This window comes from Camellia sinensis, chromosome 1 (genome assembly GCF_055761805.1).
Source record: "Camellia sinensis isolate YWXY chromosome 1, ASM5576180v1, whole genome shotgun sequence".
NCBI classification, from domain to species: domain Eukaryota; kingdom Viridiplantae; phylum Streptophyta; class Magnoliopsida; order Ericales; family Theaceae; genus Camellia; species Camellia sinensis.
This window is the reverse complement of record NC_138961.1, coordinates 141,034,999-141,107,087: the sequence shown is the minus strand read 5'-3', so window position 1 is coordinate 141,107,087 and position 72,089 is coordinate 141,034,999. Positions and strand designations below refer to the sequence as shown.

Below are 72,089 nucleotides of genomic sequence, written 5' to 3'. Positions count from 1 at the left end.
ACATTTGCCTAAAAATTCTATGCCATACACTTCTTGCCCTCTGCTGCTGCCAATTGCAGGTTCTGCAGGAAGCTTTGGCCAGTCGGTTAAATACAGTGCCGACCGGCAATCCATCAATGGCCGATAACTTCATCTGCGGCCGGTGACCATTTTCCATGGCCGGTGGCCATCCCTTCCAGCTGGTGGTATTCCCCAACATCTAGAGAGCATGTCCTTAGACTTTGGCAGTCCTCAGAGGAGCAGGGTAGTGAAAAACAGAGGCAACAGTGCTATGGCAGCGAGTTTCCGGGCGATATGGGTCAAGCATGCATCATTCGCGCATCCCAAGGCGACGGCTGCGGCCACCTTCTGTCTGCATTTATTTTGTTAATTAATTAAGAGTCTGTAATAATTAATTAGCTAGGATAGTTGATTTGTTATTTGGACTATATTATTCTTTCGGTCCCTCCGAGCAAGGACAAATTTGTAATAAGTGTGGGTGCGTGTGTACATGTCTTCCAACCCCACGTCTTTCTTCCCTTTTATTTACCTGCTTATGATGGTAGACTAGGGCATATTTAAATTAGCATACCTTATGCTATGCATGCATGCATTCATACATTTGTCTTGCATGCACCAGGCTCGGTACATCATGCTAACTGCACTCGTATTTCAATTCCAAGTTGAGTATTTGTTAGTTGCAGCACTTCACATGCCATGTTTAGGATAGCCGAGCCTGTTTAGATTGCATCTTTGCATGTGTTGCATTAGCCATTTCAAATATGAACTAGGATCATGCATGTGATTACTAACTGGTTTCTGTTTTGGCTTGGAGTATTAAGTGAGCTTTTATGCTTTAGCATACCGCATGCGTGTGAATGCTATCATGACAGCATGCTTACCATGTGGCTAGATGCTTACGTGATAAACTATTTGAATGCCTGTGGATGAAGGTCGAATTGCTTAAATTGGGATAATTCATTAAAACTGTGAGTTTTAAGCCCACTAGATAGTGGCAAAACCATCTTTTCTAAAAGCCCATTCGAGGGTGGCAAAACCTACATTTTAGCCTACTTGCGAGTAGCAAACCATTTTCAAAACAAGTATGAAATGATTTGTTCCAATTTAGGCGATTTGGTCTATACTTGTTTGCTGTGCGCACAACATAGTAATTCTAGGATAATAACCAGAATAAGAACACATAACGTTTTCAAAAACGGATATCACAGTTAGTAGAGGCCGATCTTCGGATCGGGCGAGAGGGGGTGCTCATAGCTGACCTTCCCCGATCGTACCCAAGTTCCCGAGCCGAGGCAACTTTGGTGATGACGGACACATGGCCTTTGGCACCGAGTCAGGGTTTCCTAAATTCCCCCATAAAAATATTTAGGTGGCGACTCTGTATCTGGAAAAGCAGTCCATGTTTGGCACTTCTTTTCAAAAAAATCTGTTTCTCAAAACGATTTGCCAGATTTGGACTCTTTGGTTCAAGATTAAGAACCGTGACAATTAATCGAGTCCGAACTGTAGCGGGGTCCCTCGCGGACGTGCTACACAATGCAATTATGCAATTGGATTTGTTGATTGGGATTTTATTTTATTTATTTATTTTTATTTTTTGTCAGCCATTTCAGTTTCAACCTTCTGAACCAATTGTCCTTTATCATCTGAGAAGTCTTAGAGTTAATTTGGAGCCCCTTCCTTTACAATAATTGAAAGTCAATGATGATGCTTTTTTAATTCGAAGAAGGATGTGGGGGCTTCTGGTATGATAATTCATAATCATAGGGCCTGGTGGTCTCATGAAAACATTATACCTTCACAGATGGATTCGCTATAGCAATTGGAGCACTTAGAGAGGTAGTTTGGGATATTCAATAATCTGGTTCAATTTGATGCTACTATGGCATTAAAAGACTGTCTTAATTAATCCACCATGCTCACATTATGGAAATATCTTAGTTTGGTTATTGCTAGTGGTTTGCTTTTGGATGGAGCCCACCATAGAACAAACAACCCAAACGTTTTCTTAGCCTTCTTTCTCAATGGAACACAAAACATCTGATTTGGCTTATTTAGTTGCTCTTATTTAGTTGCTCTGATATCCATAAATTTGAGTGATAATATAACTTTTATGGGATATTATACCTTTACATATGGATCAGCTATAGAAGTTAGAGCTCTTAGGGAGGTAATTTGGGATATTCAATAATCTGGTTCAATTTGATGCTTCTATGGCATTAAAAGATTATCTTAATTAATCCTCCATGCTCGCAGTATGGAAATTTCTTAGTTTGGTTATTGCTAATGGTTTGCTTTAAATCCATAACTCTTAACTTAAACCCATCAATAAATAACCGAATTTAGTTGCTTTGAATCCTAATTCTTAACTTAAACCTATTGATAGGTAAGCTTATTTAGCTGCTTTAGTTTGGCTCCTCTCCATTTGTGGCAAGAAATGGAGATCTCAATTTCAATGTAACAGGTTGCAACATATCATCAAAACCCAAAATTACAAGTCCAAGGACAACCACTTTTTGATGGAGCCCACCATAGAACAAACAACCCAAACTTTTTATTGGCCTTCTTTCTCAATGGAACACAAAACATCTGTTTTGGCTTATTTAGTTGCTCTGATATCCAAAAATTGAGTGATAATATAACTTTTATGGGATATTATACCTTCACATATGGATCAGCTATAGAAGTTGGAGCTCTTAGGGAGGTAGTTCGGGATATTCAATAATCTGGTTCAATTTAATGCTACTATGGCGTTAAAAGACTATCTTTATTAATCCTCCATGCTCACATTATGGAAATTTCTTAGTTTGGTTATTGCTAATGGTTTGCTTTGAATCCATAACTCTTAACTTAAACCCATCAATAGATAAGCCAATTTAGTTGCTTTGAATCCTAATTCTTAACTTAAACCTATTGATAGATAAGCTTATTTAGTTGCTCTAATTTGGGTTGTGAGAGGCGGCCATCATCATAACATTTTTGAATGATTTTTATGGGCAATCATTTTTGTTTTATTTGTATTTCTTTTAAATAATGTATTGTTAATGTTAGACAAAAGAAAACACCTAAACTATACAGTTAAATAATGTATTGTTCCTCTTACTATTAGGCTCCATTTTCAAGTTATCCCTATATAGTTAGGTTCCATTATAATCCCCCAGTCTCTTAGAAGTTGGATTTGTAAGAGTAGACCTACGAATATTTGTGTATAAATAAAATTCTATAAAACAAAAATGGTATGAATAAGAGTATGTATTTCAAGATTAGATAGAGTTTACATCGTGCCTTTAGGCACGAGCATACGCTAGTATGTATATATGGGACAAATTTCTCTCCAGTTCACACAGTGGATTGGAGTATACTGTTGACCTCGCGGGGCTCATGTATTCAGATCAAGGGGGTTATCGATATCTGATCAACGTAATTTTTTGCAGACATGAAGTACTCGACAAACTCTACACATTGAACGGTTCAGATTATTGAAACGAGACCCATGGTGGACTCTATGGAACCAACAACGCGCTATACATATTTTAAAGTTATATTTATATTAACATATTTTTATTTAATTAATATATTATAGTGGATTTGATTGCATTTAACAATGCGCTATATATATATATATATTTTTTTAGTGAGCTTTCTAAAGAGAGAAAAAAAAATGACTGTTACTGAGCTTTCCAACTCTGGCGAGCAACAGTTAGAAAAGGGCTGCTCCACCTGATCAGAAGCACAAAGAAGATCAAAAGCAACTCTGAATCTAATGATGAAATGATGAACGAATCACTACCAGATCAAGAGAATAAGGAAGCTAAATCTCAAATCCATGCTTTCCCTCCAGCAAATCTGAATGATGGAAATGGTAAGCAGAATCAGATTGAGGAGATAAGCCCAGACTCAATAGATATCACAATGAGTAACCCAAGAGCTCGATCCTTCAAACAGGCACTCCTTCGATCTAGGTTTAATGAGAAGAACTTTGATTGCGATGTGGAAACACTGTCCTCTGATGAGGAGGATAATACTATTGATGAACCCATGGAAGAATGAGGTAAGGAGGGAATTGATAAAAGTGACAAAATCCCCATTATCAAAATTCTCTCGGCCCTTTTGAAAAAGTAAGGAAACCATGGAGAAAATGCTTGATTGTGCATTTGCTTGGGAAGACCATAGGGTATAATTGTTCACGATGAAGATGACAAAAATCTGGGGTCTGCAAGCAGATTTTGAAGCACTAGATATCGGAAATGGATTTTTCATTGTGAAATTTGACATGATAGAGGTATAGCGACCCCGGTCTTTTCCCATTTAATTATTGTATCCGGACTGTTTCCGTAGATTCTGTCATTGTATAATGGTTGTGTTGTTCTTCCTTATTTTCTCATTTGGAATTATAGGATGTGTTGGGCAGGTTTGTTTCAGGTTGGTTGGGTTTAGAAACCAAGTGTTGCTGTCCAGGTTTTTGGTTCTTCGCTCGAGCGAGGAGTTGTTCGCTCGAGCGAGAGGTAGTGTTTGATTTGGACCTGTAGCTGTGCATTCTTGGCTCGAGCGAGCTTTTCTTCGCTCGAGCGAGTTAGTTCATCCTTCGCTCGAGCTATAGTTCCTTCGCTCGAGCGTGTGTCTGGGTTCAGACCTGAGGGTTTGAGTTCTTCGCTCGACCGAGCTTTCTTTCGCTCGACCGAGCATTTGAGTTGTTGGCTCGAGCAAGGCTTCCTTGGCTCGAGCGTAGTTTCTCTGTGTCTGGTCGCTCGAGCGACCAAGTCTTCGCTCGAGCGAGCCTGTCCAGTTTATATACACAGCAGTGGGATTTGATCAGTCTTTTTCATTTTCTTTTGATTCCAAACCCTAGGTCCGACTTCTCTCTCTCCCTACTCACCTTCTTTCTTAGATTTGATCCACTTAGGGTGTGTTTCTACCCTAGATCCTTCATTAAAAAGATTGAGTGAGGCAAGGGCTACCATTTAATCTGAGCATTTGGCGATTTGGAGCACTTTGGTATTTGGGCACTCATCTCTTTCTTCACCTTTTGGGTTGTTTTCTTTGAGGTAGGGATTTCCTACTCCATTTTATAGGTTATGTTCTAAGTTTTGGTATTTTAATATGTTGGGAATACTTTGGTAAATTTTGGAAAAAAACCTTAGTTGAATTATTGAATTGATTTGTATAAGTAATTCATGGAATTGGGAAAAGATGGTTAAATTCATGGAATAGGGGAATTCATTGATTAAATGGCATAATTGGATAATTTGAATCATTTGTCTATTGAATTGTGGACATAGTTATTTTCAGTTTAGAAATAACTGTTTTGGGCTATCGGTGGAGGATAGTCATGATTGTTGTAGACATTGCATGTGGATTAGGAATAACTGGAACTAATCACATTGGTTAAGTCATTAATTTTGACTGTGGCATTGATACAGAAAATACGTGTATTGATTGAGCATTGCATTTGCATACATTGTTTGTGTGTGGGAGGAGATAGGGGATGTACTCCACGGTTTAGGGGAAGATAGGGGATGGACCTCTAAACCGGATTTTGTTTGGGAGGAGATAGGGGATGGACTCCATTAGCATCACTGTTATGTGTGCTTATTTATATAGAAGTGTTTTATTGATACAGCACTAAAATGTGTATCAATCTGGAAGTATGAAATGTTTGATTTGAGCTTGAGTCTCATTTGTTTGTTGATATTGGAAGGTTGTGAATATGTTATATGTGATTCACTGTTGTAAGTTTGGCCAGGTTCTGAGCCATGTTGATAAAATTGGAAAGTAAAACGTATCTTAGACAATAGTGTCATGAGACTGTAAAATAAAGTAATTGATTATCTTGGTTAACCATCTGTTGAATGCTATTGCTTTATTCATTGCTTATATGTGGTTTAGTATATTTCTACTGGGCTGTGGCTCACCCTTTATGGGAACATCATTTTCAGGTTCAGGTGATAAACTACCTCTAAGGAATTAGCTTGGGAGGGTTTGGCTTCTGAATTGAAGAAGACTACTTTTAGTTAACTGTCTTAAATTATTAGTACATGTAAACATTCAAGCCTAGGGCTTTTCTTGTATTGAGTTAGAACTCATATTTTTGTATCCAAGTGTTGGCTTGAAAAGATGTAAGCCTGTAGGGCATTTTATTCGATGATACATGTAATGCTTTATTTTGTAATACTCTGATGAATGAATTAATAGATTGTCTTCTTTAAATAATGAATGTCAATGATATATATAATGGGTTAATTTTGAGGGCGTTACAGAGGACTACACCAAGGTTTATATGGGTGGTCCTTGGATTGTAACAGATCATTATGTGACAGTAAGGAAATGGTGGCAAGATTTTAAATTTGATGATGCTGAGGAAGACATAATTGCGATTTGGGTAAGATTTTCTAATCCACCCATAGAGTAGTACAATGAGAAGGACTTGTATCATATAGCTAAAGCCCTGGGAGTACCACTGAAAGTCGACATCAACACAACTATGGTAGCTCGAGGAAAATATGCTCGTATGTACGTCGAAATCAATCTTTGCAAGCCATTGATCTCGTACTTTACCATTGGTAAGTACACGTATGGAGTTGAATATGAACACCTATACTCACTTTGTTTCTCTTGTGGCAAGATAGGGTATCGAAAAGAAGTTTATAGTGATAGACCATCACTGGCGATGGCAGCACAGTCCACCGGAGAAGCAACAGGGAAGACAATAGGCCAAACGGGCAAAGGTCCGAGCCCAGACAACGAGAGGATAGAGAATGAAATGGGTGAAACCATGTATGGGCCTTGGATGATAGTCACAAATCAAAGAAGAAAAGCAAAAGGCCCGCTAATTAATAAAGGGAACAAAGCCTAGCTGGGAAACACATTTAATAGCCTAAGGGAGAATGGTGGGCCAGTAAAAGACCAAGGCCAAAGTAGTATTATTAATGAGGATTTGGGCTTCAAGTACAAGACTAAAATAAGCTCAACTGTGATAAATAACTTACAACACAGCTCCCTAGTTACTGCTAAAGACAACAACAACAAAAAAAAAAAGAAAAAAAGAAATTAGACTAGGAAAAAAGGCTCAGAACCCACAGACACTTCATCAGAATTTAGTTAGCACTAAAATGGCTCATACTTCAATCTTCATCCCATCCATTAACACAGGTACTTTGTCACCCACCACCACCAAAACCATTCTTTTAAAACAAGCCAACCCTCAAGCAAAACCCCAAGCCCAAACCAGAAAACCACCAGACAATGATGGAGGCCAAAGGAGAAAACTACCCCATAGAACAACTCAGAGTGAGTTAACACAGATTTATGGTGTATATCACACCGGGGAAAGAAACGTTTTACCTCATTGCCTCAAAAGGGTGGATAGAGGAAGTAAAAATGAGCATTCAACCATGGAGACAGATCGAAGTGGGTCAGGAAAGGCACATGATCTCGGTAATGGCAATGCATTCAATGAAGGACAACCACAAGAAAGCAAAGGAACATCTAGGGATTGCTAACTAGATGTCACTACCCAACTTTATCAGTTCATCCATGGATTTGCTAATATGGAATTGCAGGGATGCAGGAAACAAAAAGTTCAAAAGAAATTTACGTGAGCTAGTGCAGATTCACAAGCTAGATTTGTTAGTTCTTATGGAGACAAAGGCGAAGTTAGCTTCCATGGGTATGTTCTTCAACCAAATGGGATTTACTACGTCGGCCCATGTTGACCTTGTTGGTTGAAGTGGGGGAATATGGATGTTTTGGAACCCAAACTTAGTCAATGTTAGAGTTAACGAAACAAGTTCACAATTAATCACGACAAAGATTGCTAAACAGGAGTACCCTGAGTGGCCTCACAATGGTATCTGCAAGTCCTATCAGCAATAAGAGGAAAGAATTATGGGCAAGTCTAGAAAGCACTGCTCAAAATAACTCTGAGCCTTAGATGATAACTGGTGATTTTAATGATTTTGCTAGCTAAACAGAAAAGAGGCATTTTGTAGGTCACTCAAGCCAAACCAACAGCCAAGATCAAAGAAGAATCAGTAAATTTTCGAAAAGAATGAACAACTGCAATTTAATGGACTTAGGATGCTCTGGTCCGAGGCTAACTTTGACAAATAATAGGCAAGGTTGGGATAACAAAATGGTAAGACTGGATGGAGCCATGTGCAATAGTGAGTGGAGAACCAACTTCTCTGAAAGACTGGTCAGAAATCTTTCAAGAACTTACTCTGATCACTCCCCAATGATGATATTCACTCAAGATAAATCTCCTTATAACCCTTCTTGTAAGCTCTTCAAGTTTGAGGTTGCTTGGATCTTCCATGAAGAGTTCCAAGTAGTGGTGGAGGATAATTGGTCTAATAACCAAGACTCTTTGGTGACCAAACTAGATAAACTAGCTCACAATGCTAGTATTTGGAATAAAGATGTGTTTGGCAACATTTTTTGTAGGAAAAGATGGTTGCTTGGGAGGATTGAAGGAATCCAGAAATCCCAGGCAAATATCTATTCCCATAACCTTTATGCGTTGGAAAACGATCTGATTGATCAGTATAACAAAGTTCTTTATCAAGAGGAACTTCTTTGGTTCCAAAAATCCAAGTCAAAGTGGATCACTCAAGGTGATAGAAACACCAAGTTTTTCCATCTAACCACCTTGATTAAAATGAGAAGGAAGAATATAGATGTTTTGAAATGTGAGAGCGGTGTTTGGATTGATAATCCTGATGAACTCAAGAGCATTGTGCTGAATTATTTTACTAATCTTTTTGCTCATAATCCTACCATTTCTTTGAATCATTGGAATAATTTGGCTACTTATGTATCCAATCTGGATGAGAATTGTGACCTCATGAATGTGGTGACTAATGAGGAGGTTTGGAGGGCTGTGAAAAAAATTAAAGCCTTTAAAGCCCCAAGAAGAGATGGATTCCAAGCCATCTTCTATCATACCTACTGGAATGTGATTGGCCCCTCAGTGTGTGAGTTTATTAGAAATTGTTTTGCTAACCATTCTATTCCCACAACCATCAATCAAACCGTTGTTGCTCTTATCCCTAAGATTGACAATCCTGAGACTATTAAATAGTTTAGACCCATTAGTTTGTGCAATGTGACCTACAAGATCATAGCAAAAATTTTGGTTAGTAGAATTAGACCCTTGCTTTGTAAACTTGTGAGACCTAATCAAAGTAGTTTTGTGCCTGGTAGATCCACTAGTGATAACATCATTATCTCTCAGGAAATTATTCATACCTTAAGTTCTAAGAAAGGTAAATTATGAAGTACGATCCTCAAAATTGACTTGGAAAAGGCCTATGATAATATATCATGGGATTTTTTTGAAGGAAACTCTTGATGAATTTGGGTTTGATAAGAACCTTATTGAGATGATTATGTGTTGTGTTACCTCAATCAACACTACTATTCTTTAGAATGGCGAACCCTTGCAAGAATTTAAACCTGAAAGGGGGTTGAGGCAAGGAGATCCTCTATCTCCCTACATGTTTGTGTTGTGTATGGAAAGATTGTCTAACATGATTAATGAGAAAGCTGAGCAAAGCAAATGGAAAGGCATCAAGACCTCTGGCAGGGGCCCTTGCCCGACTCATCTATTTTTTGCTGATGATTTAATGTTATTTGGCAAGGTTGATGTGAGAACTTGCAATACCGTTATGACCGCTATGAAAGAATTCTGTGAGATTTCTGGGCTTAAAATCAATGCCCAAAAATCCAAGATCTTTGTGTTTGCTAACATCGATAGAAGGGTGGCTAGAGACTTGAGCAATATGTGTGGTATTTCCCTAACCTCTGAGTTACAGGGATATTTGGGTGTTTCCCTTTTGCATGGGAGAGTCAACAGAGGGCATTTTAATAACATTCTTGAGAAAATGCAGAAGAAGCTGGCTGGGTGAAAAACCAATGTATTGTCTATGGCTGGCAGAACCACCCTCATTCAAGCTGTGAGTTTTACTATTCCTGCATACACCATGCAAACCACAACTTTCCTTAGAAAGTGTGTGATGATATTGATAAAATCAATAGAAATTTCTTGTGGGGTGATACTCTAGAGAGAAAGAAAGTCCACCTAGTGAAATAGGATAAAGTTTGCACTTTGAAAAAACATGGCGGGCTTGGTTTAAAGAAGGCTAGAGATCAAAATCTGGCCTTACTCTCTAAACTTGGCTGGAAACTTATGAATAATGAGGAGGCTTGTGAACTGATGTTCTTAAAAGCAAATATTTGAATAGCACCCCTTTTTATTACTAGCCTAAAGGGAAGACTGCTTCCCATGTGTGGAGAGGCATTCTTCAAACAAGGTATATTCTAAGAAAATTGGTGAAATGGAAAGTTGGTTATGGTGAATTGGTGGATATGTGGAAGGATTGGTGGTGTGGAAATAAATCCTTTGAGGATTTAATGTCTGACAAACACTAATCCAACCATACATCTGCAGATAGTTTTGGTATTGTAGGTGAGTTCTTGAATGAACAAGAGAGTGCAATGTGGAAAAAGTGTCCGCTATCATGCCTGCTAATATGGCCACTATCATTTTGGAAACCCATCTTCTTTCAAATACTGTCACAGATAGCTTAAATTGGAATGAAACTCAATGTGGAGGGTTCTCAACTGCTTCTACGTATGAATTAATCATTGGCAACCAAAGGTGTGAGAATAATTGGAGCTGGCTTTGGAAATTAAGGCTGCCTCAGAAACTTAGAGGATTTTTGTGGCTTATTCTACATGGGAAGCTGTTAACTAATCAAATGAGAATGAAGAGGGGTTTGACCTCTGATCCCAACTGCCCTAGTTGTTGTTTGGTGGAAGATATGAATCATCTTTTTAGAAACAGCTACAAAGCCAAAGAAGTGTGGTTGGCTTTATGTGGTAGAAACTGGTGCAGTGATATGAGCAGAAAATCTTGGCAAGATTGGCTTATGTCTAATTCCAAAAATAAAAAAACATTTTAATGATCAGGCAACTTGGTCTTCTACTTTCATTGTAACTTTATGGAAAAATTCGAAAAATAGAAATGTTTTTGTTTTGGAGAAAAAGTTATGTAGTTGCCAAGATAACATTAAATTTATTCTTGATTCTAGGGATATTGACTTGGCTTTAATTTGTCCATTACTAATCCCAGGCCTGCTTTTAGACAGATTACCACCTGCAGGAAAAATCAAGTTGAATGTTGATGGAAGTAGGAAAATGGGAGGTGGAGGAGTCTTCAGAGATGAAATAGGCACTTGGGTGTGTGGCTACTATGAAAGTATTGACAGTGGCCCAAGTTTGGAGGCAGAATTGTGGGCTCTTTACAAAGGACTAACAATGATGCTTCCGAAGGGGATGCATGAGGTAATCATTGAAACTAATGCAAAGCAAGTAGTGCAGCTGATGAAGGAAGACATGGATGATAAATTCCCTTATAAGGGCCATTTGGAGGATGCAAAAATTCTTTTCAGATAGTGTGAATGCACCATACACCACATCTACAAAGAAGGGAACTTGTGCACTGATGCTTTGGCAAAACTTGGAGCGGAGCAACTTGAAGACATCTTGGTGGTCAACGAACCACCAGTGGAAATTAGGAACTATCTTGTTGCGGACTTGATAGGCCTCTCTAGGGAGAAGGCTTAACTTTTTATTTTTTCTGTTGTACCTAAATATATATATATTCACATACAACGAACGAAATACTAGAACCAATATTTATATTAATATTGTTTAATACAAGTCAATACAAATTAAATTTAACTAGCAACACCATAAATAAACAGTTTATTGATTTATTGGCTTATTTGAGTTATATCAACTCTCTACTTTCTTATACGTCTTTTCGTAATAAACAAAGAAGTTAGCTTATAAGTTATACCCAAAAAACCTAAATTTGAGTTGAATTTAATTTGTATTAATTTACATTAAATAATATTTTATTATTTACTTCTGATATGTTCAAATTTTAAAATCTTATTTATTTTAATTATTTATTATTAATTGATTCACGTAGCTATGAATATAACCCGAACTAACTCGAATTACATTGAGTTTGATTGAATTGGTAGTAATACATGATTGATTTTATTATGTGCTCAAAAAACTTAAAACTATTTATAATTAGAATGATTCTAAATTTTAATCACAAATTAAAATAGTTAAAAAGTTAAAAAATTAATTAAAAAAATAATTGTCAAACGACAATCAATATTTGACACCACTCTAATGGAGGCTTGTCATTTTGGTATAATCATTAGTCAAATTCAATTATTTTGTGTTAAAATTATGAAAATTGAGATAATTTCAACCCAACGCAATCTAATCCTATCTAACATTTGATAGTACGATGATTTTGCCAAACCTTAAACTCGTTTAATTTTATTATTTTTTTCTGTTTGACTAAAATAATGACATATCATTAGAGTACTAATTTTGTGAAGTAAGGTAACTTTTTTGGTTTTGACAGAACTAATAGCATGACTTTAGAGATGCTCTAACAAACTCACATTCACGTGAGCCATAAGATTTGTGATAGTTGCTTGCCACGTGGCAAACACAATTCAATCCCCAAATGTACCCTTTCTATTGCCCAGAAAAAATATTTTATTCACTTTAAAGGTAGATTAAGTGCGTAATTTATGCACTTTATAATTATTTTAAAAAATTTTAATTATATATTTTTTAATAAAAGAAATTATAATTAAATATAAAAAATAATTGTAATCAAATATCTCAAACTTATGCACCTTATAATTATTAAAAATAATAATTTTATAATTTTTAATAAAAGAAATTATAATTAAATAAATAAAAATTATAATTATTTATTTACGAGTAAATTACACTTCTACTTTTTGAGATTAGTTTAATATATATCACATATTGACGTTTGAGAAATTAAATTAATTTTCTTGTCATTGTAATTATTTAGACAGAATGAAGATATTAAATTCATACATTTTCTATTTTCTTATTTTGTTTTGCTTTATTTTTTTTAAATATAATTTTTCTTATTTTTTTACTAGATTTATTGTTTTTTATATAAGTGAAAAATTTATGAAATAAACCTATTAATCACACAAATAAAATGTATTTTTCAGAACAAGTAAGATATAGGTCAAGTTTGACCTATTATAAAAAAGTTAAAAAGTTAAAAAGTTACTTAAAAAGTTAAAAAGTTAACACTATTCATCAAAAGTCAACAATTACGGCTGCACAACTCCAAATCCTAATTTTTCCCTACAAATCAATTTTTATGATTTTTTATTACACATTTTTTCATAAAAAATCAAAAAATTAACCCAAACATCCATATTTTCTTCTTCAATTTTTTAGTCTAAAAAGACAAAAAATATACTTATTTAAGACACCCCAAACAATTTCATAATTGGTCTAACCTTGAGGGTGTCAGTGTAATTTATCTTTTATTTATTACTCTGCTCTCAAGCAATTTCCCCAACCTCTCGAAAACCGAGCGGTCGCCATTTTTGAAGCACCAAACAAATACACATTAAACACACCCTATTTATTGTATTCTCTCTCTCTCTCTCCACCATTGCTAAAATAAAACTAGTTTCTCGATTCTATTCCTTCCTACCTCTTGCCTACTTCCTTTGAATCTCATCAAAATTCTTTACATATAGACGTAAAATCCTAAGATAATCACAATCTGTTTCTCTGAATTTTCTTTGTCTCGGCCATGGCTGACAAGTCGGAGAAGACGGTAGTCGAAGAGGTCTCGAAAGTGGTGGAGTCAGCCAAAGAGTTGCAGGACTCAGCTGCTTCCTTGATTTCCAGAACCACTCTAGAAGAAGACGCTCTCAGACAGCGATCTCTCTCTCTCGATTCCACTATTCGCAGACTCCGTTCCTCCATTGCCTCCTTGCTCCACCATGGCCAATTGGATTCCAAAGAAGCCGACAAAGTAACACCAAATCGACATTTTTATTTTTTTTTCATTTTTAATTTTTTTTAATAATTTAATATTATGATTTTGTTTTTTCTTTAGCTGGAAGAAGAATTGTATAGAGCTAGCTACGTATTGAGTGAAGGAGATGCGTCGGCTTTTATTCCAATTCCAAGCAAATCTCACGGTGCTTTTCATTTTTATTGTTGATTTGTTTGTTTTATTGATGATGAGTTTTGGTTTGTTTGGTGTCAAAGATGTGGTTAATTTTCGGATTGTTTGGTTACAGGGAGGTTCTTGAGTATGTTTCTTGGCCCGATTAATGTCCGTGCAACTAGGAAGGATGTTAAATTGAAAGTGAAAGAGGAGTACAATAGCTTCAGAGTATGTTTTTACCTTTATTGTCTTTATGTGATTCTTCCATAATCTAATTGATTATTTTATATTCAGAAAATGGGCAAATTATATCCATCATCCATATGATTTACTTTTTGGTTCTTTCTACCATTTTTTCCTGATTTCATTGCAACAAGTATAGGTAATGCCAAGTGGTTCCTGTATTGTGGTTACTTGTTTTATTTGCTAAAAGTTAGTGCATCTGATTCATTGCTGCAATACAAAGCAATCCCATCTTGGGGACCAGCTCTTTCTGTTGAAGGGACTTTGGAATCCGAGCCAACGTTCTTGTTAAGTTACGTGCAGCAAAGTGGATGGAGTCAGATTGCTTAGGGTTTTGGGAAGAAAAACACTTGGAGGACAAAGGAAGACATAGGGACGTCATTTCCTTTAATAGAGAAGAAGGTTTGTGAATATCTGCTGATTTTAATACAGGAGGGGTTGTTAATGGCGATGGAGTGCTTTGTTGCACTAGTTAGCATGTGTGGAGATTTTGCAAAGAGCTTTATGATAAAAAAATGGGAATATATCTCGAAAAAACCATTGGTATGGGTTATGAAATAAATTTAGAATTCGAAGGGAACTGAAGAAGTAGAGACTTCAATTAACTTTGAAAGGAACCACGTAGCTTTTGAAGGGTGGAGAGGCTGACTTGTAATTAGAGCAAGTTCTGACTCTCCTGAGTATGTGTATGACCCACAGGGAGGTACATACTCAGGTTGCACCACCTTTACAGATTTTGCTAATATTACTCATTAAATAAAGGTATACTTAATTCTCTTTGGCCATAAGCATGTTGAACCTAAATGCTGTGCGTTGATATTGTTTTTACTTTTAGAAAAGTTATGCAATGGTATACGTTCTTCCCTTACCCCATGAAAATAGAAAATTATTTTTTCTCCTGTGCTATGGAATAATGATTGAAGTGTTAAACATATAAAAGGCAATGGCTCCTCATATAACCTTCAAAATTTCCATATGGCCATGGATGGACATCAAATTTGACACACAGAAGCGTGTAGGCACAAGAGAGAGGTGGGAACGAACGGTACTAGGATATGGTTCTCTGATTGGCAGTTGGAGTAAAATTTTGGGGATACTCAACTCTTCAAAAAATATGTTTGGAGTAGTTTAGGTACCAAAATTGCTATACGATTTTAAATAAAATTGATATTTATGTCATTCCATATGGAGGAGGGTAAGATTATAAAATTGGGGGTGGGATGACATAAAACACGTGTGGGACTTGCTAGGAGGGTGAGATAAAATGAAGTGGGAGGAGAAGTTGGCAAGGTTGGCAGAAATAGAGAAGACCAGTACGTCAAAAGAAGGGAGCTTGGTTAAAAGAGGGAGATCACATTCAAATTTCAAAGTTGTCACTAAATTGTCAATGCTTGCAAGAGGATCAAACTTTAGGGGGAGAATTTGTCCAAGGGCTGGAGATGTCAAGAGAGGACAGTAAGTCTTATGAGTAAGTTTTTTTGAGACTACAGAGTGGCAGCCAAATTTGAAGAAAGTAATTTTGATTTAGGTAAAGAAACAAGATTGATTGGGAAGGGGCCCATTCATGGAGGAGAAGGCAATAGAGGCTTTGAAGAAGTTGAATGGGAATATGGCCCTGCTATTATGTCTCTTTGTTATTGGCCCTGTTTGGTATGGTGTGGATCTTATTGTTGAATCGATGGTCTAGGCATTTGATAGGTGGACAGGATGGTTGGTTGTGAAGAGGAGAGGACTAGAGGAGTGGTGCGGAAAGCAACATGTTAAAGTCACCAATTTCCCAAAAGCTTAAAGCTGTTAGGAAATGAGCCTAACAATGTATATTGTGCTATCTAGCACCCTCATTCACATGCAACTCCATCTTGCACGTGGAGAGACAGAGAACCAAACATATGGAGATTCAAACAACCAAACAGAGAACACGAAACCAAATGGGGTTTGAATACCAAATGCCAATAGAGAGATTTGAACCTAAGACCTCTCTCAACCTTAACTCTAATACCATGCTTTTGGGAAAATTGGTGACTTAACACAACAGACCTTTTAAAGTCCTGATTATTGTGTTTATCATCAACAGGAAGATGCATACTCAGTTTGCACTCACTTTACAGATTATTGATAATGTTACTTATAAAAAATATATATACTTATCACTCTTTGGCCATAAGCATGCTGAATGCGATTGTAAATGTTACTCCTTGAAAATAGAATTTTTTTTTTTGGTGAAATATTGATTGAGGCTGTTAGAATTTTTTAAAATAAAAAACTTCTATGGGTGTTTTTCAGATATATCTATGCTGTTTTGTTGGCTACTGGTGGTAAAAGGCTTGGATGTTAGAAGATATATATAATTGACCTTTCTACTGCTACTCGGTGGTATTCTTAGGTTAGTATGAAAGGAACCGGAGGTATGGGTTCTCTCGACAAAGTGGAAGGGAGGTTTCTTATAAATGGAGGAGGCTTCTATGTTAAGTTGTTGACTACAGGATTTTTGTTGGTCCTCCTGATTCCTGTATCCATTTAGGATCTGGCTTGTATCTTTACATTGTGTGTATTTTGATTCTATCTACTCTCAATGTGTACTCATGCAATTCTTAAATCATTGATTAATAACTTATTTTACTTGTTAGAACAATAGACTAGAGATTCTAATTCATAATTTGCAACACTATCATGGACAGGATAGAACTGCGTTTCTGTTTCTTTTTTTCCCATCACTGCTACTTGTGTTAAGGTCGTGGCTATGGGGTGGATGCTTACCGGCATTGCCTGTTCAGCTTTACCAGGTACTGTTGTATGGGAAAAAGTTTTGTTTTAAGGAAATTTTAACTTTTTGATTTGTTTACTATACTTTTGTTTTTTGTTTCTAAGCATAATGAGCCTATTATTTCCAGGCATGGTTGTTAATTCTCTACACAGGTTTGGCTTTGCGAGAGAACATACTTAGAGTGAATGGAAGTGATATTCGCCCATGGTAATTTGATATGATCTTATATGCATTTTGTTGAATTTTGTGCTAAGATTGCCTTGCCTTTATTCTTCATCATTTAAACTATTTGTGTATTTGTGATTGAGATTTTTTTAAAATATATTTTCATAGAGTCGGACATTAGTAATTTCATCTCCCATGCCTTTCAGGGGGGAAAGTGAATATGCAATTTTACTGGCAATGAATTTATGCTATAAAATAGAGTTGCCAGAAGAATCTTTTGACTTCAATGCTTAAAATTATAGCATGATATTTAGTAAATGAATTTATTCAATGTGTTGTCGAATTGCATATTGCAATGAATTAGAAAATGAACAGAGGGTAGAGTATATGAGAAAAATAATGGTTGTCAATAATGAAAGGAGGATATTACTCTAGATGGAGCTGCATGTTACAAAAGAATTCATTGAGTTGACTCCAAATAGACTTGTTTAATTTTGTTAAATTGAGTTTTTCTGGCAGTATCTTGTTCTCTTATATGCAGCAGCAGCAGCTACATTCTAATTCCAGGGAATTTCTGCCATGTTCAATATTACTGGACTCATATCATGCTTTTTATTCAACTGGAAGGCTCATTCTCTTTATTTTCTGAATTGTGTCAGAACTTGGTTGAAAATGTGAAAATGCAGTGGAATTTTTTGTGATTCTTATCTGCCTCCTCGATTAATATGCATACAACCACAGAATATGTTAATGCTTGCACTTGTGCTGATGTAGGTGGATAAAACATCACTACTTCGCTATGGCCATGGCACTTATCAGTCTCACTTGGGAGATAGAAAGAGAACCTGATTGTTCCCAGAAGCAGGTTATTATCCTTTTTAAGTGCATATTGAAATTTTGTTTTTGTTTTTGTTTTTTTTAATGAGTGAGACTGTACATGTACTGTGCAGAGAGGGGTGCAACTGTTCCTTCAATGGGCTATCATGCAAGGAGTTGCAATGCTTCTACAAAATAGATATCAACGGCAAAGGCTTTATACACGTATTGCACTCGGCAAGGTGTTATTGAAAAATAAAAAATAAAAAAAATTCCTTTCACCAACGAATTTCTGCGCATGCTTCATTTTTGCCTTTATTATCTTCAGCTCTTTCTGCAGTCTAATTTGCATGTGTGTCTGCACTTGGTTGTGTGCTCTTTGTGAAACCTTGTCATCCTGCATGGTTTGCAGAACTTCAATGAGTTCTTTTGCTTCTGCTGGTTGCAATAACCATGTTTTTGTCTTCTAGCCGATCTGTGTTAGTTTTTTATGGCCCACCAAAATACAGATAGAACTTTTTTTTGGTGGGCATATAATGTTTATTGCAATTGTTCTCCTCTGCAGGTCTGGGATGACTCTTACCATTTGATCCTGTTGTTAATTGCAGGCTAGGAGAATGGACGTTGTTTGGGGAGAAACTGCTGGAGTTGACGGTCAACTATGGTTGTTGGCACCCATTCTATTCATATTACAGGTGATTTGTGCTGTACAAATGACTGTTTTGGGGACCATGCCCACAAAAGATCATATTAATGTATGCTTTGTCATCCAAGTCATGCTGAATCAAACAAACACTAAAGCGATTTAAATTAAGGTTTTTAAATATTCATTTTTTTCCTACATGACTTGCCAAAAGGTATGTACATATATAAATAATTAAATATATATAACAGCTAGGGAAGGGAAGTTTTTGTTACCATCAACCATCATCATATTCCTTGAGTGTTTTCTTTCATAACTTGCTGAAGTTGAAGTCATATTATCATTCTCTTCTAGTTTGCCATCCAACAATCCTAGTTTTATACATGTAATGCAACTTTCCGTTTCATCACAACTTTCTCTTTCATCATAGCTCTCTCTTTCTGTTTTGAACTTCTTTGGCTCACATGTCATGATGTCACCATGAAGTTATTTGATTCTTTTTTCGTTTTTCTCTTTGAAGATATTAGGAAGAGGCGTGCTTACCAAAAAAAGGAAAGAATCTGTACATCATTGCATGATGATCATCAATTGCCCAATCCTAAAGTGAAAAAAATAATGAAAGAAGTACTTCAAAAGAAATTTACTTAGAGCATGCCTACAGTATTTGTGATGGACTTTTTTGCTTCTCAGGGCCTTGCATTTGCTTAATAGTTCTACTACATATTTTCTTCAGTAATAGGTCTCGCAAATTAATTGTTCATTTTCATTTGTTAGTTGCTACTAATCCAATAGATGAAGCAACAATATGTCACCATAGAGATCTGAGCTAAATTGAAGTGACCTTTATTTGTATGTACTTGATTTCAGGGTTTTGAATTATATGTCGGAATTTTGCTACTTAAAACTGCACTGGCTGGTGTTGTTTCTGAGTGGCAGGTAAGAACTATGTTTTGAGTATTGTTATGTGGATGCTTGGAGAAGTATTGCCATGGGTTTTATATTTGTGATTTACTTTGCTTTTAAGATTAAATTCTTAATTCTATTTCAGTATTTGCTTGAGTAATTTAACATCTTAGTTGGACTCATACTCAAGGTTGTTAAAATCGAGATCCTAGGTAGAATCGTAAGGTGAAAAATCACAAAATCAACGATCCTACTTACGATCCTACCTCTGATCTTATATGATTCTACACGATCCCATATGATCCTGCTTGCGATCCTGTTATAACACCCATCCTCCAACTATATGGATCTTTTTAGCAATATAGGATCGTATCCTACTATCCGGATTGCGATTTTAATAACCATGCTCATACTCGTATAAAACTTAATGGATTATCTAATTTACTTTTGGTCAGGTTGTTACCTGTGGGGTGCTACTGATTGTTATGGCAGTTGGGAATTTTGCAAACACAGTGCAGACACTAGTGGCAAAATCTCGGTTTAAAGCGAAAATGAAGAAAACTAAAAGTAAGCCAGAACTAAATTAGGGATCCCATCCCATTCCTTATAATTTGTGACCGGGAAGACTGTTGTGCTAGTTGAGTTCGAGGATATGAGAATTTCTTTCGTAACCTGTTATTCCTTGTAACAACCTTTTCACCTTTATACGCTTAGACTAGCGATGCTGTTTGTGAGAGTGACCTTTACTTGCGTCAAATAGAGCTATATTTTGGTTGTTACAGTTGTATTAATAGTCAATCATACCTATTATTTTGTGTAATTTGTCTTTTTGTGAATTAAGTAGACACATTGTACCGTTACCCCTCCAATGCTTTTTTATGTGTCTTCTGTCATTTTGAATCTGGTTGTTTTGTTTTATTTATGGGCTAATTACACAGACTTCCCTGTGGTTTCTAAGATGAAATTACATTGTTCTCTCTTAGCCACGGAAATGTCTTGTTTACATCTGGCAACTAGATGCCAAATTTACCTTTTATTTCTTAAATACTGAACACCCAACTGAATCTATCCGGCCGAGGCCCTTGTGGCCGAGTGGCATGTAGCCGCGCTTTAGGGTCACCACGGTGAGTGGATAGTTTGAGGTTCGGGTTGATGAATCAACGGCGGTTCCTTAAATTTATAATGTAATTTTACTAACGTACTAACATTCTATCTTTGACCAAAAAAAAAAAAAAAACTGAATCTATCCTTGCAACCAAACAAGTCACGTGAATATTAGCATCACAAGCAAACACCCCCTTATCTTCGACTATTTTCTTCCATCTTCCTCCCCGTTCCTTCTCCATCGGCAGCACCACCACATTTCACAGTGGGAACAAAACCTTGAGTAGGGAGGAGATGGTGACTACTCTCTCTTATTGTCTCTTTTGAAAATCTCTCTTTCCTTCTCTCCAACAACACATGCTAAATCCATCACAACCATCGTAAACTTCCTTGGGCTACTACAACTGGTTTTCTAGTGCACTTGTGCTGTTGGTCGGTTGCTGGTTGGTCTTCTGTTGGAATGCTTGTTGCTGATAATGGTTATTGATGCAGTTTGGTCCTTGTTTGGAGCTCTGCTGATTATTAAGCTTTGTTGGTGGGTCTTTGTTTTGGACTTTTGTTTCTAATTTTGTCTGCTGTCTATATGTAATGATGTCTAAATCTTGTAACTCATATGTATGATTCTTTTATATCTAAAGAAGTTCTCATTCTAACCAAAAAAAGAAACGGAAAAGAAAAGAAAGACCCTAGTACCAGCAAAGTCAAAACAACACCTTCAACTCTACCGGCCTACCACACAGCATCTTTTTGAATTATACAAAAGTTGTCCAATTGAAATATGAAGCAACCTTTGATTTCCTTTGCAACTCACCCACATCAACTTTTCATTAAAAAACATTAACCTGTCAGGATTTTCTACCTATTTTTATATGACAAGAAATGATATGGTTATAGGCAGAGATTTGGTTGAAGCAAATCATCAAATGCTTAGTGTACATGACAAACAACTAGATTTTGATGTTTTAGTTATAAAATAATAATAATAATAATAAAATAAATAAATAAATAAACAAATATATAAAACTAGATTTTGATGTGGACTATGACTCATGAATGTCTTATGGAAATGCTGGTGTTGGGTTTGAACACAAGTTTCATAGTGTGGGAGTGGACGAGAAAAATAGTCATCAATATATCATTTTTCATCTTTTCATTTGATCTAATGATATGTCACTTTCTATATGCCTAATTGCAATCTACATCCTTTCATCAATTAAGCTTATTGTAGTTGTAATGAAATATATATGTTTATTTAGAACATCTTCAACAAGCTATTTAAAATAGATCTGTTGGTTATTGTAGGTAGCATTACTCTATTTTACTTCCTCTAACAATATAACTAGCTATTTTAACATTGCTTCTCCAAGCTAGCTAGCTATTTTTAAAGAGTACTTGGAAGACTCTTTAAAAAGCTTGTTTGAATAAGTAAAATAAAGATTTGGATCCACTCCTAAGATGCTCTCACAACATTATGAGTAGCTTAAGCTCGGGTTTGATTAATGGGGTTAGCCTAATGGATAGGCATTGATGCTCAATCGCCAATGTCTTGTGAACATATAATAATTAAGTTCCTGTCACAAGCTACTCAACTCGGCATATTACTCAACAAGATGTCAATCCAAGTCCCAAATCTTTTTTCTTAATTTTCTGAACAATCAATCAATCAATCTTGTTGACGGGAATAAGTACCCAGGCTTCGAAATCTTCTTCCAAACCAAGTTTTCTGACAGTGACATTGATGGATTTTCCTTCCTACTTGTGATTTGGCCATAGGCGGATTCTACCTCTCTTTATGGCATAACCATTGTTTCAGGTACATTAGGCAATTTGCTCCAACTTATTGTGAATTTGGTCTCGAAATTAGAGATTAATGAGTTGAAATGATGAAACCAATCACTTTCAGGCTAGAGTAGGAATTTCAGTGTCAGTAAGGGGAAAAAAAAAAAAAAGATTGGTTACAAAGCTTAACCTTCCTGTTGAAAAAGCTCCATTCTTCTTGTGGATGGACTGTAAAATGTCAGCAACATCGACGGAATATAGATGGGAGACTGCTGCTTTGACCCAGAAAGTGTAAAATTTCTCTGCATTTAGTACTGCTGCATTGGTCGAAGCAAGTTTCAGACAAGAACTCTGCTTTCAAAACCCGCGAAGATTAATAAGATCCCCATCCTGGCTGCTTTGTCGTTGTCTCGGGAAGGGTGAGAAGTAGATCAGAATCGAACCAACCAAGTTTCTCCAGGAGCATTTTGATCAGGTCAGCTGCTGCATAGGAAACACCAGAGGCCATGAACCCCATGATAACATAGTACACTACTGTTTTTATATAAGCCTTTGGTGGTCTCTGAATGTAAGCTTTCCCAATAGCGAGTAGAATGATGCACAGAAGAGAAGCTACAGCGACTGCGATAAGTTTGAAATCCGAGTTGTTGCTCTTACGAAATGTAAAGGCATATATGACAGGTGGCAGTGAACCAACTATGAGGAATGATAACAGGGTGACAGGCGCGTGAAGCCAGAAATTCTCTCTCCGGCCTAGTAGTTCTTGGTACCGGTCTTCTTGTTGTTGAGTTACTTGATCAGATTCACCCTCAGTTGCTTGATTGGATGTTACCCCAGAATTTTCATTTTTCAGCTCCCACAGCTGTAAGGTTTTACACATAATATGCAAATCAGGTAGGAAAAAACCCGAAGATTTGTTTAGGATGATGCGATTATGTATAACATGGATGATGCTTTGATGCCAAACAGTGATATTGTGTGCTTAAGCCAAGCCAATATCTAACTGACATCATATCTATTATATTCATATTCAGCAACACTTTTTTTTTTTAGCATAAAAAATGAATAACAAAGACACTTTTTTATTCGAAAAGTGTAACTATTTATATTTTTGGAATTAATTCTATACATTGATTGCAACATTGGCAAAGCTATGACTTTAGATTTCCTGATGGAAAATAAGTGGACCTTTTTCTTTTCTTTCATTTAATGTTTTTTTTCATTCATGGATGATTAAGAGGAATTGTGGACAAGGAGAGGACTCACTTGATGACCAATGAGGAAAAATCCTCCAATCAGATTAGCCAATGCCAGAGCCAAAATATTCACTGCAATAACAGAAAAAAAGATTAATTACCAATATATATACAATTTTGGAAGAGCCAAAGAAAAAAAAAATTCACAAAAAAATGTACAAGCGCAAGAAAAAAGGAAAATTTGTAAACAGATTCAGCTAATAGTCAAAAAACAAATAAGGAAAATTTGTAAACAGTGAGAGGAAGATGATGAGGTGACACGTGTGTGATATTTCATTGTGTAGGTGGACCAATCAAAGGAGAGATCATGCAAAGAGCCATGAACTTGACTTCATAATAGAATTGCTCAAATATGAACCTGAAAAAATCAAAATGTAAATACTTCACATACCCATTTATCTTATTCTTGTTCTTCTTCTTCTTCTTTTTTATTTTTTTAATAGAAAAATCTAAAACACTTACATGTGGTAGCATCAGCACCAGCTGCAGATGAAACAACACCTAGGCTCGTAATTGATTCAATCAAACCACCATATAAAATGCTTTTCATTATTTCCAATCCTGGAAATCTTCTAGCTTTAGCAATCTCAGTAGGTGCTGAAACTTCTGTTTCTGCTGAAGTAATAATATCTTGTGCTTCCTGAGGAGGAGCTGCTGGCTCAACTGGCTCTTCTTTTACAATAATGATTGTATCGCTGCCTGCTGCATATTTTCCCAAGAAAACAATTTGACGTGCAAGATTTATTGTATGAAATAGTATGCGTGAGATAAACTCATATGATGGGGAAAAAAAAAATACTCAACAATGGAGGTGGAATGAAAAGGAGGCTTTCCCCTTCATCCACCAAATTAGACAAAATGGTTGTTTCATGTATATTCAACTAAATTCAATCGCCATAATCATAAATGGAAAATGGAAATGAGCCCCTCCTGGAGCATTGTTTACCATCAGGATTTGGTAAAAATGTGTTTTGGAAATTAGTAAACCAAACCAAACTAAGCCTTGTGTTCCAATAAAGTGGGATTGGCTACCTGAATCCATTTTCGCCATTCCGCTTCATCAACAACTATATGACTAGTTAAATTATGTTTTGGAAAGAGGTGAAAAGGTTAAAAAGAGTTTTGAAATATGTGAAAAAGTGTCTCGTGTCACACCCCCCCCCCCCCCCCCCCAGTTCTTACCTGCTCTGCTTTTTTCTGGCATATCCTTTGAATCGTTAGTAATGCTGACTTGTCTGTCTTGAATCAATAAATCATCCTGTACGGATAGACTAACGACATCTGTATCAGCTTTCAAGGGCTCCTCTATTGAAATGTCCACTTTGGTGCCAATGTCGGCATGCTGAGCAACTCCAGAGGAATAGTCTGCATCTGGAAATGTAAAGCACTGTTATCTTCACAAGCAAAACCATAAATGAATTTTGTCATGAAGATATCAAACTCATTTGAAGTTTGCATAATGTTTGCACATAGGAAAGCCACATTCACCCTTCTATCAAAACATAATCCACAAGACATAAATAGACAATGCAATTACATCACATGTTCAACCAAGTCCAAAAGTTTCTGATTTCAAGACACGTGGCAAAGCACCAAAGAAGCTTAAACAAGTGGTGTTACTTTAAAAGAACATTAAATCATAATAGCCTCAATGCAGTTGCTGTAAACAAGTTACGTTCAAAGTACAAATTATTAAATGAACAATACCTTGTTGTACAGAAGTTATGTTCAGAGGGGTTAATGCATGAGATAACACGGCAACAGATAAGTGAGCCCTAAAGAAGAGTCAACCCACTTAAGTTTCTACAATATTCTAGCAGGTCATTCCTCAAATAATTGATACCAACATAATTTCAGTAACACCATTCATCAAAGTACCTCCAATATCTTTCAATCAACCCAAGAAAGTAAGGAAAACAAATATGAAAATTTACTTTTGCAAAGCTCTAAAGGTGGCACATGGTATCACTAGTTTAAATATGCAAGTGAAGCACTGACAAGAGGAGTGCACATGAAAGTACTGTGTTGAACAACAGTGCACAAATTTCAGTTACATGCCATTACCACTTAATTTAGCTTCCACAGTTTTATCTTCGACTACAGATAGAGTGGAAAGATCGGCCCCAACATTTTGCGAATCCTCAGCAGGAAGATCTGCTACAATATTCACTGTCTCATTGATATCAGACTTCCCAAGTACTGAAACTGGTTGTGGCGATAGCAAGGTTAAGTCTTTATCATCTGCACATGTTCCATTCAATATGCAATAAAAACTCAAATGGAAAATAAAGCCATCACTTCAAGGAAAAAAACCAACTAATTCAAAAGACATATGCACCTCCTTTAGTACACACGAAAGGAGAAATATTCTTTGCTTCTCAAATGTTCAAAGACAAGAATATGATTACTACTTCAAAAGGCACAGAATACAGATTAAGCTAAAGTTGAAATAGTAAAACTGAGTTATATGTGGTTATTCTCAAACATGGATTTCATACTGTAGTCTGTGCATCATCGTCATCTTTAAGAGTCAAAAACCTATACCTGAAGTTATACTTTCTATTGCCACAGGTTCTTCAGTGTGCACAGGAGCTCTCCCAGAAATTTGTGTTGCTCGACGGTCAATTTCTTCATTTGAAACCATTTCATTCGAAAAGCTTGATGAATCTGACTGATTAACAGTAACTAATTCAGGATGATCCAGTGCAGCCCCCTCTGTATCAGATGTCAAGCAAAACATCCACCAGTCAGCATAAACTGTTGAATACTTCACTGAGGTTACAATTGAAACAACCATTATCATCAAATACTATCAAGAAAGAACCAATCAACTATGGGGAATTACTACTGAGACAGGTAAGCATTCAGAAAGAAAAGAACGAACAGGATACTTTTCTTCTTCTTCTTCTTAATTTTTTTTTTTTTTTTCAGTTTCATGAAGTTTCATTTCTAGAGGATATACCCAATAAAGGCTATACATGCAAGCATGCATTGAAGATGAGGATTGTCCATTATTTATGTCCTGACATCTCTACACGGAAAAAGAAAAAAAAAATAAAATTATATGATATGTATATAGCCATCACTTGAAAACAATGGGACTTCAAAGCAGCATCAATCAATTAAATATTGCTAGTTGCAGTAGCATGTGCAGACAGTATAAAGTCCATAAACTTCAGATGAGTTGAGTTTGCAATGGGAAATGCTTTGCAAAAATGCAAAGAACCTTTCACTTCATAAAGTGGTTTGTTCATTCTTTACAAGCAAAAACTGAATATCTTTCCCATACCTCTGCTCTTTCTGGTTACATCATCTAATTTGTCCCCTACATCGGCTATAACTTCCCCAATCAGTTTGGGGCTTTGTGTTGAAGAAGGCACAATATCATCTCCAACTTCCTGAGGTTCAGCAATACTACTCTTTACAAGTCCTTGAGCACCAACAGATTCAGGAGGTGATGTATCCTCTCGTTTTACTGCTCCGACAATATTTTCTTCCACACCTGCCACTCGATCACTTTCTGCATTGGCAAAAGGAAGAGGTAGGCCAGTTTGATTATGGGACATTAAATAAAATAAATAAAGAAATAAATACAAATCTAGCGCATCACTAGAAAGCAGTTGAAAGTCACTTCTAACAAGATCAAGTGAAAAATATTTCAAGCTCGAACAAGTTAAACAATTAATTGCAGATGATGCAGTACCTTGGTCAATCAACATGTCGTCCTTACGTGATGCAAAAATAGAGGAAAACCAACTTTTTTTCGTTGCTGATATTTGTTGAGAACTTTGTTTGTTGTCCTCCTCATTTTTATCTCCAAATATCTTGGACAGCTTAAAACCATCGCCTGTGAAATTTAATTATACGTAAGTCTTCTGTCTGCAGCAACAACCTCAATATTATAGCTCAGCCAAGAAATGAAAAACTAGGAAAGCAATACCATGCAATGTGATACATGCAATGATGCAAATCTAATAGGATAATGATTTCAAACTCAACAACACTATCCCAAATACCACAAAAAAATAACAGATTTCATCACCAACCTGACGAGGAATAGGCATCAAAATAATGATCTTAAACTACAACCGTAATGCAAACAATATATCAGAAATAAAATAAGCTTTCTGATATGCTGGAGTAGATTTTTATACCTGTAGGAATGAAACAGCTGAGACATGATAAGCATCTGAATATCTCTGGCTCTCTGACACGATTATATTCATCAGCTGCAGGTGTCAGACCTTGATCATTGGTTGCATCGGACGGAATAGCATCAACTATCTCAGGTGGAACTACTGTTTCCAATTTGTTACGTTTTAAATCTTCATCAGAAATTCGAATTTTGCGTTTTCTTTTACGAAGTATAACTCTTCTGGTAATGCAGGAATTGCAATTAGGACAGTATAAATCATGTGTATCTTGCTTCTCTAATATTCTCTCAACATCTAATTCTGTGAATTCCTGATCACTGTCCTTTATTTGTTCAATATCGTCATGTGCTACTGTTACATCACTAAAAAAATTATTTGTTTTATGTTCTTTAAATGACTTTTCAGAAGGCAGAGGTCTGAAACCAGAGAAGCTGTCATCAACTAATCTATCATCTCTGGGATTTTTCTCAGAAGCAGAAGCTTTAATGCCACTTTTTTCTGTTACAAAAAATCCCAAAAAGGATTCAGTACCTGCAATCATGTAGCGAAAAAGTTCATTCCCAAACTCTTGTTTTAAAAATGTTTATGCACAAAGCTATAGGTATAAAACTATAAAATGAACAACAATTGAGACAAATATTTGCATTGCAAAAGCTACAGGAAAAATAGTGATGTCCATCTGAAGAGTTCTTGTTCTCAAAATGCACTTGCACAGTCACAAACAAATGTCGGTTAAGATATGTATTAATTAGCAACAACAAAAGGAAAACAAATAATATACATGTCAAGATTTTAGGAACCCATACTTCAACCCTCCCAAAAAGAATCTTGTAGCTCCACCCTGAGGTAACACGACTATTGAAGCAGCCAAACAGCTCTACGATCAATGTTTTCCTTCTTTTTTTTTTGGAATATGTCAAACTGCTCTAGAATCAAGGCTGTCCAAAATTAATAAGGAAATCCATGTTTTTTGGGTGGGTAGGAAAATCCATGTTAATTGGCAGAAAACTGCAATTTGACTAATTGAAATTGATACTTTGTTTCCTAGGAACGCGGTATCTACTGACCTTTTCTTCACCCAAAAAAAAACATCTACTAACCTTCGGTTTCACAAAAGAAACATTGTCCCTGTTATTTTACAGTTTTGACATTCATCATCAGCACATACATGACCATTGGTTTCACAACAGAAACGTTATCCCTGTTGATTTACAGTTTTGACATTCATCATTCACATATGCAAGTGCCACTTAGGATTCTAAGTATGATCAATCGAAGGATTTTCACTTCAGTAGGCCCAACAGCAGTTTCGACAATTCAAAATTGCTTCACAAACAGCAAGAAAGAGAGTAAGAAATTGCAGTTTCACCAAATTTGTCAGTGTTTAAGGAATGAATTGAGTAATACACTCATTGTGGTCTCACAAGCAAGGGTGCAAGAAATATGAGAACTGGTTTATGTTCTACAAATAGGTAAAAACTAGATCAAAACATGAGCATGAAATTTAGTAATTTCTAGCACAGGAGCATTATTTACATTTCCAATTCATTCAGTGAAAAAAAAAAAAAGTCCGTTGCAGGTTCACTGATTACAAAAATTGTCCCATACTAAATGAAAGAATTGAATTTAGGTGAAGTGCTTTCACAGCTAGACATTATATATCAACCTTGGTTTACGTTTAATATATAAGTAAAGCAGTAAATTAACATGAAAGAATCAGGTTAAGAGCACGGGATTTGGAAATTTTTTAGCACAAAGGGAAACAATAGCATTGATCTATCTAGAAAATGGGCCTAACCCATAAGTGATAATTTAGTTGAGAAAGAAAGAATGGGTGAATCAAGTGACAAAAGTGACAGTATGGCATAACTAGATGTTGATGTTCATAAAGACCTAGGCCACATTCAACAATTGAGGGACATGGAATACTTTTTCTAAACATGTGCATACAGAATGGAAAATGTATCCCTTACAATTTCAGCATTTTTGGGAGAAAGGTAACAAAAAAGTTTTTAAAAAAAAGGAAAAAAAATAGCAAACATATAGAAGATTATCTAATGCAATTTGAAAAGCAATTCAATTCTCTATAAAATTCACCCAGGGCATCAGTTGTTTAAACAAACCATGAGGCGGAATATAAATACATTAATGATTATAACCATGTTTCAAAATTTTGGGGGAGGAATCAGCGGACCTTTGAAAGAGTAAAGCTGCCTATTTATTTATCAAAGAGTAGAATTTTGGGTTTAGAATTTAGTTGGTGACAAGGATTGCCTCCCTCTCGAGTCCTTCATAAATTCCCATAGATTAGATTCTTTTGCTCTTGTATAGGGCTATAGTTTTCTTTTCTATACACTGCATTTGCATGATGCTGTATTGAACTCTCTTGAGAAGACGCATTTGTGTAAAGCACAACATTATGAGCAAATTGATGAGCAAGGAAGTGATAGCTTAGAACTTTTTAAGGGGGAAGGAAAATTTAAACCCTCAAACTAGCCAAAAAGTTAATCATATCAAAGGACAATTCTGAATACCAATCTTCTAATTCTTTAGAAGAGTATATTCTAATTTTTTCAAGCAATCATGGAATCAAAGTATCATGTGTAGCCACAGATTGCACCAATTAGACCTCTGTGTGACTAAATTTTATCTAATTCCGTCGTTAATTTGAGCAAAATCAGTCATAAGAGTTTGGTTCATTCTAGAACCCTGACTTAATTACACTCTGCAATGATTTTGCACTACACATCAATAACAACATTGTTTATTGTACTCTAAATAACATTTTTCTTGTTCCGAATGCTAGGACTGTGTGGCTAATTTCTACTTTGATACATACTTGATCAGTGTAATCAAGTTTTTTGTGCTTCAGTTCAGTGCATGCCACTTACTATTGCCTTCTTTGTCACCTCCCTGGTCCATATTTTTTTTTGCTGAGCTGGTGAATAGCACTCATCATAGCTTTTTAGTGCTACTTCCATAGAACACGTGATACACTAAATTAGGGTCAGAGAAACATGAAATACAAAAATAAAACAAAGATCTAAATAAAGTACACATAAAAATATAAGGATTTTCGTAGTTCACCCCACAATCGGCTATGTTCACGGTTGCTACAGTTTTAATATGACCTGAAAGAGTTACAATACAATACAATACATAGAGATTCAACACATCACCAATAAATATATGGTATTAGGATAGCAAATTAGAACTATGAAATACCCAAAAAAACCCTTACTCCAAAGTTTGGGTGGTTAGTGTTCCATACTTATTAAAAGGTTTGGATTATATCTCTAGTTGGCCATCCAACTCAAAGAGCAGTTGGGTTTGGAGGGCCTGTTTTGGAGTCGATGTCGGTGATTTGAACTGTTTACATTTTAGAACTCATTTAGTAGAATATTCATATAAAAAATCAAAGATGATCGGACATCAATAGTTATATGTTTAAATCATATTTGCCTTAAAAAAATAGACGAAAAATATAATTTCAAGAATAACCATCTATTTTTTATAATACAAATATGATTCAAACATATAGATATAATATTTGATCATCTTAATTTTTTGCTTGAAACTCAACAAATATTAAAAAGTGATTAGTTCAGATTACTGAAGTCGGCCTGCCTCAAAATAAGCCCACCAAATCCAAACTATTCTCTCAAATTGAATAGTCAAATTGATAGAATCCAAACCCCCTTATTAAAATCTACACTACCCAATAATTCCATTGGAATAATATAGCATTTCTGCATCAAAAAAATGTAACCCCGGGAAAAATCGTTAGCCGGAGAGTACATAGAATGCTCTGATATATCAACATAACCAATGTAAAAGTAACACCAGCAATCAATTTCTCCCATCTCTCCCCTCACCATGAATATACTGCTCGAGCAGGCTTTACACAGACAAACACCCAAACATACTGTAGGAAGATGTTACCTCAAATAGATACGAATGAAAATGGACTGAGGGCTCCCCCATTGCAAATCCCTTATGAATTCGTTCTTTGCAGATTGTTATCTTTCATTCCATATATTTGTACATACATACATACATACACATGATACACTATTGAGAAAAAAGAGAGGGATTTTGGGAGGAGGAGGGGAAGGGCCCCCATCCTTTTTCTTGGTTTTTTTTTTTCCTGGTACTGTTAACAAAGAAAGTTGAGAGGCTGTGGGGTTTGAGGGCGTTATTGTAATTTCAAAACATCTTTATCGTTCGTGCCATGTTACTGTTGTTGTTGTTGTTGTTTCCTAAAACTCTCTCCGTGAAAGAGAAGACCAGAAAGAATAAGAAGAAGAGACGATAACAAAGAAGAGTGAGTAGCAAAGAATCGATATATATATATATATATATATATATGTATCGAGTACATGTACGTGTATGTACCTTGGACTTTGTCGGAATAAACGCTCTTCTTCGACCTTTCTGGCGAGTCTAGTACTAGTTCCACTACATGATTGGTGTCTTGTTCTTGAAATTCACCGCCATCGGCATTGGCAGGCTCTGAGGAAGGCAACATTAAATCAATTTTACTAGCATCACTGACTTCAATGGCTGTGGTTGTGGTGAGACGCCGAGGCCGCCTTCCCTGCAAGGCCACTGCGTCCACCTTCTCCTCCTCCTCCTCCCATTGTTGGCCTTGCAAGGCCAATGCAGCCACCTCATCCTCCTCTACTGCGGTCACATACTTCTCCCATTGTTGGCCTAGTAAGGCCACCGTGGCCCCCTCCTCCTCTTCCTCTTCCTCTTCCTCTTCCTCTGTCTCTTCAACTTCCTCCTCTTGCTGCCACTGCTCTGTTTTTTCCATTTCTTAAGAAGCTGAGTAAATTGGATGCTCACACTCCACTTCCCTACTTTTTATTTTCTACAAATGGATACAAGACTCACAGTTTTTTACATATATATATATCTTCACTCCGTTTTTTCACTCGAATTTTCCTCAATTGTTTTACTCTTCATTTTCTTTTTGTTTTTTCTCCATCTGTTTAGTGGTTTAGAAAGTAGACCACACGAAGAAGATTAAATTTGAACGTTTTGCTGGATCTCATATGTAGAAATTGCAAGCACATGTGTAACACGAGAGCAATTTGGTTTGGACGGAAGTAGGTCATTGACTATGTTATTACTCGTGTTGACATTGAGCTGCAGCTTCTTCTTTCTACGTCATAAATATGATCAACAAGAAATTTTTAGGTCCAAACTGAGGAAAATTATTGTTTGCTCCTGAGGTAAGTTGACGTGGTATTTTAACTTATGTTTGGTTTTGGTTTTGATTTTTTTTTGCTAAAAAAAAATACAAAAGGTAAAATAGACTAAATAAATTAATAAGATAATATATCATATTTAAATCATAATCATTATACTTTTTCTCTCACAAAAGTTAAAAACACCAAAAATAAAAACCAAACGAAATTAAAAAAGTCAGATTAAAATAGCCAAAAAATTAAAAAGTCAGACTATTTTCGTTCTTCCCAGACGAAGACTTAATTGTTATTAATTGAATTAGTCGGACTCATCATATTTTTTCCTTTTTTTAAGTTAAGTTTGGTTGAGAAATTTGGAAAGAAAAAGAAAAACGGTAGGTGAAATGTGAATAAAATATATTTATATTTTACTTAATTCAACACATATTTTTTCTTTCTTTTTTTTTAAATCTCTTCCTAAATTCTCTAATCGAATATAGCATTAAGAGATAATGAGATACTTATCTTTCAATAAATGATATAGAGTGACCTAACATTAACTAATAACTTCTCCCAAATTTACATGCCACGTGTTACCTCTTTTTGATTAAAAATTATTGCTCATGCGGTATTGTTTTGTATTGTGCTCACAAATTAACAATCGTAAGTAGGGTATTCGCAATTTCGGATTGTTAGGTTTGTAATTTGTATTTGTTCATATATGTATGGTTTGGAAAAAATTGAACTTGTAGCTGCTTGCACCATGAGTTGCGATTTGCTTAGGTAGGATTTACAGATGTGCAGGCGATTTGCGAATTGGCCTTTTTCTTTAAAAATTTATTTATTTGCTTTTTTTTTTTCTCCCGTTTTGTAAATATTTATTTTGAACTGTTTTCCCTTATTTTTTAAAATACTCAACAACATTAATAATTAATTAATTAAAACTTATAAAATTAAAATCACAACAAAATTAATTTCTATCGCAAGTAAATCATTCAAAATGTTAACTTTTAAATAAAATCATAAACTGACACAAGTATATTTTTTAAAATTCTAAACTAAATCGTCAAAATTATTCACTACCCAACAATACAATTAAAATAAAATCATTCAAAATCCTAAACTTATCTAAAAGTAATTTAACTTTTACATTCATCCAAAATACAATAATAAATTGTTGTCAAGCCTTATCCAATTCAAACCCGCAGTCTGCCAGCAACCGCAATAATGCCATATTCTAAATCGCATTCGTCCGTATTTTATCTACGAAACTATCCATTTGTATACAAATCGGTTCGAGTTGGACAGGTTGGGCGGTTCGGATAATCTTATTCCCAACCTTAATCACAAGTTATCTTCTAATTATTTAACGAGACTAAATAATCATGTAAAAGAAAAGAATAATTTTATTTGTACTAATTAATGTACTAACTAATATATTAACAGATAATGTAGTATAATTTTAAAAATTTTGAATATTTATAATTTGTATAATATGTCAGATCAATAATAATGATATAACACTAATTAATATATTAATATATATATATATATATATATATTAATTAGGGCAAATTACAAACACCCTCTCGAGGTTTGGTGAAAATACAGAATCCTCCTTGAGATTTGAGAAATTACATCCCGTACCTTGAGGTTTATATTTCCATAACAAATTGTCCCCTAAGGTTTGTATTTTCATACAGATTCCCCCTAATTTCTCCTAATTTATTATGAAAATTTGACTTCAAGAGACAATATATAATTTTTCAAACCTCAAAAAAAAATTTATATTTTTATCAAACCCCAAACCCAAGAGAAATGCTTGTAATTTGCCCTATTAATTACTACATACATTACCACCGAAAAAGAAAGGAGCCATGGCTTCATCACCTCTCGAAAATCCTACTTTTACATAGAAATTGGAGCTGGGATGTTTCCAATCCACGACGCTATTTGGGCCGTGAGAACTACGAAATTTCGTTTTGATCATTAGAGTTTTTTATTTTTTTATAGCATTTTATGTAAGTTATTTACGCAAAAAAAGATCAATACCATATATGTAATTATATAATTTTAATTAGCACATTTATTTTCAAAAAAATAAATAACAAGAATGATTTTAAAAATAGACAATACATTTTTTTAGAGATAAATGTAATAAGATTATATAGTTATCATACTGGATCGACCTAATTTTTTGTGTAAATAATTTATCCAAAGTATCCTAAAATATAAACGACTCAATTGATTGAAATTACACCGTGGTGAGTCTCACAGAACCTAATAACGCTATTTAGTCCAATTAATTGGAGACAATCTGTCTCCTAAAAAGTAATGTCATTTCTAATAATTACTACAATGAAATTTGGAAATGACAGAGTTTAATTATTTTGTGAAATTGGCACTTGGAATTCATGTTGAAATTGTGATTTAACCTATGAGATTATCATTTTATGTATGTTGCTAATAAATGCTGGAATGAAGAACTGAATTATCAATTAATTGTGTCTATGTTAAATTGGAGCAAAGAATTTTATAAGTTCATTTCCGCTAATATGTTTAGCTACCCTAAGTATGAAATTTTGGCTCCATCCTTGATCATGCCCACTTTGAAACTGTGAACAAACACTGAATTTAATGGTTCTACAATAGTAGATCTAATCCATCTAAAATTATGGATTCATTACTTTAGATTAATAAAATAAAATAAAAAATTATTATGATTCAAAATATTGGCCGCTATATTAAAAAAAGTACATTAATCCATTCATAATTATAAATCTCACTATTTCCGTGATGCTTAAAAGATAATAAAAGATCATTTGTATTTATGATTAGTGAATCAGCACAAGGAAATTAGGTCTGGGCAAACATCCAACCAATTCTACTCAACATGACTTCAAATTGACGATTTTGATACAAGGGGCAAATGGATGCAAGTCTGGAGATTTTTTTTAAAAAAAACGAGTTTTGGTTGGGTGAAGTTTACAAGATTTGTGAAACTTGACCCAACGACATTGAGAGGGAGATTAATGATATGGACTTTGTGCCAGACAGATTTGGGCCGGGCAGAGTTGTGCCGGACAGATTTGGGCCGGACAGAGTTGTGCCGGACAGATTTGGGCCGGGCAGAGTTTGGACTGAGTGTGTGCCACCCTGGACCGAACAGAAACTGCTCGGCCAGGAAGTGACCGGTCGGACCAGGATGCTCGGTCCGAGGATGGTCGCAGCCAGACAGACCGAGAGACCGGCGCCCGGAAAGGCGTGGTCAGCCGAGGTAGTTGATTAACCGGCAGGAAGGCCAACCAAAGGAGGTACCCGGGCTAGGCTTTGCCGGGATGCCGCCTAGCCCGGTCCTCCATGTGTTTGTCCGGTTAGGCGCATTGGTATGAAGCATGGCATGGCCGTGGTAGAGCAGCTCGGCTGCCGAGCTCCAGCTGTGAAGTCAGGCAGTTGAGATTAGGTGATGTTCGGCAAGGTCTATGCTGACAGATGGGATAGCAGAGCCACGTGTCAGGAGATGACTGGGAGTGGGTAAGGGACTCAGAAGGTATATAGGCATGTCTGCGCCCCCATACGCGATATACGAACATCTCTGTAAGGAATTCTTACACTCAAACACTCTCTCCCTTCTCTCTATCCATCCTTAGGTGTGTGTTAACTTGATCGTCGGAGGGTGTTTCCGGCCACACACCGCCAAGTAGCTCACCATTACTTGCTCGCAGGTGATCGGACATCGACGGAGCTTGGAAGAAAGGAGTACGGGCTTGCCGGAATATTTGCTCCCCGTACAATTGGCGCCGTCTGTGGGAAGCTTGACAGACAAAACCTTGTCTTCCAGGTTCATCTGATCGCCGTCCATGGCGAACAACGACGAGTTTCCGTTGTCCGCCATCGACGGAGCCACCCCGGAGTATACCCGAAGGAGAGAGGGACCTCCTGCTGTCCACCCAATGGCTGACTTGGGAACGCCCAATGGCGGACAGTCGGGAGACGCGCGGGATAAGCGCGGAAGAAGTCATGGTCATTCACGGAGTCCAGACGGTCACCGGCGGAGGAGAGACTCACACGCCAGACGTCTGGAAAATAAGTTGAGGGATCAAGACGCTGTCATCCGGCAAATGGCGGCGGAGATGGAGGATCTGAAGCGGCATGTCAAAGGGAAAGGTGAAGCTAGAGTGGGTGACCACAGTGAGCGCACCCCATCCCACCGTTCAGGCGGTCAGAGTCAGCGACGCATTCCATCCATTTCTATTACCAGAAGTTACCAGGTTGGTGATTCCGACGTGCATGCAGAGAAGTCTAGCGCGCAAGACAGCACCTATCGGCCCTCACGTCCGGTGACGACTTCGAGGTACTCTTACTCCGCTCATTCAGAGGATTTGCGGGCGGTCTTAAAGGAGCGGGTTCGTCGGCGCGAAGCTCAGAGGATACCGGCGTTCCAGCGGCTATCCTACGGGGTTCACGCCAGCGAGGAGGTCGGAATGCCTCCACCCCGCCAAGCAGCGCCACTCCTAGTGGATTCAGATTTGGCCAGGTTGAGTGCCACCCCTTTCTCCCTGGAAATAGAAACTACACCGCTTCCGGCAGGCTTCCACCAGCCAAAGTTCGCGCTTTACGACGGGAAAACCGATCCTTACCTGCATATAAGCCACTTCCGACAGGTTATGGCCGGACATAGGCGAAATGACGGACTTATGTGCCTGATCTTCCCGTCAAGTTTAGGCGAGCTGGGCTTGAAGTGGTTCGAGAGGTTGCCGGAAGGGAGCATACAACGATGGCATCAGTTGGCCGAAGAGTTTGTGACGCGCTTCAAAACCAACACAAAAACACCAAAGGAAGTCGATCATTTACTTAGTGTCAAGATGGAACCAAGCGACACACTGAAGGCATACAACTCGAGGTATTGGGAAACCTTCAACGAGATCTTGGATTGCCCGGTCAACCTTGCAATCACGCAATACAAGCGCGGTCTCCCGCTCGGACATAGGCTGAGGGATTCGCTTACAATGAACCAGCAGACATCCATGTGGCACCTAATGCAGCGCATCAATGAGCACATCCGAGTAGAGGATGATGTGGCGACGTCCACCGCGGAGACAACCTCGATGGCAACGAGCAAGTGGGCGACTGGGTTTTAAGGAAGGTCATGGGCAACGCACTAGTGCCGGGTGAAGGCAAGCTAGGGGCAAACTAGGAGGAGCCTTACAAGATAACCGGGCAAGGGGGCATACAACTTAGAAGATTTGGATGGCAAAGGCGTACCCCGGCCATGGAATGCGGCCTTATGTAATTTTTTGAGGGACTTGTTTCCCCAACACTTCTGAATGCAAATACTCTTTTTGTCAATGTAATAGAAGTGGATTACTTTTGCTGAAGAGCTTTGTTGTGTCCGAAATAATAGTGGATGAGGGGCCTACTCTTCTGTTCCAGCCGAGATGCTTTACTCCGGTTGGAAGAGTTGGCGTTTTGTCCACCTTCGAATTCCCAACCGAGATGGTTTACTCCGGTTGGAAGAGTTGGTGTTTTGTCCAACTTAGGATTCCCAACCGAGATGGTTTACTCCGGTTGGAAGAGTTGGTGTCTTGTCCAACTTCGAATTCCCAACCGAGATGGTTTACTCCGGTTGGAAGAGTTGGTGTCTTGTCCAACTTCGAATTCCCAACCGAGATGGTTTACTCCGGTTGGAAGAGTTGGCGTTTTGTCCAACTTCGAATTCCCAACCGAGATGGTTTACTCCGGTTGGAAGAGTTGGCGTTTTGTCCAACTTCGAATTCCCAACCGAGATGGTTTACTCCGGTTGGAAGAGTTGGTGTTTTGTCCAACTTCGGATTCCCAACCGAGATGGTTTACTCCGGTTGGAAGAGTTGGTGTTTTGTCCAACTTCGGATTCCCAACCGAGATGGTTTACTCCGGTTGGAAGAGTTGGTGTCTTGTCCAACTTCGAATTCCCAACCGAGATGGTTTACTCCGGTTGGAAGAGTTGGCGTTTTGTCCAACTTCGAATTCCCAACCGAGATGGTTTACTCCGGTTGGAAGAGTTGGTGTTTTGTCCAACTTCGGATTCCCAACCGAGATGGTTTACTCCGGTTGCAAGAGTTGGTGTTTTGTCCAACTTCGAATTCCCAACCGAGATGGTTTACTCCGGTTGGAAGAGTTGATGATTTGTTCAACTGCGAGGTTCCAGCCGAGATGATTTACTCCGGCTGAAGAGTTGATGATTTGTTCAACTGCGAGGTTCCAGCCGAGATGTTTTACTCCGGCTGAAGAGTTGATGATTTGTTCAACTGCGAGGTTCCAGCCGAGATGTTTTACTCCGGCTGAAGAGTTGATGATTTGTTCAACTGCGAGGTTCCAGCCGAGATGATTTACTCCGGCTGAAGAGTTGATGATTTGTTCAACTGCGAGGTTCCAGTCGAGATGATTTACTCCGGCTGAAGAGTTGATGATTTGTTCAACTGCGAGGTTCCAACCGAGATGATTTACTCCCGCTGAAGAGTTGATGATTTGTTCAACTGCGAGGTTCCAGCCGAGATGTTTTACTCCGGTTGAAGAGTTGATGACTTGCTCAACTGCGAGGTTCCAGCCGAGATGATTTACTCCGGCTGAAGAGTTGATGATTTGTTCAACTGCGAGGTTCCAGCCGAGATGTTTTACTCCGGCTGAAGAGTTGATGATTTGCTCAACTGCGAGGTTCCAGCCGAGATGATTTACTCCGGCTGAAGAGTTGATGATTTGCTCAACTGCGAGGTTCCAGCCGTGATGATTTACTCCGGCTGAAGAGTTGATGATTTGCTCAACTGCGAGGTTCCAGCCGAGATGATTTACTCCGGCTGACGGGTTGATGATTTGCTCAACTGCGAGGTTCCAGCCGAGATGATTTACTCCGGCTGAAGAGTTGATGATTTGCTCAACTGCGAGGTTCCAGCCGAGATGTTTTACTCCGGCTGGTGAGTTGATGATTTGCTCAACTCCGAGGGTCCAGTCGAGCTGTTCTTGTCCGCCAGGAAAGAAGTCGCGGAGCGGACCTTGCTCCCCCTCTTTGGAGTTCCTTGGCCGAGCTGATCTTGTCCGCCAAGAAAGAAGTGGCGGAGCGGACCTTGCTCGCCTTCTTTGGAGTTCCTTGGCCGAGCTGATCTTGTCCGCCAAGAAGGAAGTGGCGGAGCGGACCTAGCTCGCCTTCTTTGGAGTTCCTTGGCCGAGCTGATCTTGTCCACCAAGAAGGAAGTCGCGGAGCGGACCTAGCTCGCCGACCTTGGAAGTTCCTTGACCGAGCTGTTGTTGCTCGCCAAGAAGCAAGTCGCGGAGCGGACCTTGCTCGCTGACCTTGGAAGTTCCTTGACCGAGCTGATGTTGCTCGCCAAGAAGGAAGTCGTGGAGCGGACCTTGCTCGCTTTCTTAGTGCGGTCACCATCTTGCATATTGAGGACCGAGGAAGTATTACCCCGATCAAGATAGGTAATCCCAGTCACGCTTCAACGGACGGAATTAAGGGGCAATTGAGAGGGAGATTAATGATATGGACTTTGTGCCAGACAGATTTGGGCCGGGCAGAGTTGTGCCGGACAGATTTGGGCCGGACAGAGTTGTGCCGGACAGATTTGGGCCAGGTAGAGTTGTGCCGGACAGATTTGGGCCGGGCAGAGTTTGGACTGAGTGTGTGCCACCCTGGACCGAACAGAAACTGCTCGGCCAGGAAGTGACCGGTCGGACCAGGATGCTCGGTCCGAGGATGGTCGCAGCCAGACAGACCGAGAGACCGGCGCCCGGAAAGGCGTGGTCAGCCGAGGTAGTTGATTGACCGGCAGGAAGGCCAACCAAAGGAGGTACCCGGGCTAGGCTTTGCCGGGATGCCGCCTAGCCCGGTCCTCCATGTGTTTGTCCGGTTAGGCGCATTGGTATGAAGCATGGCATGGCCGTGGTAGAGCAGCTCGGCTGCCGAGCTCCAGCTGTGAAGTCAGGCAGTTGAGATTAGGTGATGTTCGGCAAGGTCTATGTTGACAGATGGGATAGCAGAGCCACGTGTCAGGAGATGACTGGGAGTGGGTAAGGGACTCAGAAGGTATATAGGCATGTCTGCGCCCCCATACGCGATACACGAACATCTCTGTAAGGAATTCTTACACTCAAACACTCTCTCCCTTCTCTCTATCCATCCTTAGGTGTGTGCTAACTTGATCGTCGGAGGGTGTTTCCGGCCACACACCGCCGGGTAGCTCACCATTACTTGCTCGCAGGTGATCGGACATCGACGGAGCTTGGAAGAAAGGAGTACGGGCTTACCGGAATATTTGCTCCCCGTACAGACATGAAATTAGTAATTCTTCTTAAATATTAATATATGTAAATTTATTATGGGTGATTAACCAATAAATCTTATATTTTGAACTTGTAATCCATATAATTCCATATTTTTTCTTGTGATCTATTTAGTCCTTTTAGATGTGTAATGATTAATTTACTCGCCATATTGTAATATTTACATTTAGGAAGTTACATTAGAGTGTTACGTTTGAAAAAAATACACAAAGGAATTTTTTAGTGTTGGAGTTTTTGGAGCGTTATGTCGGAGTGTTGGACTGTTACGTTTGCTAAAAGTGCACTAAAGAGTTTTTTAGTATTGAAATATTACATTTGAAAAAAGTATATCAAAGAGTTTTTTTAGTGTGCTACATCAGAGTGTTATGTTTGGAAAAAATATACTAATGAGTTTTTTTGTGTATTACGTCGGAGTGTTACATTTGAGAAAAGTACATTAAGGATTTTTTTTTTTTTTTTAGTGTTACGTTGAAGTGATAGAAAACGTGATCCAAAAATTGAATCTAACTTCCCTAAGATGGTGTCCCTCAATGGAGAAGGGTACAAACGTCTATTAAATCATATCAAAATTTAAAATAGGATCTAACGACAAGGTTGTCAAAACAAACAGGACCTATCATTGTATTAGAAAATTCATGGAATTGATTGGAGTAACTAATTCCCATATGGAATTTTCTGATAATTTTTCATATAAGAGTGATTGGAGTAACTGATTTCCACGTGAGACTTTTTGATAACTTATATATTATATTATTTATTAATTCAATAAATAAATTATTAAAATTTGAAAGGGATGCTTTTTCCTTTTCAGAAAAGTAAAAATCTTAAATTTCATTGTGCAATTAAAAAAAATTATGATTTATGATTTTTTTTTTTGTAAAATAGGATTTGTTCTGTAAAAATAAATTTTTATTTTTATTTTTTTTGTAAATTAAGATTCATTCAATTTGTTAACCCGATTCGCATTTATTTGTTAATTTGCCCAATTCACTGATTAATTTTAAAAATCAGAAATGCTCGAATGTGAATAAATTTTTTTCAACCAAATCTCTTTAACCGGCTGACATACGATATCTGATTCACCTAAGCGCAATTCGTGAACCCCCCGAGTGGGACATGGTACCTCCCACCACGCATTGATTAGGGTGGCTCTAGCCTGGGGCTACACCAATAAATAACAGACAGAAGTAAATGTGGTCTTGGTAACTTTATTTTTTTAGTTTAAAAATTAAAAAATTATTAAAGAAAAAAAAAATTAACAAATTATATAAAAAAAATTCAAAATTTTCAATTTTTTTTTTTACTTTTTACATATTTTTTATTGTAAAAAGCTTAAAAGTCATCTCAAATATATTATTTTTTTTAACCTCATATTTTAACTAGAAAGCTAAAAAGTTAAAATGAGGCCTTAGGCCATCTCCAACGGTGCATCAAATTGTGCATTAGATTTGAAATTTGATGAAAAAGTCATTTTTTCTCCCTCTAATGATTTCACCAAACTGATATCAAATTGAGAATTAAACAAAAATTTCATCAAACTGAGAATGCGTTGGGTCTTTCATCAAAACACTATTTATTACCGTTGTATTTCACTATCGGATGACCCACCGGATGATCAATTTTGTGCAAAATTTTGTACAGATTTTATACTGGGTGGTCGACCTCAGGATTGACCCCCTGGATGACCTTCAAGCTTAAAAATTCAATTACAGAATTGTACAAATTTTGCTCTTTCCGGTCAACCGGCCGGTCATCCATGAAAGGTACAGTACACCGTTGAAGTGATTGATATCAGATTGAGCCAAATACCTTTTTTTTACTCAAATTTAGTGAAAATTTGGTTTAACCTTTGAAAACGCTCTTAGAGCATCTCCAAAGCTATAGTATGGCATGTTACCATGGCAAAATGTTAAATTATAACAATGGTGCTACAATGATGAAATGTCGTTTTAGTAAATTCCCAACCAACTTTGCCTCCTATTTTTTGAATATTATTTGGATATAATTTTTTGATTGATTTTTTTGTTGTCTTTTATGATTTTTTAAAAAATTTTATAATTTTTTTTTATATATTTACATTCTATACGATTAAACAAAACAATAAAAAATAAAAAATTGAAAAAAAAAAGTTCTAATTCACCCACTACCAGTACAAATTGGAAAAAAAATCTAATGTATCTCATTCCTTTTAAATGTTCTAACCGTTGGATCAACATTGATTTGAGCATCGAACGGCTGAGATTATCTCTCACCTTCCCACTTGTCACTTACCGACCCATTTGTCACTATCCTTCATCTCTTCCAACGACTGAGATTAATGCCCCCCCCCCCCCCCCCCCTCTCTCTCTCTCTCCCCATCTTTATTCCTGAAACAGACCCAACGCCTCTCTCTTTCTCTCTCCATCTTCATTTCCCGCTAATATGTTTGGCTTCCCTAAGTCGAAATTTTGGCTCCATCCTTTTGAAAGTGTGAACAAACACTGAATTTAATGGTTCTAAAATAGTAGATCTTATATCTTAAAATTGTATTCACTCCGTCTAAAATTATGGATTTATTATTTTAGATTAATTAAATTTTTTTATTATGATTCAAAATAATGGATGTTATATTAAAATTGTACATTAATCCATTCATAATTATAAATCTCACTATTTTTATGATGCTTAAAAGATAATAAAAGATCATTTGTATTTATGAATAGTGAATGTTAGCACAGTGCAATTAGGTCTGGGTAAACATCCAACCAATTCTACTCAACATGACTTCAAATGGACGGTTTTGATACAACAGGTGTGACATTTTTGAATATAAAAATAAAGTAAATAATTAAATAATAATAATTTTACAATCTCAAATATTTTGATAACAAATCTTAAAGTGCAAATTAAATATTGTTAGATGGTATTTTGATTAAAATTATAAACACAAAACCTCTAGAGTTTACCTTCCCTAATATATAAAACCAACAGTCCAACTTAAGTATTATTATTATTAACCTCTAATATTAATGTGAGAACCCAAACATAAAAATAAAGTAAATAATTAAATAGAAATAATTTTACAATTTTAAATATTTTGATTGTGAATCCTAAAGTACAAATTAAATATTGTTAGAGTGTATTTTAATTAATTTTAAACACATAGTATTAAAGGTTATTAATAATAATAACAATTAAGTTGGACTGCTGGTTATATATATTAGGGAATGTAAACCCTAGAGATTTTGTATTTATAATTTTAATCAATCGTAGCTCTCCTAACAGCAATAGCCGTGAGAGTGAGAAAGGGAGGAGGAGGATCATTGGTGAAAAATAAAAGGAGGGGAAGGAACTCTCATAAATAGATAAATATTTTATGTATTACTTTATGTGTGTTGGTGTGTTTCAGCCGTAGGTTGACTTTGGGAGACGTAGATGGTGCCAAAGATAGGAGCACGATCATCTTTTATTTAATATATTTGTTGCTATTGTTGTTTGTTATAGGTTACAACCATGAATAGAGGTGTAGGAAATATATCAACCGAATAAATTTTAAGCTAAAATTTTTACAATAACTTTATTAAATATTGAACGGCATATCAGAATTTTCTCATAATTTTTGAGACTCAAAATTTATATAAATTGGTGCGTTCAAATCTGTCTAGAAAACTATTGTAAAATCGTAACTTCGGAAGTGTCGTTCTTCTTGGTTATAAATTTGATAATTATCAAATCAGCGCCATTAGAACCGATTACGAGTCTAGTTTCTTACATTGTTGGCCTTGCATTGATTGCTCATGTATATTAAGAGAACCATTAATTTCTTTAAAGTGTTACAAAAAGCGACTTGTTTGGATATAATTAATTGTAAATAATTATTTTGATAAGCAAATCAAGTAAAACTTGTTGGGTCTGAAACTTAGGATATATTAGTTAATATATAGAGGGTTTTGAAAATTTTCTAATAGCGTGGAGTGGGTTTTAATTTTCAAACTTAGCAAATGAATTGGAAAAACTTGTTTAAAATTATGTTTTATCTTAAAGTTACTTTTAATTAAGTTTCTATTTGAACCCATGCCTTGGGTAATTTTAGGCCTTGAAGAACATGAGCTTAGGTATTATTTCATAGTTGCGGTGAGTTGGGTTAGCCGTGATAGTGTCATTTAGCTTAGGATTACTTAGTTTCTTATTCGTTTTAGTTACTAGTGACATGTAGTTTTCGTACTTGGTTAAGGACACTAGTTAGACTTTCCTATTTGATTTGAGGATTATATTATACCGTGTTCAGGTGAGTAGTTGCATGCTACATATTTTTTTATAAATGTTTCCCTACCCTGAACTGTTAAAAAATTGAATTGTTGTTTTCAAAACTAAATTGTTTTGATAAATTATTATAGTATCAATGGAATTAAATTATTTCTGAAGTATGTGTAAACTTGGCAAACTATAAACTATTTGTTATGGTTATGGTCTCATGTTTATAATGGTAAACTACCATGTTTTGTGAAACTGAATTGTTTTGATTATTGGGATCATTTGTATATAAAAGTCCAGGAAAATTATTCCATTGTGTGTGGTGACTCAGGCCATTAGGGAATAGATCCGAGTTGGGCAGTGATGACTCTAGTGCTCAACGATTGTAAGGAAAAGACCTGGGCTAAGCTAGGTGACCTTCAATCGGATCGTCTTAGAGAAAAGGTCTGGGTTGCCACCCTAAGGATGACTCTTGTTTTGATATTAGATCCAACAGGCTTATTGCCTTGAGAACTTTGTGGCATGTTACTTGTTATTCTTGGCACCCAAATTATTGATAGTCATGTTGTAACTTGTTTTAAATGGAGCATGCCATTTTTTATGCTCTTAAGAGACATGAGTATTTTTAACTGTTGAACTATGGAACCTTTTTTTTAAACAGATTATCTTTATCAAAACTGTATGTCAATCTAGTTTCTGTGATATATATCTTATTGTAGAATTAACCCTATTTTCAAAACTGTATTTACTATCCATATTTCTACTCATTGAGCTATCAGCTGACTTAATTGTTTATCATTTTTAGGTGATAGAAGGACTTAGAGTGGACTCATGGCATAGCGGGGATTCAATTACATGGACCTCTAAGTCATTCATTTTTATTTTTTAATTTTTATTGAGGTTTATTTATGATTATTCTGTTATGTGGGCTATTTATATCCCATTGGTTTGGATGGTATTGATTAGGGTTGATTTTGCCGTTTATACTTGTGACTTGTAACTGGATTGGGTTTTGATTTATTTATTTCTGGATTATCGTTACATTTATTCTTTGTGATATTGGGTTCTGCGTTCTGGAATAATTTCAACGATAAGTTGGGTAACCTTGTAGAAAATAAAATCATCAAATCTAATACTGCTACTTATCAGTATTCAGTTCTTAATAAGTTGAAGGAAAAACAAAAGTGTTTACCAATCGTACGTTGCTAACCCGTGCCATCGTACGTTGGATCAAATAACTACGGAATAATGCTTTCACAAGATACGCTCGGCTCACTCAAAATTAAAATTATTATATTATATTATGAAAACAACCCAATCAATTATGATTCAGCTTTGCAGTGCCGCAAAAACAAACTGCAAAAGTGTTTAGGCTTACGTGTGCCTTGGGCTTAGTCCCTGTGGGCCACAGGCAGTCATGCCTGGATTTGAAGTGTGACAATTGTGGTATCAAAACTGTAGGTTTATCGAGATACATATCTTGCATTTCATTATTTAGACGAGGTTCGAGTCCTTATAGTCCTTAATAGTGTGTGGTTCAATTAGTTTTGTTTGAACTTGTGTTGATTTTTTCTTGATTTCATTTTGAAGGTTAAGAGTTAGCACCTAAATATCTACACGAATTGTCTATGCCTTGTAAGCTTTCAATGTTTGTATTACCGTGTCCACAGAAAGAGTAGTACTGGGAGATGTTTGTAGATCTTGTGAGGTAAACTTGGCTAGTAGGATTTTTCTAGTGGATTTCATTTCCTTAGAGATAAAGGATTTTGACGTGATTTTGGGCATGGATTTATTGATGAAGCATCATGCCTCTATTGATTATTTTAGAAGACGGGTAGTTTTTGCTATGCCCAGATAATATGAGTTTTTCTTTTAAGGAGATAGGAAAGGGTCTTCTATTTGTTTTATCTCTTTCCTTTAGGCTAACAGAATGTTGAGGAAAGGGTGTCCTGGTTACTTAGTTTGTGTGATGAGTATCAAACAACTAGAATAGAAGTCAAAGGAGTTGTTTATAGTGAGTGTGATAATGTTTTTCTAGAGGATCTACCTGGACTTCCTCCAAATCGTGAGGTAGCATTTTCCATTAACTTGGTCCCTGACATAACACTTATTTCTAAAATGCCCTATAGAATGGCATTGTTGGAGTTGAGGGAGTTACAACTCAGTTACAGGAGTTGTTAGAGAAAGGTTTTATTAGGCCTAGCATTTCACTTTGGGGAGCACCTGTGTTGTTTGTGAAGAAGAATGATGGGTCTATAAGGTTGTGTATTGATTATAGGGAACTGAACAAAGTCACGGTGAAGAATATGTACCTTTGCCACGCATTGATAACCTATTTGACCAATTGTAGGGAGCTCAGGTATTCTCTAAGATTGACTCACCAGTTGAAGGTGAGGGATGGGGATGTTCCTAAGATAGCTTCTAGAACTCATTATGCGCATTATGAGTTCTTGGTAATGCATTTTGGTCTCACAAATGCACCACTTGCATTCATGGATTTGATAAACAGAGTATTTAAACCCCAACTGGATAAATTTATGGTGGTGTTTATTGATGACATCCTAATTTATTTGAGGAGTAAGGAGGAGCATGAGCAACATTTGAGGGTAATACTTCAGATCCTTAGGGAGAAGCGATTGCTTGCAAAATTTAAGAAGTGTGAATTCTGGTCCAGTAGTGTTCCTTTTTGGGTCATATGGTGAGTAAAGATGGGGTATCTATGGATAGCACGAAGGTGGCGGCAATTATTGACTAGCTACGACCTATTTTTGCGACAGAGGTACGCAGCTTTCCAGGGCTTATTGGATATTACAGACGATTTGTGGAATGATTCTCCCGTATTGTTTTTCTACTTACCAATCTCACGAGGAAATGGGTAAAGTTTGAATGGAATGATGATTGTGTGTGTAGCTCATCTTTTCGCGCTCCCTTTCAGAAAAATGAAATAGGCCCTACAGTTCGGACTCCACTTGTGTTGGTTCTGAATCTGATTTCACAAGTGCAATGTAAAACAGTGAAAACACGAAAAGAGTCCAAATTTGGCAATTGCTTTTGAAAAATTGATGTTTTGAATTAAAGGCCAAAAATGGATTACTTTGCCAGATATCAGAGTCACCACCTAAATATTTATTTTGGAAAATTTAGGAAACCCATGACTCGTGCCAAAAGGCCACCAGTCCGTCGTTACCAAAGTGTCTTGGTTCGGGGACTTAGGTATGAGAGGGGAAGGTCAATAATGAGCACCCCACTCACCCGATCAAAGATCGACCTCTACTAATTATGATGTGATTCTTATGTACAATTATGATGTGATTCATAATTTGGAAATGACAGAGTTCAATAATTTTGTGAAATTGGCACTTGGAATTCATGTTGAAATTGTGATTTAATTTATGAGATTATCATTTTATGTGTATGAGTGGTTTTCCGATCACACTGCCCAACTCAGTATTCAACTGGAGAACACTGGCAGAATAGATGACACCTAGCTAACCTGTAACAAAAAGAGAAGATTCCGGCGGTAGTTTGTCCACCCGGGGGCACTCCGACGATCAAGTCAGTATATCTCTAAAAGATAATCAATAGTGCTTAACTCATTAGACAGAATATAAATTGCCTACCTTAGACCCACGGGGGTGCCTCTCTTTTATAGCTAACTCAATCCTAGTCCCAATAGAAGCCTGACCTCTATGGACTCCTATTCAGTATATACTTTGGACTCCTCAAGAGATATGGATGGATTCCTTAAGAACATTATCCTTATCTATCTTGAAGTCTTCCCTCATTCTAGGACTCTTGTCCTTTATCCGCTTTTCTCGGACTTCGATATCTTCAGAGATAACCTCGGCTTAATCGAGATTACCTCGGCGTCATGACCTGGACACGTGGCACCTCAGTTGATACATTGGCGTCACCTTGCCACGTGTCGGTACTCAAAAATATATCCCCACAACTGCCCCCTAGGTTTTATTACCTTGGCCTTCTGAGTTGATGGAACCTACATTAGTACCCCATGCTAATTCATCGGTTTAAGCTGAGATCATCATCTTAGGCCGACATATCTTTTTAAAGATCAAGAATTCCAAGAGCTCCTTCACGTGTATGAGTTGTCATTCATAACAACTCAACTATTTAAGCCACGTGTTTTCTCCTTACTGGATCGTACTTCAGATGCGCCTATAAGTTGTTTCGCGCCTACATGCGCCGTCTGACGCATTCACTATCCTAGGCGCATTAATTGTCCTCTTTTGCCGCCGTTTCAAGTTTTTGACAAAACTTGTTTTTTCCTTCTTTCGTGTTCTTCACTTTTACATCGATTCCTTTGCTTTTTCTCTCTCTAATTCTTGAATACGCCATTGTTCTGGATCTCAAGCTCTGCAACTGCCTTCATTCTTCCTTCTGGTGAAGCTTCCGCCGTTTCTGTCACTTCTGTAACCATTGTCTGACTTCGGCGATCCTTACACCGGCTTCTTTTCTTCGATAAGTTTATTGTTCCTTTCATTTTCCATTCTTTGATGCTTTCTATTACTCACTGCCATTACTGCATTTGTTCAAACCTTTAACTTGTGAATCATCCATCTGAATGTGTTTTTTCATGATTTTGCCCTTGCCCATCTCTTGAACACACGCACTATTTCACCACTTCCCTGTATTTTTGCCACTGTTCTTGGCCCTATACTTCTTGTATTCTTTATGCTCTTGATAGACCATCTCTGTTCTTGATTCTGAAACTCGTTCTTGTTTCTGTTTTTTGTGTCTTTTCCAGATTCGTGCCTTCAGTCTTCGATTCCATAGACTTAGGTTTTGGGATTTGTTTGTAGAGCCCATAATTTAGGAAAAAACTGAAATGAACTGTAGACACCCCATTTTTGACCGTCCTCAAGACTTGGACGTCACCGCTTGAACACTCGGTGATCATCCATGTTTGTGTTCGTTTGGAGTTCCCGGAGGTCTCGGCTACGCGCCCTGCCTCAGGATCTCCGAACTTAACCGTTTTGTGTCTGGTTTTGCACCAAACACTTGTGTTTTGCCTTGGAGGGGCAGGGAATGCCTTGTGAGGCATCCTCGCATACCACCGGCAATGGCTAGAGGCTACCGGCTGGTTTTTGCTTCCATCGGCAATCTTTTCTGCCGGTCGGCACATTTTGTTGCCGGTCGGCACTCTTTTTGTCAAAATGACATTTTTGGGCAGCCGACCACTGTTCATCTACTTTATGTAGATATTTTGTGCCAGCTGTGATAGCTGGCACCAACTCTGCTTCCCTCCATACACGTGTATGGAGGGATTGCCCTCTAACCAAGCTTGTTGTATAAGCTTTGCAAGAGGGAGTTCTATAAGAGGGGAAGCCTTCTCTTTGCTCTAGGTTAGAGACTTTAAAGGCAAAAACCAGAGCTTCCACATATAGATACACCCTATCTCTATATCTCCCTCTCTCTCCTCCTTTGTGTGTGTTTCTTGGCCTAAAAGTGTGATTTTACCTTACTTTTGCACCAATACACACACTATTACACCTTGCTCCGAGATTGAGGACTTTGGGGGTTGATTCTTGAGTTCTTGGGCTATTTTTGATCAAAAGAAGGAGGCTACCTTGGCTGTTCTTGAAGTGTGCTTCAAGGGTGAGCATTTTACTTTAGTTTCCCCAAACTTGCACTAGCTTTTTACCTATCTTACTTGCTGATTTGGTTTTTGTGCATAACATAAAAAAGGCTTGTATTTTCATGCTTAAGAACTTTCATTAAGAGTCTTTCATGGTTTGAGTTCAAACTCACCCTCTTAGGCCTTATTTGGCCTTTTTGTTGCCTCTTTGGTAAGGCTTTGTTTGCTTAAGTGTTTTGGTCTTCTCACCACTAAAAACCAGTGGATTTTCAGTGGTGAGGAAGGTGGTTTGAAGTCTTGCATAGGGGAGGGACACCCCTCTCCCTTCATTGTCTTGTTTCCTTGTATTTTGGCTTAAAAGGGTAACATGCATGCTTGATCATTTTTTGCCTCATTTCAGAAGTTTTTTTGGGTGTTTTAGGTCATATGTGATCTCAGTTTTTGGCCGGATTTGTACCCATTTGCATGCTTAATATACTTGCTTTACATTCCTCCATTTGGCCTAGGATTGTATCTTGTGTTTAGGCCATGATTCTTGCATGTGTTGGCTTGATTCCATGAAGATGTTGGCATTATTTCACCATGTTTAAGGTCTGTTGGCCATTCATTTCAGTCATACTTGCCTTGTTTGGTGTCATCTCTTTATGTTTTGGCTTGTAAGCTTTGAGCATATTGACCTCTAGCATGCATAACCATGATCATCCTCATGATTTGGCATCATTTAGGACCACATTTCAGTCCATAAATCATGTTTATATGTGTGCATGTGTGACCTCTTTTATGCCTTGAGGGTGTGCCCTTTTATGCCTAGATATGAGCCTTGATGCACACACCTCTTTGGAGTCACTTTAGCTGCCATATTAATGATTTTTGGAGTCCATTCTTGCATGTTAAAATTCTGTTTTGGCTTGTCCAAGTCATGCCATGAGTGGTCATGTTGGTGGGAGTGAAGTGCCTCCTTTTTGTGCCTTAACCTTAGGACTATTGGTTTGCTTGTTAGCATGAGTATTGGTCCACCTTTCTAGGCATTTTTGGCCACTGTTTTGGGGTGGATCAAGGTCTGCCCCTTTATGGTTTAAGGCCCTCTTACATGCTTGTCTCATGTCCATTGCGTGATTGTTTCATTAAGTGTTGTAATATGTTGATCCTATTCCTTAAATGGTCCATGTTTGCATTGCATTTGCATCTTGCATGCCTAGCATTACATTCATGCCATATTAGTTGCATGACATTTAGTATGCCTTGCATAATTAGTACCATGTTGCATTTTGAGCCATGTGAGTATAACATGCATTGCATTACTTGGTTTGGGGTGTCAAACCAAGTGTGAGAGTCAAGGAACATTCATACTATGAGTGATGTAATGTGCCTTGATTCTCAGTCACCGGGACCCTTGACTTCGGCATGATAGGGTCTTGGTCCTCATTTGTGTGGTTGCATGCATCTTTACATCAAGTGGCAAACTTGATCCCTTGGGCTATCATGCACCATTGATGGCTCGAGGATCGAGGGCCATGCTTCCCTGAGTTCAAAGCATGATGGGAAGCATGACCATGCTCACATGTGCCTGAAATCCCATGCCATATACTGTCTGTTCTCTGTTGCTGTCAAATCTGTCTTCTGCAGGAAGCTTCTGCCGACCGGCATAATTCAGTGCCGACCGGCCATTGATGAATGGCCGATGAACCCAAAAACAGCCGATGGAAATTCTGCACTACCGGTGGGAATTTCCCCTAGCCGGTGGTACTCTGCAGCATGCAAGGAACCTGTCCTAGGGCTTTGGAAATTTTCAGAGAGACAGGGCAGTATAAACAGAGGCGGCAGGGGTATGGTACGGGTTTTCCAGGCGAGCCAGGTTTCGAGCATGCATCACACGCGCATCCCGAGGCAGGGGGCTGTGGCCACCTTTCTTCCTTTTGCATTCATCCTATTAAGTAAATTAGAAGTTCTGTAATAATTTATTTGTTTATTATTTGGACTGTAATATTCATTTGGCCCCTCCGAATGAGGGCAATTATGTAATAAGTGTGCGTGGGTGTGTGTATGTCTTCCAACCTCACGTCTTTCTTCCCTTTTATTTACCTGCTTATGATGGTAGACTAGGGCATGTTTAAAATTAGCATACCTTATGCAATGCATGCGTGCATTCATACATTTGTCCTGCATGCACCGGGCTCGGTACATCATGCTAACTGCATTTGTATTTCAAATTCCAAATTGAATACGTGCATCAATTGGTTGCATTTCACATGCCTTGTTTAGGTTAGCCGAGCCTGCTCTAATTGCATCTTGCATGTGTTGCATTAGTCAACTTGACATGAACTAGGATCACGCATGTTTGCTAACTAGTTTATTGTTTTGGCACGGAGTACGATGTAAGTATTTATGCTTTAACATACCGCATGCGTGTGAGTGTTGCCATGACAGCATGTTTTCCATGCGGCTAGATGCTTATGTGATAAACTGTTTGAATGCCTGTGGGTGAAGGTTGGGTTGCCTGAGTTGGAATAGCTCATTGAAATCCGTATTTTAGCCTACTTGCGAGTAGCAAAATTCCAAAACATTTTTTTAAGACAAATGGATATGCAATGCTTTTTCCCAAATTAGGCAATCTAGTCTATACTTGTTTGCTGCGCGCATAACATAGTAAATCTAGGCTAATAAAATGGAATAAGAACGCATAAAGTTTTCAAAGATGGATATCACGGTTAGTAGAGGCCGATCTTCGGATCGGGCGAGAGGGGGTGCTCATAGCTGACCTTCCCCAATCGTACCCTAGCTCCCGAGCCGAGACAACTCCGGTGATGACGGACATGTGGCCTTCGGCACCGAGTCATGGTTTCCTAAATTCCCCCATAAAAAATATTTAGGTGGCGACTCTGTATTTGGAAAAGCAGTCCATGTTTGGCACTTCTTTCCTAAAATCTGTTTTCTCAAAACGATTTGCCAGATTTGGACTCTTTAGTTCAAGATTAAGAACCGTGACACGAATCGAGTCCGAACTGTGGCGAGGGCCCCTCGCGGGGCGCGTCTACACGAACTTCCTCTAGATCCATACAAACCTTTATCAAAGTGTACTTTTAGGTTTTAGCCGAGGTCTTTTAAACCTTTCAAAAATACTTCTTCCTGAAATCCGATATCTCTATTTAAGCCGACATCATGGGCATGTGAAACATAGAGTAAACACCCCATCCAAACTAGAATTCTTTAGACAAGAGTTTGAAATCCCAGCCGACATCCATCTGAGGTTGGCTGGGGATGATGACTCCATCATGCCTACTGATCACTCCATGCCCTTCCATGTGGTAGCCTTTATTGAGTGTGGACTTCGACTCCCACTCAACATCCTTTTTCGTGAAATACTTCATTATTACAAGTTGAACCCAATGCAACTTTCCATAAACTCCTATCGAACCATCAATGGTATCATAGCCTTAGCAAAACAAGAGAACGCTAGAATCACATTAGCCGATATCCAGTATTGCTATACTATGTGTGGCCTCAAAAAAGACACCGGTTACGTTTACTACCTCAAGCCGAGGTCCACCGAATACAAAATTATCGCCGACCTCCCTGGCTCCAACAAGGGAGCTGGGGATGATTATTTCATTACTTCGGGGAACTGGGAGTTCGCCCCAGATGAAGACCTCTATCTCTTCTCTCTCCTTCGATCAGTCTTTGTAGAGGGCAATGGTAAGAGCCCTGCATTCATACCTACTTGTTTTTTAAAGTCTTTCATACTTTATCTATTTCTTAGTGTTTGTTTTTCTTGCAGCTATTCCTAAGCCACCAAAGAACTTTCGCCAATCCTTCGTTTCCAGCAAGGATTTGAAGAGACTTTTGGACCTGCCAGTTCATAAACGAACGGCGCATCTGCTTCTCAATTTTATTCCAACGTACAAGTCAGCTTTGCCCGACGTCCCTAGGAGGAAGAAGAAAAGCCTTTCTCCACCCTCTGCCACAACGCCACAGACCGCATCCACATCTCGGACAGACCAAGGGTCAACCTCTAATCCAGCCGAGCAACCATCAACTTCGGCTCCATACTTGATTCCAATATTCCAACGCCGCCGTCAACGCCGATCAGTTTCTACTGTCGAGATGGATCGCCCTAAACCAGTTGCAAAAGATCTCTTGGCCACCATCCCTTCTAATGTTGATGCACAACCAACACAAACCCTGCCTCCACCGAAGCCGAAACGAATAAAAAAGGCTCAGCCAAAGGCTAAAGTTACTCAAATTGAGTCTGAGGATGCTCTGCCAATCTCCAAGTTGGTTGAGAGTGACAAATCTCAACCCTCTGTTGGGAAGAGGCGCTCTGAAGCCCAACCATCCGAATCGCCCAAATAAAAAAAGCCGAGGTCATCTTCTGCAACGACCTCAGGGTCGAAGAAACCTGTTGCCCCCTGGGCCTCCAAAATTACCTTGGAAGATAAGCTAGTCATGGCCAACGATATTGCCGATGATATCAATGTCGGCGTTGCGCTCAGTACTGCTTTGCTTCTTCCAGGCGATCTGGAGCGAAACATCGAGTTCAATGTGTATGAGAACTATGCCTTGATGCTTCAGCATTCCGTTCAAGTAAGTGTCTTTCATCTAGCACTTTTTTCTTTCTTTTTCGTACTTAGAAATTTTCTAATAATTTTCGTTTTGTTCAATTTTAGGCCATTTAGCATGCTCATTCCTTCTCAATTCAGTCTTTTGAGAACTGGGAGAAGTTGGCCGAGATGAAGAAGGAGTTCTCTTCTCTTTAAAAGACCAATAAAGGCTTACAGTAAAAAATGAAGAAGTTGGAAGACCAAGCCGAGGTCGCCATTAAGGCCCAAACTGATGCCGAAGAAAAAGCCGAATTTACTGAGGCCATTAGGAAGGTCTCTGAGGCCTAAAAAAGAGAGGCCGAGGAAAAGATGGAGCAGGCCCAAAAAGAGCTTCAAGAGGCCTTGGCCACGAAAGAAGCCGAAATCAAGGATGCCGATGAGAAGGCATAGGCTCAAGGTATGGCCGACGTCACGGAGGCTTATGAAATTCAAGTGAAGCAGGCACGCAACAAGGGTTTCACCCTTGGTTGGATGTCTCTTCTAAAAAAGCTTAATGTTCTCGAGGACTCGCCCTTCAGAAATGCCAACCTCATTCCTCTCCCATTCCCTCCAACCCCAACTCCAACTCTTGCTCAATCTGGCAGTGATTCTAAATCTGAGGAGGAGATTTTGGTGAGGAAGCCAAAAGATGCTGCTGGGGTCAAGTCCCCTCCTCAGAATGAGCAAGTCCTAGACCTGACTCACGATGAGGAAGGTGATGAGATTCCTGAAGACGCTGCTCCTGAGAAGGCATCAGCCGACGTCACCATTGCTGATAAGAGCCTAGACGAAACCTTGCAAGAGATTGATGCTGAGCTTGCAGCGGAGAAGGCGGCCGAGGTGACTCCTCAATAATCTTCCGAGGTCCCAACCCAGCTCACTGCCGATGTTGAGGAATCTTAGTTTTCGTGTCTTTTTTTTTTGTTCTTTGTTTTTCTTTGTTTTTGAAACAATGTAAGCCCTCCATATGGCCGATGTGCCTTTTTTTTGTTGAATGCTAACACAACTTTCCTTTACTGAGTGCTTGTACTTTTGTGTTCTCTTTGACTGCTTTTGCGTGATTCTATACTTAGAATGTTCTGCATGTCTTTAACATATTCTTCCTTCTTTGTGTAATCTTCTCGGGGTGTCTCACCTTAGATAGACAAACTTCTCGGTTTTAACTTAACTTGTAAATTATTATAAATTTCAACAAGTGTTTGAACAATAATCTGGGTTTAACTTCAGCTTGTAAATTGTCCACAAATTTCAACAAGTGTTAAACAAGGATTTCGGTTTAACTTAACTTGTAAATTGTCCACAAATTTCAACAAGTGTTAAACAATGATTTCAGTTTAACTTAACTTGTAAATTGTCCACAAATTTCAACAAGTATTAAACAATGATTTCGGTTTAACTTAACTTGTAAATTGTCCACAAATTTCAACAAGTGTTAAACAATGATTTCGGTTTAACTTAACTTGTAAATTGTCCACAAATTTCAACGAGTGTTAAACAATGATTTCGGTTTAACTTAATTTGTAAATTGTCCACAAATTTCAACAAGTGTTAAACAATGATCTCGGTTTAATTTCAACTTGTAAATTGTCCATAAATTTCAACAAGTGTTAAACAATGATTTCGGTTTAACTTCAACTTGTAAATTGTCCACAAATTTCAACAAGTGTTAAACATCTTTGTCTTCTCTCTGTCCCCTAATGTGAACCTGAGTTCCACTTGGGTTCTCATTATTTATGCATTCCAGAAACAACATTATGTATCTTTATCAGTCACAAGTGTTGAAGAATCTTGCTAAAATTTTATTTATGACGTCGGCAAAAAATAAGTCAAATCTCAATGATAGAAAAATTTCAAGTTACAAGTGTTCCAAGGTCTTGGCAACTCTTTGCCCTCATTATCTTCAAGCCGATATACCCCATTGCCCAGCACCGAGATGATTCTGTAGGGTCCTTCCCAATTTGGTCCAAGTGTGCCCTCTCTGGGCTCCTTTTTGTTGCCGACGACTTTTCTTAAGACGAGGTCACCAATCTGAAATTCCCTTGGGTTAACCTTCTTGTTATAAGCTTTTGCAAGTTGCTGCTAGTATGTTGTGAGCTGGATTGCAGCTTTCTCTCTTCTTTCTTCTAAAAGATCTAGATCTCGGGGTAAGAGTACATCATTAGTTCCATTCTCTACTCCCTGGGTTCTGATTCCTGGGATGTCAATTTCCAGCGGAATGACTGCTTCTGTGCCATAAGCCATGGCGAAGGGGAATTCTCTTGTTGATCTTCTCGGCGTAGTTCAATATGCCCAGAGTACATTGGGCAATTCGTCTACCCACTTTCCTTTTGCTGCCTGTAGCCTCTTTTTATCCCATCCAGAATTACTTTATTTGATGCTTCTGCTTGTCCATTGCTTTGTGGAAAGCTTGGGGTTGAAAAGTAGTTCTTGATCTTGAACTTTGCACAGAAGTTCTTGATTAGTTTGCTGTCAAACTGAGTTCTATTGTCTGCAACAATCGCTCTTGGAATCCCAAACCTGGTGATAATGTTTTTCCAAATGAAATTCTTCATATCCACATCTCGGATCTTGGCAAGAGGTTCAGCTTCTATCCATTTAGTGAAGTAGTCCGTTGCTACCAGCAAGTACTTCCTTTGTCCAGTTGCTTGGGGTAATTGCCCAACGAGATTCATGCCCCATTGGGCAAATGGCCAAGGATTGGATACAGGATTCAAGTCAGTAGCTGGCTGGTGTATCAATGGTGCAAACCTTTGGCATTGTTCAGACTTTTTCATGTAGGCTTCGGCATCTTTTTGTATGTAAGGCCACCAATACCCCTGGGTAATGGCCCTGTGAGCTAGTGATCTGCCCCCAGCGTGGCTTCCACAAATTCGTTCATGAATTTTATATAAAAAATCTTCAACCTACAAAGGGTGTACGCACCTTAAAAGGGGTCTAGTGAAGGACCTTCTATAGAGATGTCCTTTTGCTGTCAAACTGAATCTTGCCAACTTCAATTTGATCTTGTGTGCCTCCTTGCGGTCATCTAGCAGCTTTTCTTCTTTTAGGAACGCAACAATTGCGTCCGTCCAGCTTGGTCCCATGTCTACGCATATTGCTTCATGCTCTGTAGTTACTGGTTCAATGCTCGGGCCCGACAGGTAGTCAATCATTATTGCCCTTGCTTTTTCAGGTTGTACTGCACTAGCTAGGTTGGCCAACACATCGGCATGGCTGTTATCATCTCGGCTTACCTGAAGTAGTCGGCAGTTCTGAAACAATGCTGACAGTCTGATGACTTTCTTTGCGTAGGTCAACATTCGTTTATCTCGGGCTGCAAACTCGCCTGTTGTCTGGTTAACTATTAGTTGTGAATCACAAAAAACTATTACCTCATCTGCTTGCACTGCTGCTGCCAACTTCAGTCCTGCAATGAGTGCTTCATACTTTGCTTCATTGTTTGAGGCCTTGAACCCCAAACGAATTGACTATTCCAGTACCTACCCATCTAGGGATATCAATACTACTCATGCCCCTGCTCCCTGTAGGTTTGAACTCCCATCAATGAACAGTCGAAAGGAGTAAATGCTGCAGGGTCTGAGTTTTTCTTCTTTCTTTTGTTCTTTCGCTTTTGCCTGGGCTTCTCCTTGCTTGTCTGGACATTATTTATCCTGGCTCAACGGAGCCCAATGTTTGATGGATTCTGGTGTAAACTCAGTCACGAAGTTGGCTAGAACCTGGCTTTTAATTACTGTCCTTGGCTTGTACTCCAGGTCGTACTGGCCTAGGGTGACTGCCCACCTGGCTATTTTTCCTGTCAGGTCCCCTTGTCGCAGTAAGGACTTCAAGGGGTGCTCTGTTAGCACCACAATTTTATGGGCTTGAAAGTAATGGTTCAACTTCTTTGAAGCTATTACTAAAGCTAGTGCCAATTTCTCTAAGGGTAGATACCTCGTTTCTGCGTCGGCTAGGGTTTTGCTTACATAGTAAACAACCCTTTGCTCTCCTTTTTCTTCTTGGATTAGTACTACACTTATTGCATGTTCTAAAATGGCTAAGTACAGGAACGACTCCTCCCCAGGTTCTGGATTTGAAAGAACTGGAGCTGTGGTCAAGTACTTCTTCAGGTCGGCCAAAGCGGCTTCACATTCTTCTGTCCACAGGAAGTCTGTGGCTTTCTTCACCAAGTTGAAGAAAGGTCTGCACTTATCTGAGCTTCTGCTGATAAATCTGTTCAGGGCTGCGGCCCTTCCAGTTAGCATCTGCACCTATTTTGCCGACGTCGGGCTCTTCAACTCTAGGATGGCCTTGATTTGATCTAGGCTAGCCTCGATGCCCCTTCTAGTCACCAGGTATCCTAAAAACTTACCAGATCCGTCTCCAAATGCACACTTCGATGCATTGAGTCAGAGCCGATATGTTTTAAGGATTTCAAAGACTGCTTTTAGATCGGCGAGATGACCCTTAGGCTCCTTGGTCTTAACGACCATGTCGTCGATGTAGACTTTTACTGTTCGGCCAATCAAGTGTTTGAACATTTTGGTTACCAGCCTTTGGTAAGTTGCTCCTGCGTTTTTTAACCCGAAAAGCATTACTTTGTAACAGTACAGGCCTTTTGGAGTGATGAACGTGGTCTTCTCTTCGTCTGGGGGGTACATGGCTATCTGGTGGTACCCCCTGTAGGCATCTAGGAAGCTCATTCTTCCATGCCCTGAAGTGGCATCTACTAGCTGGCCAATCTTGGGCAGAGGAAAGTTGTCTTTGGGACATACTTTGTTGAGGCTGGTGAAGTCTACACAGACCCTCCATTTTCCGTTCTTCTTCTTTACCACCACTGTATTGGATAGCCATGTCGGGTAGTGAACTTCTCTAATGGCTCTGGCCTCTAGAAGTCTGTCTGTTTCTTTTTCTACTGCTTCGACGTGTATCAACGTCGGTCTTCTGGCTCGTTGAATTATAGGTTTGGCTGACCTGTCAACATTCAGTTTGTGGCAAGTGACCTCGGGGTCAATGCCAGGCATTTCGTAAGGTGTCCAAGCAAACACCTCAATATTTGCTCTCAAAAAAGCTTTCAATTCTTTTTCCTCTTCTTCGGCTAGGCCCGAGCTGAGAAGAAAGAAGCGATCTTCATCTCCATCCTGGACGAGGATTTTCTTCAGTGTCTCTTCGCTCTTCTAGGCCGGTTCCTTGCCGACGTCTTCTAGGACTTCCACGTCCTCATTTTCAATTTCTGCCTTTTCTGGCTCTCGTATGCTGCAGGTAGATTTCATTACTGCCATGGAGCAATTCTTTGCCTGCAGCTGATCGCCTCTGACTTCCTCTATCCCATGTTCTGTTGGGAATCACAATAGTTGATGTAATGTTGAGGGAACTGCCCCCATTGCATGCAACCATGGCCTTCCCAAGATGATGTTGTAAGTGGAGGGTGTGTCGATGATGGTGAATTCTGTCTTAATCTTCCTGGTGCCAGCCTGCACCTCCAAGCTTACTGTTCCCAGTGGCCATGTCAGCGTTCTATTAAACCCAACCATTGGGCCATTGGATTGTTCCATATCATCAGGGTGAAGGTCGAGCTCCTTGTAACATCGGACGTACATGATGTCACAAGAGGTGCCTTGGTCAATCAGGATGCGTTTCACTTGGCATTCCCCAACCTGGAGGGATACTACCAAGGCATCATTGTGCGGATGCTAGACCATCTCTAGGTCGGCTTTGGTAAAGGTTATCATTGGTCCCTGGCACTCTTCTGCCCGATGTATTTTGTCCCCGACTTGGTAGACATGTTGTAAGTGTTTTACCTTCTGGTTCTCTCCTCGGATTTCGTTTCATTGACCTTTGAGTAGATTACGTTGATTATCTGAGGTCCTCCTGCCTGTGGCTATTGTGCTGGAGGAGGTAAGGCTGCTGGTGCCTGAGGCAATCTTGCCCGTTCTTCCCTTGTCCTAGTCTCATCGACAAGGTCTCTTAGATGTCCTTGTCTCACCAGGTCTTCCAAATGTGCTTTCAGGGATCTATAACCCTGAGTCGTATGCCCATCTTCATTGTGGTAGGCACAATGTCTGCTAATGTTTCTTTCCATGAACTCTCCTGGAGTCCTCTCTGGTGTTCTGAAATAGGGTTGGTTCTAAATTTGATCCAGGACTTTGTAAATCGGGATTCGGAACACAGTTGTTACTGCTTGTGTGGCCCTCAGTTCTGCTTTTTGTTTGTTTGATCCATTGTTACCTCGGCCTCGCTTCGGCGAGCCATTTCCTTTCTCTTGTTTTATCTCCTTAGCCCCTGACGTGTCTTCTTTGGCTCTGGCATACTTTTTGATTCTTGCCATGAGCTCTTCCATACTTTTTGGCAATGTCTTTGCCAAAGACTTTCGTAGTGGACAGTTGTCTTTCAGGCCGTTCTTGAAAAAAACGACCGCCACCTCTTGATTACATTCGGGTATTCGATTGAACACCTCATAGTATCATTTTGCATAGGCCCTAAGGCCTTCATCCTTGCTGATCTTCAGAGCCATCAATGCGTCCACCCTTAATGGTTGCAGCTTGTTTATCATGAACCTGGCCACAAACATCTTGCCCAGGCCTTTCCAAGTCTTCACGCTTCTCTTCGGTAGTTTGTGGAACCAATCTGATGCAATCTCCCCGAAGGATGAGGAGAACACTTTGCAGAGCAATGGCTCGTTCCTACTATACAATGCCATTGAGTTCAAATACAATCCAACATGGAAGTTGGGGTCTAACTTACCGTCATATATTTGAAACCTCGGCATACTGAATCGCTTCGGTGCCTCAAATTTGTCTAATTCCATCAAGAATGGTGTCCTCGGCTTATCTGGAGAGGTTACCTCGGCTTCGGCATTCTGTTGCTTCCTCTTGTAGTAATCTCTTAAGTCTTCTTTACTCCGCCTAGGAGCTCGGCTATCTTTCGACTTCAGTCTTTTCGGTATACTACTCTCGGCCTCGTGGTGAGCCCTTTTCGACCCTTCTCCATGAGTTGTGTCGAAGCACAGTGCCTGCCCCCGAAGATGCCGATGTCCTTTGGGGTCTGCCTCTTTTGTGCGATACGTCCTCCGTGATTCTTCTTTTCTTGATTCTCTTTGCCCGACTTCCCTAGAAGGTCGATGAGAGTATCTTTCGCTCCCGTTGTGCTGAGGGGCTGCGGGGATTGTTTTCTGCCCTGCCTTCTGGGCATTGGTCGCTGGAATCGGCGTGTCCTGCAACGGGTATGGTGGCTGCATGACGTTATTTTGCATCATGAAATTGACGACCGACTGCAGGTCTACCAATTTGTTTGTCATCTCTTTTACCTCTTCATCCCTCCGTAGGCACCTATCCTTCCAAACCAGGAGGTCGTCCTCATTGTAGTACTTGCTTTGATCAGGTTTCTTTGGTGCATCGCCACTCTGGCCGACGTCTTTCGCTCCGTGATTCTGGTCACGAGTTTCTGCATTGCATTCGTCTCCTATGATATTAAGGTCAATAAGTCTCTCACTCCCAACAGGAGTGTCGTCCCCAACCTTTTCTTTCTGTCCGTTACTGGCCATCTATTCTCCTTTCTTTCCCACAGATGACGCCAAATTGTGTGAGTGATTTTCCAATCACACTGCCCAACTTAGTATTCAGCTGGAGAACACTGGAAGAATAGATAACACCTGGCTAATCTGTAACAGAAAGAGAAGATTCTGGCAGTGGTTCGTCCACTTGGGGGCACTCCGACGATCAAGTCAGTATATCTCTCAAAGATAATCAATAGTGCTTAACTCACTAGACAGAATATAAATTGCCTACCTTAGACTCACGGGGGTGCCTCTCTTTTATAGCTAACTCAATCCTAGTCCCAATAGAAGCCTAACCTCTATGGACTCCTGTTCAGTATATACTTTGGACTCCTCAAGAGATATGGATAGATTCCCTAAGAACATTAGCCTTATCCATCTTGAAGTCTTTCCTCATTCTAGGACTCTTGTCCTTTATTCGCTTTTCTCGGACTCCGATATCTTCGGAGATAACCTCGGCGTCATGACCCGAACACGTGGCACCTCGACTGACACGTCAGCGTCACCTTACCACGTGTCGGTACTAAAAAATATATCCCCACATTATGTATGTTGCTAAAAAATGCTGGAATGAAGAAAACAAAGAATTTTATAAGCTCATTTCCGCTAATATGTTTAGCTACAGTATGAAATTTTGGCTCCATCCTTGATCATGCCCACTTTGAAACTGTGAACAAACACTGAATTTAATGGTTCTAAAATAGTAGATCTAATCCATCTAAAATTATGGATTCATTACTTTAGATTAATAAAATAAAAAAAAAAATTATTATGATTCAAAATATTGGCCGCTATATTAAAAAGTACATTAATCCATTCATAATTATAAATTTCACTATTTCCGTGATGCTTAAAAGATAATAAAAGATCATTTGTATTTATGATTAGTGAAAGTCAGCACAAGGCAATTAGGTCTGGGCAAACATCCAACCAATTTTACTCAGCATGACTTCAAATTGAGGATTTTGATACAAGGGGAAAATGGATGCAAGTCTGGTAATTTTTTTTTAAAAAAAAACGAGTTTTGGTTGGGTTTTACAAGATTTGTGAAACTTGACCCAACGACATGAAATTAGTAATTCTTCTTAAATATTAATATATGTAAATTTATTATTAGTGATTAACTAATAAATCTTATATTTTGAATTTGTAATCCATATAATTCATATTTTTTCTTGTGATCTATTTAGTCATTTTAGATGTGTAATGACTAATTTCCTCGCCATATTGTAATATTACATTTAGGAAGTTACATTAGAGTGCTACATTTGAAAAAAATACACTAAGGAATTTTTTAGTATTGGAGTTTTTGGAGTGTTATGTCGGAGTGTTGGACTGTTACATTTGCGAAAAGTGCACTAAGGAGTTTTTTAGTATTGGTATATTACGTTTGAAAAAAGTATATCAAAGAGTTTTTTAATGTGCTATGTCAGAATGTTATGTTTGGAAAAAATATACTAATGAGTTCTTTTGTGTATTATGTCGGAGTGTTACATTTCAGAAAAGTACACTAAGAAATTTTTTTTTTTAGTGTTATTGAATTGATAGAAAACGTGATCCAAAAATTAAATCTAACTTCTCTAAGATGGTATCCCTCAATGGAGAAGGGTACAAACGTCTATTAAATCATATCAAAATTTAAAATAGGATCTAATGACAAGGTTGTCAAAACAAACAGGACCTAGCAATGTATTAGAAAATTCATGGGATTGATTGGAGAAACTAATTCCCATATGGAATTTTCTGATAATTTTTCATATGAGAGTGATTGGAGTAACTGATTCCCATATGAGACTTTCTGATAATTTATATATTATATTATTTAGGACAAATTACATATACCTCCCTCGAGGTTTAGCTTAAATACAGATACCCCCTGAGGTTTTGAAAATTATAGATACCCCCCTGAGGTTTATATTTTCAAAACAAATTGCCCCATGAGGTTTATGCTTTCATAACAATTTGTCCCTTAATTTGTTATGCAAATAGTACCTTCAGGGGGTATCTGTAATTTCTCAAACCTCAGGGGAGTATCTGGAATTTTGTTAAACCTCGAGGGGTATATGTATTTTATCCTATTATTTATTAATTCAATAAATAAATTATTAAAATTTGAAAGGGATGCTTTTTCCTTTTCAGAAAAGTAAAAATCTTAAATTTCATTGTGCAGTTACGATTTTTTTTTTTTTTTTGTAAAATAGGATTCTGTAAAAATAAGTTTTTACTTTTATTTTTTTGTAAATTAAGATTCATTCAATTTTTTAACCCGATTCGTATTTATTTGTTAATTTGCCCAATTCACTGATTAATTTTAAAAATCAGAAGTGCTCAAATGTGGATAAATTTTTTTCAACCAAATCTCATTTAACCGGCTGACATACGATAAGCGCAATTCGTGAACCCCCGAGCGGGACATGGTACCTCCCACCACGAATCTGGATCTTCGGTCGCACTCCCCTGTCGCGCTCCAAAACGACGTCGTTTTGGAGGGGTTTTTTTTTTTTTTTTTTTCTTTTTCTTCTTTCTCCGTCTGTGTTTGGTTTTTGGAAGAAAACCTGAGGAGAGGAGAGGAGAGGGGAGGGGAAGAAGAGAGAGAGGAAGGGAGAAGAAGAGTTGAAGCAAACCACCTCTCCTCTATCCTCCACTCTGGCCGGATCTGGAACAAAAATCCAATTCATCAAAATCCAAATTCAAAAAAACTCATCTGTAAAAAAAAATCAGATTTCAACATATCTACAAATCTAATTCAGAAATCTAATTCAAAAAAAAAAAAAACATATCTACAAATCTAATTCAGAAAGATTACCATAGCTGTGTTGAAAAAAATTCAGAAAGAAATCTAGATCCAACTCTTTGTGTTTTTGTTTCTTTCTCTTTCTCTCTCCTTTTTTTTTTTTTTTTGGATGACCATGGCCATTCGACAGAGCTCTGTTCTTGGTTGAAGTTTCCTAATAGAACATCATAGAATCATTTTGTATCTTTGGACCCTTGAATTCCTGTGTTGTTTTGGGTTTCTTGCTTGATGATTTTTAGGCGAACATAATCTGTAGATTTAGATCCAATTTTGATGGGTTTTTTTTTCTTTAGATCAAGAAATGAAACATTTTTACTTTTTATATTGGTCTCTGATTCTGTAATTTTTTGGGGGGGGGGCCTCTTTTTCTGTAGATATAACCAGTAAAATTTGATGTTTCAGTTTCAGTTTCAGATTGAATTTTTGATGGGTTTCTATTGGGTTTGATTCACATATATGGGAAGAGCTATATTTGATGGTAATCTTTTTTGTTGTGGGTTTGGTGAAAAAGATGCTGAATTTTGAGAGTTCCAGATTGGTTTGTTGATGGGTTTTCAGTAGATTTTGATGTTAATCACAGCTTCATTTATTTAAAGTTTGTGAAAATGGAGAAGCAAACAAATTTTGGTTGAGGGTCTGTCGTGAATTCGGGTAGAGAAACGAAATTAGAAGAAGATGAAGAAGATTTCCGGAGTTGTTGCGAAGATGAAGATGAATTGATGGAGAGGGAAGAATCAGCGAAGGAAAGTTCGAAGGACATTCTTGATGAAGGTTCAGTGAATATGCCCTCATCTTCTTCAAAAACCAAACACAGACGGAACAGAAAGAAGAAAAAGAAAAAAAAAAAAAAAAAAAACCCTCCAAAACGACGTCGTTTTGGAGTGCGATAGGAGAGTGCGACCGAAGATCCGGATTCCTCCCACCACGCATTGATTAGGTTGGCTCTAGCCTGGGGCAACGCCAATAAATAACAGAAGTAAATGTTTTGTTCTTGTGATTGTGATGCACAACAAAAATCCATGTGAAATAATAAAACGTTGTCTCATTTGCAACGTGATTAATGTTATATAGAATGAGGGTTTTGACTTTGGTCTTGGTAATTCTATTTTTTTAGTTTAAAAATTAAAAAATCATTAAAGAAAAAAAACAAACAAATTATAAAAAAAAATTCAAAATTTTCAATTTTCTTTTATTTTTTACACGTTTTTTATTGTAAAAAGTTTAAAAGTCATCTCAAATATTTTAACTCGAAAGCTAAAAAGTTAAAATGAGACCTTAAGCCATCTCCAACGATGCATCAAATTGTGCATCATATTTGAAATTTGATGAAAAAGTCATTTTTTCTTCCTCCAATGGTTTCACCAAACTAATATCAAATTGAGAATTAAGTAAAAATTTCACCAAACTGAGAATGTGTTGGGTCTTTTACCAAAACACTATTTATTACCATTGTATTTCACTATCAGATGACCCACCGTATGACCAATGTTGTGCAAAATTTTATACAGATTTTACACTAGGAGGTCGACCCTCAAGCTTGAAAATTCAATTACAGAATTGTACAAATTTTGCTCTTTTCGGTGGACCAGCCGATTGTCCCCGCGGACGTTCGATACATTTTGATGAAAGTTATAGTACACCGTTGGAATGATTGATATTAGATTGAGCCAAATGCTTTTTTTTACTTAATTTTGGTGAAAATTTTGTTCAACCGTTTATAATATGGCATGTTACCGTAGCAAAATGTTAAATTATAACAATGGTGCTACACTGATGGAATGCCATTTTAGCAAATTCCCAACCAACTTTGCCTCCTATTTTTTGGATGATATTTGGATATAATTTTTTGAGTGATTTTTTTGTTTTGTTTTGTTTTTTTTTTTTGTCGTTTATGATTTTTTTAAAACTTTTATAATTTTTTTAATATATATTTACATTCTATACGATTAAACAAAATAATTAAAAATAAAAAATTGAAAAAAAAAATTCTAATTCACCCACTACCACTACAAATTGGAAAAAAAAAAAACTAGTGTATCTCATTCCTTTTAAATGTTCTAACCGTTGGATCAATATTGATTTGAGCATCAAACGGCTCAGATTATCTCTCACCTTCCCATTTGTCACTTTCCTTCATCTCTTCCAACGACTGAGATTAAAGCCCCCCTTCCCTCTCTCTCTCTCTCCATCTTTATCCCTGAAACAGACCCAACGCCTCTCTCTATATTTCTCTCAACACTTTAACTCGCTGTCATTCGCCGTTGTCTCCTCGATCAACCTCCTCATCCCACCAAAATTTGCTGTAGTTCATCGCCTGTCTCCTCAATCGCGCACCAAAGAGCGGTCGTTCTGCTGGGAAGCGTGGTTGTTCTCATCTCCATCTCCATCTCCATCTCAACCTCACCCTCTCTCTCTCTCTCCGCCTCAACCTCTCTAATTTCAACCCTCCAAAACCCAAACTCAAACATTATTTGACCTTCTCTGAATAAACTACACAAAGTATCCCAAAATATAAACGACTAGTTGATTGAAATTGCACCGTGGTGGGCCACGCCGAACCTAATAGTGGTGTCGTGTCCAATTACTGGAACGGAGACAATCTAGCTCCTAGAAAGTAATGTCCTTTATAATAATTACTATGATGAAATTTGGAAATGACAGTTTAATTAGTTTGTGAAATTGGCACTTGGAATTTATGTTGAAATTGTAATTTAGGCCAAGTTTAGTATGTTTTAAAAAAAAGATAAAAAGTTAAAAAGTTATTATCTTATTTAAGTCATATTATTTTATTTAAGTCACATTACTTCTCTAACATATCATTTCAAATTCAATTCATATTCCATAAAAAATTAAAAAATACACTTGTTTAGATCATTCTAAATAACTTTTAATCTATGAGATTATCGTTTTATGTATGTTGCTAATAAATGCTGGGATGAAGAACTGAATTATCAATTCATTGTGCCTATGTTAAATTGGAGCACATAATTTTATCAAGTTCATTTCCGCTAATATGTTTGGCTTCCCAAAATGCGAAATTTTGGCTCCATCCTTTTGAAAGTGTGAACAAACACTGAATTTAATGGTTCTAAAATAGTAGATCTTATATCTTAAAATTGTATTCACTCCGTCTAAAATTATGGACTTATTATTTTAGATTAATTAATTTTTTTATTATGATTCAAAATAATGGATGCTATATTAAAATTGTACATTAATCCATTCATAATTATAAATCTCACTATTTCCATGATGCTTAAAAAATAATAAAAGATCATTTGTATTTATGAATAGTAAATGTTAGCACAGTACAATTAGGTCTGGGTAAACATCCAACCAATTTTACTCAACATGACTTCAAATGGACAGTTTTGATACATGTGTGACAATTTGAATATAAAAATAAAGTAAATAATTAAATAATAATAATTTTACAATTTCAAATATTTTGATAGCAAATCTTAAAGTACAAATTAAATATTGTTAGATGGTATTTTGATTAAAATTATAAACACAATCTCTAGAGTTTACCTTCCCTAATATATAAAACCAGCAGTCCAACTTAATTATTCTTATTATTAACCTCTGTGGGGATATATTTTCTGAGTACCAATACGCGGCTAGGGTGACGCCGACGTGTCAGCCGAGATGGCACGTGTCCTGGTCATGACGCCGAGGTTATCTCAGCGAGGCCGAGGTTACCTCCGAAGATATCGGAATCCGATATAAGCGGATAAGGCACAAGAGTCCTAGAAAGGGGGAAGACTACAGTTGAGAAAGGATAAGACTCTTAGGGAGTTTATCCCAATCCTACTGGGAGTCCAAGATTTATAGTAATCCTAAGTTCATTAGAGCTAGGCTCCTGTTAGGATAAGGATTGAGTTAACTATAAAAGAGAGGCACTCCCGTGAGTCTAAGGTACGTAATTTCATATTCTGAACAGTGAGATTTGCATTATTGATTATCTTTGAGAGATGTACTGACTTGATCGTCGGAGTACCCCCGGGTGGACGAACTACCGCCGGAATCTTCTCTTTCTGTTGCAGGTCAGCCAGGTGTCATCTATTCTACCAGTGTTCTCCAGCTGAATACTAAGTTGGGCAGTGTGATCGGAAAATCACTCACACAATTTGGCACCGTCTGTGGGAAAGAAAAGAGAATAGATGGCCAGTAATGGACAGAAGGAAAAGATTGGGGACGACACTCCTGCTGGGAGTGGGAGACCTATTGACCTTGATGTCGAAGGAGACGAATGCAATGCAGAAACTCGTGACCAGAACCACGGAGTGAAAGACGTCGGCCAGACTGGCGACGCACCAAAGAAACCAGATCGAAGTGGATACTATAACAAGGACGACCTCCAGGTATGGAAGGATAGGTGCCTGCGGAGGGACGAAGAGGTAAAAGAGATGGCAAACAAATTGGCAGACCTGCAGTCGTTCGTCAATTTCATGATGCAAAATAACGTCATGCAGCCACTGTTCCCACTGCACGACACATCGATTCCAGAGGCCAATGCCCAGAAGGGAGGGCAGAGAACAATCCCTGTAGCCCCTCAACACAACGGGAGCGAAAGATACTCTCACCGACCTTCTAGGGAAGTCGGACGAAGAGAGTCAAGAAGAGAAGAATCACGAAAGACGTATCGCACAAAGGAGGTAGACCCCAAAGGACATCGGAATGTTCAGGGGCAAGCGCTGTGCTTCGACACAACTCATGGAGAAGGATCGAAGAGGACTCACCACGAAGCTGAAAGTAGCGCACCAAAAAGACTGAAAACAGGAGATTAAGGAGGACTTAAGAGATTACCTCAAGAGGAAGCAACAGAATGCCGACGCTGAGGTAACCTCCCCAGATAAGCCGAGGACACAATTCTCGGTAGAATTAGACAGGTTTGAGGCACCAAAGAGATTCAATATGCCGAGGTTTCAAATATACGATGGTAAGTCAGACCCCAACTTCCACGTCAGACTATATTTGAACTCAATGACATTGTATAGTGGGAACGAGCCGTTGCTCTGCAAAGTGTTCCCCTCATCTTTCGAGGAGATTGCATCAGATTGGTTCCATAAATTACCAAAGGAAAGCGTGAAGACTTGGGAAGGCCTGGCCGAGATGTTTGTGGCTAGGTTCGTGACAAACAAGCTGCAGCCACTAAGGGTGGATGCATTGATGGCTCTAAAAATCAGCAAAGATGAAGGCCTTAGGGCCTATGCAAAAAGATACTATGAGGTGTTCAACCGAATATCCGAATGCAATTAAGAGGTGGCAGTCGTATCTTTCAAGAACGGCCTGAAAGACAACTGTCCACTACGAAAGACTTTGGCAAAGACATTGCCAAAAAGTATGGAAGAGCTCATGGCGAGAATCGAGAAGTATGCCAGAGCCAAAGAAGACACGTCGGGGACTAAGGAGATAAAACAAGAGAAAGGAAACGGCTCGCCGAAGCGAGGCCGAGATAACAATGGATCAAACAAACAAGAAACAGAACTGAGGGCCACACAGGCAGTAACAACTGTGTTCCGAATCCCGATTCCCAAAGTCCTGGACCGGATTCGGAACCAACCCTATTTCAGAACACCAGCGAAGGCAGCAGGAGAGTTTATGGGAAGGAACGTTGGCAGACATTGTGCTTACCACAATGAAGATGGGCACACGACTCAGGGTTGTAGAGTCCTAAAAATACACTTGGAAGAACTGGTGAGGCAAGGCCATCTAAGAGACCTCATCGATGAGGCCAGAACAAGGGAAGAACAGGCAAGATTGCCTTAGGCGCCAGTAGCTCCGCCTCCCCCAGCACCACAACCTCAGGCAGGAGGACCTCGGGTAGTCAATGTGATTCACTCGAAGGTCAACGAGAACGAAATTAGGGGGGAGACCCAGAAGGTGAAGCACCTGCAACATGTCTACCAAGTCGGGAAGAAGAGACATCGGGCAGAAGAGTGCCAAAGACCAGTAGTGTCCTTTTCGGAAGCT

At 38.2% G+C, this 72,089-nt stretch overlaps 4 protein-coding genes and 1 long non-coding RNA gene across 13 annotated transcripts; 4 read left to right on the top strand and 1 right to left on the bottom strand.

The window, feature by feature from the left end:
- Positions 1–8,131: 8,131 nt before the first annotated feature.
- On the top strand, positions 8,132–9,079 carry LOC145820120 (uncharacterized). Its single transcript, XM_082914822.1, has one exon. The coding sequence runs from the start codon at positions 8,132–8,134 to the stop codon at positions 9,077–9,079; it is 948 nt and encodes a 315-aa protein (XP_082770948.1).
- Positions 9,080–9,527: 448 nt separating this feature from the next.
- On the top strand, positions 9,528–9,905 carry LOC145820116 (uncharacterized). The gene has a single exon (XM_082914816.1). It carries the CDS (start codon positions 9,528–9,530, stop codon positions 9,903–9,905), a length of 378 nt encoding a protein of 125 aa, XP_082770942.1.
- A 3,495-nt stretch (positions 9,906–13,400) lies between these two features.
- On the top strand, positions 13,401–20,447 carry LOC114313869 (uncharacterized). 2 transcript variants are annotated; one of them, XM_028260296.2, is made up of 10 exons: positions 13,401–13,906; positions 13,991–14,075; positions 14,178–14,272; positions 16,966–17,070; positions 17,179–17,258; positions 17,991–18,081; positions 18,167–18,274; positions 18,641–18,727; positions 19,543–19,611; positions 20,034–20,447. In XM_028260296.2, exons 1-10 carry the CDS (start codon positions 13,682–13,684, stop codon positions 20,163–20,165), a joined length of 1,077 nt encoding a protein of 358 aa, XP_028116097.1. In that variant the 5' UTR covers positions 13,401–13,681; the 3' UTR covers positions 20,166–20,447. The 2 variants fall into 2 exon arrangements, with proteins under 2 accessions (XP_028116097.1, XP_028116095.2); XM_028260294.2 differs by having other exon boundaries at positions 18,641–18,787.
- Positions 20,448–22,553: 2,106 nt separating this feature from the next.
- On the bottom strand, positions 22,554–32,998 carry LOC114313812 (membrane protein of ER body-like protein). Of its 8 annotated transcripts, none has more exons than XM_082885526.1 (11): positions 31,814–32,017; positions 30,763–30,842; positions 27,872–28,402; positions 27,421–27,564; positions 27,007–27,237; positions 26,262–26,432; positions 25,782–25,958; positions 24,900–25,088; positions 24,180–24,419; positions 23,728–23,789; positions 22,554–23,323 (listed from the first exon to the last, which is right to left on the bottom strand). In XM_082885526.1, exons 2-11 carry the CDS (start codon positions 30,791–30,793, stop codon positions 22,835–22,837), a joined length of 2,265 nt encoding a protein of 754 aa, XP_082741652.1. In that variant the 5' UTR covers positions 30,794–30,842; positions 31,814–32,017; the 3' UTR covers positions 22,554–22,834. The 8 variants fall into 8 exon arrangements, 7 of the variants coding, with proteins under 7 accessions (XP_082741652.1, XP_082741653.1, XP_082741657.1 ...); XM_082885527.1 differs by having other exon boundaries at positions 24,180–24,416; positions 31,814–31,983; XM_082885531.1 differs by having other exon boundaries at positions 24,900–25,082; positions 31,814–31,980.
- LOC114313870 (uncharacterized) lies at positions 26,428–26,777 on the top strand. Its single transcript, XR_003647309.2, has 2 exons — positions 26,428–26,573; positions 26,649–26,777. It is a non-coding gene; the product is annotated as an uncharacterized LOC114313870 (long non-coding RNA).
- Positions 32,999–72,089: the final 39,091 nt, after the last annotated feature.

Coding starts and splice junctions, on each gene's coding strand:
- LOC145820120 (XM_082914822.1), top strand. CDS start 8,132: ATGGTAAGACTGGATGGAGCCATGTGCAATAGTGAGTGGAGAACCAAC.
- LOC145820116 (XM_082914816.1), top strand. CDS start 9,528: ATGATTAATGAGAAAGCTGAGCAAAGCAAATGGAAAGGCATCAAGACC.
- LOC114313869 (XM_028260294.2), top strand. CDS start 13,682: ATGGCTGACAAGTCGGAGAAGACGGTAGTCGAAGAGGTCTCGAAAGTG. Junction 13,907..13,990: donor ATTCCAAAGAAGCCGACAAA/GTAACACCAAAT, acceptor TTTTTTCTTTAG/CTGGAAGAAGAATTGTATAG. Junction 17,259..17,990: donor GGAAGTGATATTCGCCCATG/GTAATTTGATAT, acceptor GTGCTGATGTAG/GTGGATAAAACATCACTACT.
- LOC114313812 (XM_028260214.2), bottom strand. CDS start 32,687: ATGGAAAAAACAGAGCAGTGGCAGCAAGAGGAGGAAGTTGAAGAGACA. Junction 24,420..24,899: donor GCCAGAAAAAAGCAGAGCAG/GTAAGAACTGGG, acceptor GAAAATATGCAG/CAGGCAGCGATACAATCATT. Junction 23,324..23,727: donor TTTTCCTCATTGGTCATCAA/GTGAGTCCTCTC, acceptor AAAACCTTACAG/CTGTGGGAGCTGAAAAATGA.